The sequence below is a fragment of the Siphateles boraxobius genome, unplaced genomic scaffold, assembly GCF_051911475.1.
Source record: "Siphateles boraxobius isolate OS27281-9 unplaced genomic scaffold, OSU_SipBor_1 1, whole genome shotgun sequence".
NCBI lineage: Eukaryota > Metazoa > Chordata > Actinopteri > Cypriniformes > Leuciscidae > Siphateles > Siphateles boraxobius.
The window spans coordinates 1,877,535-1,934,190 of NW_027508699.1; the positions used below are offsets into that span (position 1 = coordinate 1,877,535).

A 56,656-nucleotide genomic window follows, 5' to 3' on the forward strand; every position below is an offset into this window, starting at 1 on the left:
AGATATTTTAGAACAGAGTTTTATGTCCACAAATTCTAATAAATTATGGGACACCATTAAAATTATGAGTAATATGAATACAAAGGTTGACCGTCTTATTACTAATGATGACCTGAGGAAGGCAAATGAATTAAATGACTTTTACCTCAGGTTTGACACACAGGACTGTGCACCGGAATGTAGAGAAGCTTTGGATTCACTTGTAATTGAGAACACATCTGATAGGATCATTGTGGACCAGCAGAAAGTTTGTTCAATCTTCAGTCGACTGTGTACCAAGAAGTCCACAGGTCCTGATGGTATCTCGGCATTATTGTTAAAATCTTGTGCCGAAGAACTAACTGTGGCATGGTGCCCAATTTTTCAGCAATCTGTGGATTCTCATGTCATACCTGATCTATGGAAAAAATCTATTATTGTTCCATTACCAAAAAAAAAACAGGTTCAAGTGATAATAAGGACTTCAGGCCAGTAGCCTTGACATCATGTGTGATGAAAAGTTTTGAGAAGTATATCGTTTCTATTTTAAAGACTGAAGTTAACTCTGTACTTGACCCATTACAATTCGCATACAGGCCGGGCCGCAGTACAGAAGATGCTGTTAACACTGTGACTTATTATATAACTAAACATCTGGAAAATCCAAAAGCTTATGCACGTTTATTATTTGTTGATTTTAGATCTGCTTTTAATACAGTTCAGCCCCACCGTTTAATTCAGAAATTGAAGATGTTCAATGTTAATTCCTTTTTAATTAAGTGGTATCTTTCTTTTCTGACTAATCGGACCCAACAGGTTAGAGTCAATCATACTTTATCAGAGTTGAAACATATCAGTATAGGCGTTCCACAGGGATGTGTTAGTTCTCCGATTTTATTTACATTGTATAGCCTACTAACGAGTGTTCAAGTTGTGATCATAACAATTTTATAGTGAAGTTCTCAGATGATACAGCGATACTTAGTCTTTTGTATGAGAAGAATGATTTGTCAGTTTATTTCTCAGTGATATCAAGGTTTGCAGAGTGGTGTGATCTAAATCATCTTATTTTTAACACAGAAAAGACTGAGGAGATGATTTTTGATCTTAGATCAATAGGTGATCACACACCAGTGCTTTTACATGGAAAATCAATTAAGCAAGTACGTTCCTATAAGTACCTTGGTATCTACGTGGATAATACACTTAGTTGGGGGATTCACGTTGATATAATTTGTTCTCGTGTGCAGCAAAGACTGTATTTTTTACGTAGACTCAGACTTTATGGAGTTGACCAGAAAATTATGTGGTTGTTTTATCAGGCAGTTATAGAGAGCATAGTCAGATATGGCATTACAGTTTGGTTTGGTAACCTTACAGTTCAGGTAAAGTCGAAGCTTGCACGTTTGGTTAGAATAGCGATGAAGACCATTGGGAGAAAAGAATTTTTGTCTCTTGAGTCATTATATGAACAATCGGTCCTGAGAGAAGCACATAAAATAGTGGTTGATCCATTGCATGTTCTGTACACTGAGTATGAATTGTTACCTTCTGGAAGACGATACAGATTTCCGATGTGTAGATATAACCGTTTTAAGAAGTCTTTTATCCCTTTTTCAATTAAATTGTTAAATGATGAATGATGTGTATATATGTGTATGTAAATGTATGTGTATGTATGTGTGTGAATAGGAATTGTTATTTATTATAATACTAGTGATTTTAATGTATGCATTTGAATGTTTCAATGTCAATGTAAACACCTTGAGTCCAACACAAATTTCCCCTTTGGGGACAATAAAGTGTATTTCATTCATTCATTTCATTCAAACGCACCAGGTTCTAAAACAAACGCTCCAAACAAACCAGGTGTGAAAGCGCCCTAAAATAATGTATTTCATACTAATGAAGTTTGGGCTTGTTCCACAAAGATACAGAAACCTTGTTTGTTACTGTAAAAAAAAAATGTATAAGTTCTTTTTAATTTGGTAAGGTGCAATCTTATAGCATCATACATTTCTACATAGTTCCAACATTGCAATGGTAGAAACAACGTGGCCACGACGCAAATCTGTTGGGTCCTGATTTTGCAATACAAGATTCTTTGTTGAGTTCAATGCTGCAGGATGGGATCTGTACATCTTTCATAACTTTAACTGACAATAGACTACTCTATGTCTCTCAAACTCTCTTTTATTCTTTGTGAAAAGACCTTTGTGCAAAAATGTATTACATAGTAGACTAGTGAGAAATGTCACTGTTCTTTTAACTTAAATTACTTCATTTAAATTACTCATAAATATTCAAGCAGTTTGAGTCAGCATGCCCCGACGTGACCCGTATGATTGTGTTCTAACAGGAGAGAGTTTGATTCATACTACACAATTTTTACCCAGACCGTCGTCATATGCACAACTGTTTGGCTGGAATGGAAAAACATCTTTCTCAATTAATTTACAGTGCCAGGTGTCCATTAAAAACTGTCAGCTCTCTCATCGTCTGTGGAGTTCAGACTGTTGTTGAAGTCATCCTGACCACTGCTAGCTTCTGAGCCGGTGTTATTCAGAAGGTCCACTAATAAGCCAATAAGCTCACTGTCCTTCCGGCTGTCTGAGCTGGATTCACATTCAGAGGGTCGAAGATTGCGGTGGATCATGGCCTGTAGGGAAGTGCGCAGGTCCCACAGCAACTCCCAGACTTGAGGAGAAAACTCCCATCGTATGAGTGTATGACCAGGTAATGCCACCTCTACACGATCTTCCAGAACTTCCAGAAAAAAAAAAAATTTAATAATTCAATATATAACCACTGCATTATATTTCAGTATGAAGTGAATAATCTGGAAGCTTGTTTCCACCACGGAATAAAGAAATATAGGTATTGAAACATCACTGAACTTAAGCTGGACTGTGACACTGTTTGCTTCTGGTAACAAACTTTGTTGCATTATTTTCCTGTTATCTCTGTAAAGCTGATGAGAGACAATCTGTATTGTAAAAAGCGCTATATAAATAAATTATTTTTTTCTCAGAATTGTGAGTTCTGAGAAAGAAAAAAACCCCTCAGAATTGTGAGATATGAACACACAATTGTTAAATATAAACTTGAAAATGTTCTAGAGGTAAAATTGTGAGATATAAACTTGCAAGCAAAGTCGCAATTACTGTTTTTTTTTTTAAATCCGTGGCGGAAACAATTTTCCATAGAATAATGATCAGAATACTAGATCCAACTCTGTGGTAATGGCAGGAATTCATTACCTCTCTCGCTGAGGTCACAGTCTGTGAGGAGCAACAACGCTAGTGGATGAACCACCGAAGAGTCTCTGATGAAGACTTGATCATTTGATTTCATAGCAGAGAAGAACGTGAGCCAGCGACTCGGGAGATTCTGATTTCCCCTAAACGACACACAACACATGACTTCAACAGAACAGAACAAGAATCATGTCTGCAATGAAGATTGTGATGCACATTTTCACCAGCACAGGCAAGGTGGTGACGTAATGAGGAAAGATAACTACATTAGCGTCCACACAAGCGAACTATATCGTTCTGTAGTTGTGTCGCATGTAGCCTTAAATGCCCGAGATATTTAAAGCAGGATGGATTCTGATTGGCTGCCGTCGTTTTTCTCTTATATAGCTGGACTTTTTTTTTTTTAAATGATTCCAAAGATGTTGTTTCTCTATGTTTTTATCTTTATAGTTGTGGACTATAACAATAAATATTTAGTTTTAAAAATCGTTCCAAATGTAAAAGAATCCACAGTCTTCTACATTTGGAACGAGTTTTAAAACTAAATATTTATCGTTATAGTTATCCTTGGTGTGAACAGGCCTTTTACTAATTTCTCACGTGAAGAGGTAAATTAATCGTAAGCGAACATTATACAGATAAATAGCAAAAAAGATGTCAATGTCAATCAGTCGATTTAGCAATTTTATTAATATCTCTATCTGACTCTAAACATTATATTCACCTGTTGACAGAGGAGCGGTGCAGCAGCACAGGAGTGCTTTCCGTACGGTATGAAAGACTTTCAGGACGAAATCTTCCACCTTTGGTCACTGTGCCTCTTTTCACCTTGGTAAAAGTTCAGATGTTTTATTAATAGATATGCACCTATGCAGATATTGTGCCAGATGCAGAAAGCAAGGGGTTATTTTTTGTGCTGGGAGCAGCAATTACAAATATGTAATCCTTTGTCTGTTTTATAAGGGAATACAATTCACACAGTGAAATCATAAGCTTCCGGCTTGTCCACATAAAACCAGGCATCAAAACAAAATGCAGTAGTTTTCATACAATACTTTCCATGAATCGGTTTTAAAAAAAAAGTTTTGAAATTATCTTCTTGGAAAATCAATGTCACATAAAATGTCCTGCATATATAGATTATCTAGAAGTGTATATATGAACGGTGTGTGGTACCTGTATGAGGTTAGGATAAAGGCCAGCAACCAGCACTGCTTTAAGGAGCTGCTCCTGCTGACTGTGCTGGTTCAGATGAGACGAGAGGCGCAGACATTCAGCAGAATTATCCAACAGTCCAGCATCAGCCAAATTTTCACTGAACTGTTGCATCAGGCCTGTTTAAGAGACAAAAGAAAGGTTGTTTTTTTTACTATGTCTCCAAAATGACTAAAAGCAGCATCAAACTGACTGAGCATTTGACACATGGTCTTCACACAAACCATTTATGGCCACTGCACAATTTATAAACAGGGTTCCTGCACACTTTTCAAAGTCAAATTTAAGGCTTTTTAAGACCTTTTTAAGACCTGAATCAAAATTAATACCGTACATTAGGGGTGTGCAATATTGACAAAAATATATCTCGATATTTTAAACGTTTTGTTGATAATAATTAGATGATATTTTACTGATTTGAGTTTTTGTGCTGGTGCAATGGCTGGTTTAGGCCTGTTGTTGACAGCAGACTCACGAAGATATTCATATTTTTTATATTCTATGCAGTGGTCAGTTCACAGTAGTGACAGAAATGATAAATTAATGTGCAATATTTGCCACCTTAAATTGACCTTTTCACCTATATATTGACATTTTTTCTAAACTTATTTAGAGTTATGCATCACCTTTTATGTCAAATACTAACATTCAAATTATTCAAATTAAATTATACAGTAATTATACTTATTTATACAATAATACTTAATTACACAATAATTATACAGTACCACCGTTACCAGTCAAATATTAACATTTTGCAAATTTTGCGAGGGGAATGCAAACTTGAGCACAACTGTAGATTAATCATGTCTCACCATGTATAAACCGCAAACTGGCTCCAGACAGAGTATATCTGTCCAGAAACTCCTGTTTATTCTCCTTGCCTTGTTGCTCTTTCCACCTCTGAACAACTCGACTGAAGACCAGATAATCACTGCAGCTGGACCCACTCAGAGCGCTCTTGGCCTACAGAGAGGAACCCGACATATTAGCACAGAAAAGAGAACTCGTGTGGATAAAAAGATACACATGTGAATGCCACTACAGACAAACAGACTCTCTGACCTTGGAGACGAGGGCCCGGTTCTGCATGCTGTTATAGAAGGGATCTCGAGTCAAACAGGCTGCCACAGACAAAATAGGAAGAACGCAGGAAAACACAGCTGAGAGAACCAAGACTTTGCCCAAGCGCGGGTCACAGGACATGCAGGCCACGCGCTGTCCCAGCGGAGTCAGATTCTCTGAGCCGTCCAGCACACCTGACAGACACAGAGAGTGTTTGCGTCTATTTTGTATGTGGTGGTAATTTTCATGCATCAGAACAAATTGCCAAGAAAATCCTTTAGTCAAAAAAAAAAAAAGTACTGCTAACGACATCTGTTCAGATGAACAATTATGCAAATATGATGAGGTGTTGACTTGTGTGTGTGTGTGTGTGTGTGTGTGTGTGTGTGTGTGTGTGTGTGTGTGTGTGTGTGTCATTTATAGCATTGAGATTCATGGTTTTAAAATGCACTTTAGCATTTCAAGCAAGGTTATCATCGATAACTAAAACCTAAACTAAAGCCATTAAGTTAAATTAAATGTCTAATTAAATGTCTTTTAAATGAAAACAAAAATTATAATTAGTAATACATAAATATTACTTTTTGGATAGTATCTATGTAAGAAATAAAATATATTAAGAAATAAACAAGAAAACTTATTTTTAATCTTTTTAAATAAAAAATACTCATTTAAAAAAAAAACATTTCTACTAGGGAAACACTGATACATTATCCTTAAAAATGTTATGTGGTACTCAGGAAATCTTTTTCGGGTGTCTAATTTACACCAAGTTCTAATAGCCCGCATTGTTGGCAGAAGCTATTTGCTCTAACTCCACCCACCATTGTGTGTTTGAGGCAGACGACGTTAGAAAAGAAACCTGTCTGATAACAGGAGCAATCGGTTTAAATCTGCAAGTCAATGTAACTGTCACATTGTAAAAGGCCAAATACAAACACATAAATCTAGAAACACCTCAGTATGTCAGTCTATTGAGAGATGAAATACGATCATGCTGTAACTAACATGAATGGGTTTTCTCCATATTTTACTGATTGTGTATGAATCAAGTGTGTGTATGTAAATTAGACAGTCACACTGTTGCTGCTCTTGAAAATATTGCACCCGTTTGGACAAGTCTTCTACAAATGCTGTTCAACAAAATGAAGTAATTGCATGATTTAACAGATTCACTTTGACAGCTCTACCTCCAGCAACATTTAAAACCGTTACCAATTTCCATTAGGTTCTTCACAGCAACTTTCACTGCCTGCCTGTCTGGGGAGTCGAGCACTTGTGACAGGAAGTCCACAGCCTGCATGAGGAAGAATGAAAATGTTTTTAATCCAATCATCTGATCTTGACTATGTAGAGAACTGACAAAACTTTCCTGAATTTAAAAGCAAGTAGATCAAAACAGTTATTCTACAAAGTGTAAACAGTGACAAGAAAGCAGATTTTAACATGGGTTTGCTCCCTCACTTTGCTATCTGGACAGTGGATCTTGGCTTGTATGACCACGCTCTCCAGAGGGGTGCGCAGGATTTCAGGGATGGGAAACGTGCCCATGCTGTCGAGCTGTTTTCGTGGGTAGAGGTGGTAGGCATGTCCAGGTTGGCAGCGGCCTGCCCTTCCTCGTCGCTGAGTAACGTTTGCTTGTGAAATCCAGACCGTGTTCAGACCAGAGACCTGAGAACACAAAACAATCAGCTTTCAACAGCTTTACTTTTACTGCTATGCGAGTTCTCATAACTTCAAAGTCATATTGAAATCAAAATTGACAAATCTTGTTTTTTTTAATGGAATATTACAGTTTATAATAAATGATTTATCCGTGCACATCATTATCGTTTTAAATTCATGTGCATCAATCTTTAATCAAAATAATTTGCAGCTTCTCTGATAACGAAGGGCAACCTGTCACTCACATGAGATCAGCCAATAGCAAACCACAACCATCCAATCAATTCCCCACAGACAAAATCAAGCCCCGCCCTGCATTTGTTCTTGTTTGAGAAGCAGTTTGACTCGGATATACGGCACAACAGGGAAGGAAAGACGACTTCCACTGCATGCCAAATTTAAAGCAGAGGAAAAGGACCTTTGTTCTGGGGTCGTAGTTCTGTTCTTTCTGAGAGCCGGCGTCCACCACGTGCACGATGTCGTCGATGGTGATGGACGTCTCAGCGATGTTGGTGGCCAGGACGATCTTTCGCAGGCCCTTCGGAGGGTGCTGGAACACAGCTTGCTGATCCGCTACCGCCATACTGGAGTGCACTGCAGGAGAAACAGTCAAAGCATGTCCTCAAAATTACTGGCATGCATTTCATTCACCGATGAATGGGAAGTAGTCAAAGACAAATATTAAGTAATGATTTGATTTAGTAATCAATCAATATACCAGTTACGGCAAATAACCAGACGATTATGGCTATGTTCAGACTGCAGGCAAAACAGATTCTTTCTCAAATCAGATTTTTTCGGGCAGTGTCCACACTAATATTTGCAAGTGAGGTGATCAAAAAAGATATGTAAATGTAAATAATAAAAGCAAAGGCTATATTTTTTCACATTTAACTTCGTCAACAGTTATATATAATAACATATTAGATATGACTGTTAAAACAAAGACCGTAAAGTTTAAACTAATGAAGACAGATAATGTGAGTGCCGTGTGATCGGGCGCTGCCGTTTTCAGCGCCACCCGTCAAAATAAAAGTCCCGTTTCTAACATATCTTTTAAGTTAACTTGAAAAACGTATCGGCTGAGGTGATATATCGGTCGACCACTAGAGGAGATATATATTATTATGTTCCGTGTTCTGTGCTGTAATCACGGGCAAAATCTTTGGACATTACGTTTGAATACCGTGCGAGTACTTCCGAAATTTTTCACCAGTTTTGACGTTATAGTTGTGAGTTTTGTTCAGAGTGACGCAAAAGACCATTTGAAATCAGATGTGAGCAGTCAGAGCGTGAAAAGCATCTGTAAAAAAACTGATTGGAATAGCATTTCAAACCACCTACAAATCTGGTTTGAATCAGATTTTTTTTTTAAATCTGATTTCATGTGTTTTTTTTGCTGTCCAGACTTTCAAAAGCACATTGATGATTGATTGAACATGATTGATTGATATCATAGCCATAGAGTGCTGTAGAGATGACGTCTTTGCCCAAGAGACAAGCTCAAGATATTTTAATGCTTTATTTATCAGTAATACTCCCTGGTGATATTTTTTAAGATTTGACTTGTCTTAAAAAAGGTGGTTGCTAACAAGAGGCTATGTGTTCATTTGTGGAATAATGAACTTTTATGCCGGGTTCAGACTACACGATTTTGGCACGATTTTAGAACTGATTGTTACATTTCGTATAGCGAGTCATAGTGGACGACAACCCATGCCGCGTCTGCGATGCTTTACGACGCCCCGACAAAAAGACTAGCATTTTTTATTTTTTTATCGCTCCTCTACGACGGTTTCCGTCACATCTGTGGATAGGAGCACAGAAGCTCCATACAAAGCTTTCAAACATGGCGAAACGAAAGAGACGATTGTATTGGTGCTGCTAGTTTGAATTATGCAATGGAGGAAAGATTCATAGAGCTATGGCAACAATACTCCTGCCTTTATGATGTTTCCTCCAGGGACGACCATGAGAGTGAGAAAAGAGAAATGATGGCGAACAACAGCAGTGGCGCTTCCACAACCCGGTGAGTACTGAACGCCGCTTCGGTGGCCATTGTTTGTTTACTCTTTGACGACATGTAAAGAATTCAGGGGTCAAAAGACAAAAATATCGTGTAGTCTGAACCTGGCATTAGTCACAGACCTTATTTTCTGCAATAATCCAAACGCCAATGGAAAAATCCTATTGGGTTTTAGTCAAGGGAACCAGGCTGATGCTGACTTATGGGCTGGCCTATAAAAATACATCATCACTGCAGCGCTCGATTTGCCTATTTAAATATATAAATATATCATATATAAACTTTCTGCATTGACCAATAAATGGTGTCCATTTGGCTGATTAAAGGGTCACTAAATCCTAAACCAACCTTTTTTTAGTTAATGATCTGTAAGAATGGGGCTTTATTAGTGCTGTTCATTGATTAGAGTAACTTTTTTGACATTTGGGTATAAAGTGTTTTAATTCTACAATATATGGTGTAAAAACATCTGAGTGCTGCCCTCTTCAGGTTGAACGGTGGCTACAGCAGTTGAATCTTCCTATTGGTGGTTGCGGTGGTTCGTGACGTAAGGGGTGACGTAAGCAGGTTCCAGCTAACCATGCCCTTGGTACGAGCTACCACGCCCTTGGCAGTATAAAAAACATCTTGTTTCGTCAAAACCACCGTAGCGAGCGAGTCAGGAGTTGGAATTGCGAGTATTGAAAACGGTCAGGATGAATTAATGAATTAACTGGACTTAACACTCTGACTATGACTCTGTCATATTTCATAGCTATACCTTATCAATATCAAGTGTTTTCAATATATTGAAAATATTGTGTTTTTTATTAATATGGTGCTATTATGCATAGCTGAGTAAACAACACAGGTTTGTGTGTGTGTGTGTGTGTGTGTGTGTGTGTGTGTGTGTCGTGTCTTTCCGCTCCTTGCAAAAGGAGACCGTGGATTTCCAAATTTGTTTCCCTGATTGCACGCACTATGCGCGAATACACTGCAGGATCACTCTTGCTCGTATCCAAGGTAAATCATCAACACTATCATCCCCTACATGCGCTTTATTTAACTAAATACATCATAATTGGCTAAAACGCATGTGCAGGATACTTTTATTCCTGAACGAGTGTGCACTCTCACAAGTGCTGCTTTCACATACACGTGAACCGCAGCACGGTTCGGGAGCAACCGAACTCAGACCGCCTCCTCCAGGTAGTCTCGGGTTCGGTACCCCAGTGCGCACCCGGGACCACATGACAGCGTTCACATTAGCGATTTTTCATGCGAACCGTGCCCCTTTCCGAAATAAACTGCCAGTGTGAAAGCAGCAGTCAATTAATCTGACACTGCGGGTCTCAGATGCACGCCCGCAGATGCTACATAAAATCTTAGCTCCTATGCTAAAGTATAAAATTATATAAAAGTATATTATTTTTTGAGTTTATCACTGTATTTGCCATTATTAAATATTTAATAAAATTAAGGTATTGTATCAATCATCCTCCACCTCTATCAGCAGGATCTTCTATCAGATAAAGCTGCAGCTGGTGTGCTTACACGGTAAAATCATCTGTGAGCCTGATCTGTAAGCCGCTCTCTCTTCCAGTTTCTGCTGGACGACTTTAATGTCTTGCCATCCTGGGAGGAAACACAACACAGCACCTGGAACAGAGCAAACACTGTTAGTCAGAATACAAGAGACCAGACAGGAGAGCAAAAGCTTGAGCAGACACATTTAAACCCTTAACGTCTGCTATGGAAGAATGTGTATTCTTCTTCTTCTTCAAAAAAGAAAAAAAAAGGTTCTATATAGAACTCTAGGATTCTTGCCTCAATTTTAAAGAACTCTCTATGCCAAAAAGGTTCAATATAAGGAGAAATCTCATTAATGATTGCACATTACTCTTTTAATTTGGTAATTTCTGAATTAAATGAATTAAAACAACATTAATCAGTTACAACTAAATACATAAACTGATCCTATGATAAAAGGTTCTATATATTAAGTGCCTGACAGAAAGAACCCTTTAAGGTTCCATATATAACCTTTTTGTTTCTAATGGTGTGGTTTGTTTTCAGGAAACTCTGCCTTTTATGTCCCTTTTAATTAATATTGACATAATTAAGGGGAAAAAACACAAGTCAAGTGTCTAATGCAAATCACAAAAATATTATTTGTCATTTGTGTCAATTGCAATTATTATTAATAAAAATACTTTTATGGGGTTAATAAAGAAATACCTTACTATTGCAATAATACATATAATTGTACAGTAAATTTAAAAAAATCAAGCATTTAATCATTATATTAAAATACATATTATGATAAAATAAATTATAAATAGGTAGGTCTGTCTTTGAGGCTCCGCCTACTTTGATGTGGAAATCTAATTGCTAAGCGTTTACCTTCCTACTTTTCAAGCACAATGGTAACCATGAAAACTTCAAACTCTTTTAAATGTTTGATTGTTAAAACAACACTTATTTTAAAATAACACTTAATTTCAACATTTATTCTCCTTATCCAGTCCTATGCAAAGCATGCTGGGAACTAGAAACCCACCGCCAAACTTCAAAAGTTAAAGACAATTTTATTAAGTTACTACAACTTAAATTTTTTGCCCCCTAATATCTATGCTGATTATGGCACTGGTTCTTGAGCTTGAAGTGGGAAAATATGGTTTCATAAGAATTTCAACGATAACCTTTTTAAGTAAAATAGTTTTCCTGAGAACTGCTGGTGTGTGTGTGTGTGTGTGTGTGTGTGTGTGTGTGTGTGTGTGTGTATTATGGCTGTCAACATATCCAAACTAAATGTTTAACACTGGTAAATCCATTTAACAAAGTGTTAATATAAAGGGCCTATTTACACTTGACACTTCATGTGTCTTCTCCGATCAAATAGCCATTCAATTTGTTAATGGTTCCATTTTCAATTGACCACATAAATGCATCTCCACAAAACAATTATGAATCCGATCTTCAATTCCCACACTATGCAACTTCAAGAGTTCATGTCACCAAAAGCAGCAGATATGAACTGCATTTTTCTATCAGACAAAACACATGAAGTGGCAGAGTGTAAATACACCCTTAAAATCCGCTTTACCTGGCTCTCCAGATCTGTGAATATGGCCTATCACATCAGCCACCAGATCAAGATCAGGAGCGACGTCTTTTTCTTCCTTGAGACGAAGAATAAAAGCAAACCTTCTTAACTGTGGTTTAAAATCCTTACAGCATGAACCACACAACCAAACCAGATCATATATTTCAGCCCCTCGTCTGAACGTACCGCCCCGTTCCTCTTCTCCCTGCTCTTCTCCAGTAGCGGTCGACCCATCTCTGTCATCACCTCTTCCAGATACCTCGCCTGCACCGGATGCATGAATCCAGGCACACGCACCACTGGGCATCCGCCGAAATACTGAGCCAGCCGGCGAGTGTCTCCGGTTGCGCTCATCAGAACCACTCGCAGCTCTGGGTTCTGCTTCAGGACTGAGAGCAGCAGGGCCAGAAGCAGGTCGGTGTTGACGTCTCTCTCGTGGACCTCATCCACTACGACGTGGCTGATGCCCTGGAGACCGGGGTTGGACTGTAGTTTCCGCAGGAGGACGCCGACGGTGAGGAAGAGCAGAGCGCCACCACTGCGCTCAGGAGGACGAGATTCAAGACGCACCTGGAAGAGCCAGAGACATGCGTTTAAGTCTCAAGAAAATGCTGCATTTCAGGGATAGGTAACTTTTTCTATCCTAAATGTGATGTGCTAATAAAATAATATTCTCTAAGGCAGAGTTATCATAGTTAACTAGGACTCTCTCTCACTTAGCGTTATTCCCGCTCATTTTGCAGGGTCCGCTTCACACACACATGATTTGGCACAGGTTTTACTTTGGATGCCCTTCCTGTCACTGAGAGTGCTGGGACACATTCACACAATCACTAAAACCATAAAAACATTTTTTTTACTTGAAATAAAACGTATTTGTTTTTAGAAAGATACAAAGGAAACATTTCTCATTTTCATTTAGTTTGTGTACTGAAACAACTACGGTAAAACAAATGTTAATAAAACTACAGACATATTAAAAAATATATAATACAACAAAATTACAAAATCTTTAAGAAAAATTCTAATGAAAACAGAAAATCAAATAAATATGGTAAAATATTTATACAAACTATAATAGGATCTCAATGATACTAAAATAATAATCTTATTCCTATCAAATGTACTTTTTATCACATTTAGTTGACCTTGTCCTGTTTTTGTTTGTTTTTTTTGTCTAGTTTTAGTCTAATTTAAGTTTAATTAAAACTTATTTTCATAAAAATTAAAACAGTGAAATTCCTAGAAATCCTCATTCCAAAATGCATTAATGTTTTTCTATTAAAACAACAGCAAAAAGACTTTGTATTGTTACAGAGAGTGAGTGCAGTTATTAAGCAAACACAATCGCAAACATAGTCGAGATCCGTGTTTGGATTTATTGCAGTTCCCCACTGAAGGTTTGATCGCAGATTTAGTCGCAGCAAACAGCACAAGCGGCTCGAGACAGAACACAGACCGACTGAATAACACTTTCATTTCAGTTGGCGGACTGCAAATATTGAGTACAACACAGGGTAGAAAACGTGTTCCTTTAAAAGAAAAGCTCTGATTGGAGGATTTAAATTCTCGAAATCTGAAGGCATGGAAGCTCATAGTGGCTTGTTAAAAACAGTCGGTAATGTTTTGCCTCTTTTATTTAACAAAAACAAAGGGAGATTTGGGTCAAGTTTTTATTTTATTTTTAAACTACATTTTAGTCTCGTCTTAGTTGTCAATTGATGTTGATATAATCAGTTATCATTTTAAGATGTTGGTGTCATCTCGTTTAGTCATGGGGAAAAACAAGGTCATAGATTTCTTTAATGAAATCAACTACTTCTGAAAAAAGAAAGTATGAGCAGAGACTTGGTTCTATCCATCAATTGTTGATTGGATGTTGAGATGAGACTTCAAAATGGATGTGTGTGTTGATACTAAGGAAAGGGCGGGGTTTAAGCAGACTAAATGATTGGAGAAGACCTACATACGTCACCAGAGAGATCTTCCATTACACCGGAAGATCAAGTTATGACACTGATTCAAAATTCAATGTCAACAAATCATAACTCATGCAATAATATCATTTGTATCACATAATAAAACCAAAAACATGCTTTTAAAAAATAGACCATTTGACAAAGCAAAAAAGCACAGATTTCTGAACAGATTGAAAGGACAGAAATGTTTGGGATGTTCTTGCCTGGTATCCCACACAGTGGCGGAGGGCAGGTCCCATCTCCTGCGCCACACGCTGCGCCACAGACACGGCACTGATCCGACGAGGCTGTGTGACCAGGATGTTGCATTTGGCCCCGTCTCCGCTCCTAACGCACCCCTCCAACAGGAACCGTGGGATCCGTGTGGTCTTCCCGCAGCCCGTCTCTCCAGCAATCACGACCACCTGTGAAGATTTCACGGCTGCGAGCAGGCTCTCTTTATAGGAGTCCACCGGAAGCTCCACCCCTCGCCCAGGCCCCGCCCCCATCCACAGGCCGAGCAGGCGGTCGCTGAGACTGTCCTCCTCCTCGGGGCGCAGAGTGCGGTATGGCTTATTAGTAATAGCATCTTTAATGAAGTCTTCATCATCATCATCAGAACTGATGGAAGACGATTGAACTGATAGCTGCTCCTCTTCATCCCACAATTTCTGAACTTCAGCCTCCACTGGATGCTAAAACAGATATCAAAAAGTTATGTAATTGCGCTGGTGGATTTTTCATGTTTCACGTTTAACTGCTAGGTCCCATTTTCTTGTCCATTTCTGGACCATTTTACTAAAACTTTTTGTCAAGTAAGTTTAATGCTCATTAATTCTTCGCACGCCAGCAATAAAAAAAAAAAAGTTTTTTAAAATATCATGGCCCCGGTATATTTCGTTGTATGAATATCTGAACATACAATATCAAAAGAAAGAACAGACACTCTGCTTTTAAACTCTGCTTTCCTTTTTTATCAACACTTGAATGTGGGGAAGGTTCATAAACAAAGCAACATTTTGAGCAAAAAGCTGAGAAAAATCCCGTTTTTGTCAGACTACATTCAGATCATATTCAGAACGATGATAAAAACACAGATGGAGTTGCCAAAGCATATCCAAAAACTAATCCAAATAAAAATGATTGGTAACACTTTGTTTTTAAGGTTACAGTCCATGTACTTTATGAAAATTATGCATAACTACAAGTAACTAACCCCAAACCAAACCCTAACTGTAACTATAGTAAGTACATGTGGTTATTTAATATTAATCAGTACCGTATATTCAGAACAATATGGTACTTGTTTGAGTAAATACAATGCAACTTGGTCACCCTAAAATAAAGTGTAACCAAATTAGTCTCTAAACTGGCAGTATAAACTGGTCCATTTTAGAATTAGATATAAAATATTATTATTTGTATATAAATCGTTAAATAACCATGCCCCAGCATACCTTCTAACCCCACACAACCCTTCTAGAACATTACGCTCAGAGAATCATAAACTACTTATTAAAGTGCCTAGAACAAATCGCCTGCATAAAGGCGACCGGGCCTTTGCAGTAATAGGGAGTGGAATGAGCTGCCGCTATCTATCAGATCTGCCAAATCACTGTCATTATTTAAGAATTTGTTGAAAGTGCATTTAATGTCGGTAGGCTATAATGGTTAGATGTGATGTTTTATATGTTGTCTATGCGTGTTCTTATTTTTATCTTTTATAGAATCTGTATGTAAAGCACTTTGGTTCAACCTTGGTTGTGTTTTAACAGTGCTATATAATAACAAGAAAATGATTTGTGTTCATCTATATTCGAACATACATAATTATGAAATGTTTATCCATTATGTACCTAGTGCTAAGTGAAACACTGATTGGCCAAAGCCTCAGTCCAGAGTGAGTTCTCATGCATGTCACCTGTGAGAGGTACTGTTGAATCCTCTGTTCTAGATCCTTGGGTATTTCAACACGGCAGGGTCGTCTGTGTCTCTCGCCTGCTTCACGCACCTCCTGCTGATGGTACCTGGCGTGAGTCAGAGGGTTGTTCTGCTCATCCAGAAGCTTCAGTTCCTGTGGGCATAATCAAACCAGTCAGCTGGTGAATATCAGTGCTGGTGCTAGATGACAAGCATAGTACTTCCTATTGAAACTGGAAGTAAGGGTTACTAATAGTTACTTCACAACTATGGGAATTGATTTGCTACTTAAATTGATTTGCTATCTTAGAAATATGAAAACTAAAAGTTCATAAATTCAATTAACAAGTTTGTTAACATAACTTGTATTTACACATTTCTAACAAGATTCAGCACAAGTGTGGGACGGATCAGAGCAGCGTTTGCTGAAGCGGCGGCACGCACAAGTAAACACACAGTGTGACCAGTGTAGTCGGATTCATGACCAAATTACTCTCGTGAGCACTCTCCAAAGCCTGTTAACCGTCAAGTGGTGGCAGGACAGTTTGCCTGCTTTTTATATTCCCTATTTTCCTCATCAAAATATATTTTAGGTATAATTCACACTCTTAAGAAAAAAAAATAACCGTTTTGACATTTGACATTGTATTATTAAAAGAAAATGGCACTTTAAAACCTTCAAGCAATAAAATTGTGATACCAACTTCAAATTTGGAACACAGCATGGTTAGACAAATGGCTTTGATTTTATGGCTTTTGATTTATGTCTTTTAAATAAAATAAAAATTGTCAGTACATCCAAGTGTGGGGCACAAGAGCTTGTCGGGGGAGTAGGGCTGGTCAATGGATTTTTCTATATAGTTTATCGGTGTGTAAACATATCTGTGCAGCACAGGACTGCTTAAACACGATAGAGCAGCAAAGAAACAGATGATCGAAAAGAAAGAGCGGGACATGCTTGACGAAAACCACAATAAACCGCGAAAGAGAACTGGATTCGGCACCGACAGGCGGCTTTCTGTGACGCACATCCGAAGCACAAGACTACTGAATTCGGTTCACTCTCACGGCTTATTGCGCTTCAACAGTCAAATACACACATTAGTGTGTCAAATGTCCGTCTTGGTAAGTATTCACATAAACACGGACAGTTGTGTCTAAAGTGAAAGTAAACAGTTAAGCGAAATTATCATTATATCAGATTCATGCATAAGGTCTTAAAGTGACAGCAGCCTCATATAGGCCTGTCATTATTGTTAATCAAACAACAAAAGAATAAGAAACTCCTTCACTGCTCTTGACTGAATATCTTCCATAGCTTTATTAAGAATCTATGTAGATGTAATTCATACCATGCAGTTTAAATGGGGTGAGGGGGCCCAATCATGTATGTTGTGTTAGAAGGGATGCCCACTGTCTTTGAAAACTCCTGCTTTACCGTAAACTTTTACTTCGATAACTTTTTTACACATCCATATTTTGAAGCTGCTTGAACTTCTGCAATAATCTGCTGAGTGTCTGTCCTACACAAACCAACCTTAAACCGGAGACAAGCCAGTGCTGCTGCTTTAGACTCCGCTTCCAGTCTACGCCGGCCGTGAGCGGTAAAGGTCATCTCCTCCGGCCAGCGTAAGGTCAACTCGCATGTCTTCACCGTCCCACCAGTCGTTCTGTACTGAAGCAGCTCCTTCACACGGGAGAACAGAGAAACAGAAACACAAAGGAAAGAAACGAAACAGGAGAAAAAGAAAAATCAATGAGTGTGTTTACATGCACGTTCTTAACCCGATTATGCTTGAGCTGACAATGCATGTGGTCATGGAAATGTGTTAACCCATTGTCCTTTATCGGAATAAACAGCTTAAGCGTAAACCAAACACAGCAACATTTTCTGCACCGATTTCGCCGGCTTATAAATAACCGCGCTTCGTTGGCTTATTGAAGTGCACATGTGGGATAAGTGCAGGAAAGCATCCTTATTGTGGATTTAAGCGCATCCAAACAGAGCGAGTGTTTAGTGGTAGGGGAGGAAGAAATATTTGGCAAAGAAATTAAAAAAGGGGTCATCTCATGCTGCCAAAGTAGTGGTTCGGTCTAAATACTGTTTAGAGCTTACTTATTTAACATCACATCTCGCATAACAAATGGAATCATTCAGGTAAACAAATTATTAAGTTTTAACATCACTACCATGGAATAACTTGATTTTTTATAAAGTCTTGTAAACACGGTTTACTTGCTTTTCCGGGTTATTGGTTTGCATATAAAGCACAACAACTGGTTAATTCAATAAACAGATTTTTGGGACTTATCAGCGTATTGGTCTGTATTGTAACATGTTTGTTTTGTCTTTTTGTCAGATGTGTGTGCTGGTCAATAACAGTTTCTAACTCACTCTGACTCTACAGGATGATGTGGCGACCTGAACGACACTACCCAGAAGTGCCCTCGGCTTTGGAAACATGGAGAGAGCCTCAGTCACCGTCGGATCCTCTTCTATTGGCCTATAACATATCAAATATCAGATACAGATGGAGATCAGACCAAATGCACAGACATGTACAACAATGATGTATCAAATAATGTGTCAAATATCTATGTGAGAGTAATATATTGAATCATATGGAAAATTGGACGCATGTGACAACGTGATGAAGGATTTCTGAATCTGATCTCCAAAGCATTTTTTTTGCCAGTGTAAACAAAGACCAAAAGCCAATTAGGACAGCAATTGTTTTTCACGAAGATGTCTGTAAAAATAAATTTGCATGGTTACAAAAAGTAAACATCTTACCTGGCTACCTGGTTGACTAGCAGATGTCGTACAATCCCTAATTTACATAAATGTCCATAATGAAAATTGTAAAATGTTATTCCATACCTGTTGCTGCCATAATAATGACAATTCAATAACTTTACATGATCTTGTTGTCTTATGTATTTTTCTTCTTAACAAGTAGTGGAGCAGGGACGTAATATTTTTTTTTAACAGTATCCAACAATTTTGTAATAAAACTTCATACTTAAAATGCATGCACATTACTGTACAGTGCATGACAGTGGTTAAAAATATTTACAATAAGACTTTTGGATTGATCTCTTCTTGCATGTAATTTAGCCAGGAATTTTTACTTGGGTGGTGGGAGAAAAACACTGACATTCTGGAATCAGATGGCAATAAAAATGGCAATTAGCCTCTGTAAATGTTGAAAATACCTTACGTCCCCATGAGAAACAATTACCCTCCAAATAGGACTCAAGCCACATCTGCTAACAAAATGGGGTACCTCAGGGATCACTGCTGGGCCCCATCCACTTTTTGAAATACAGAAAAATCACTAGAACATTAATTAGGCACATTGCTTTCGCTTACTACATCACTAACAAGTGCCAATCCTTTCAAGAATATTCTGTCAGTGATGTATTCCAATGTAAATTGCTTTAGATTGCACTTCATGTTTATTGTCATTTAATACTTGGCACATTGTGATTACACCTTTTGTGCCGTGTCTGTACTTCCAAAATGGACCTGGCCCTGTAAGTATTTTATCATTTGGTGACTACAATCTCATTTGCATGTTTTTGTTTTCACATTTCATTCATCTATATACTTGAATATATACTGGAATGATGAACTTGAAATGATAACTCAGGTGGAGTATTCAGGAAGAGCTTTAGACTACCCTTGGGCTCTTTCCTTCTGTGTTTTCTTCTGGAAAGGCAGAGACTCATCATCTTGTTCTTCATCTTCCCAGAGAGATGTCGGCCTCCCTTTAGGTCTCGTCTTTCCTGTTACGGATGGTTGCTTTCCTTCACCAAGGACTCCCAGCTCCTAAAGACACAATGCACAATTTTCAGGATTACTAAACCTACAAATAGTGTTGTAAATCATCCATCTTTTTAAACAGCACAGAAAACAAACTAAATTTGAATGGTTAGTAATGCTAAATGATACAACCTCACCATGGGCTATACTACATAGAGAAAAAACAAAAATGTTTGAATTTGAATACTGTTTTCCATACTCTTTTCATGAAATTACAATAAATAGAGACCAAATCTTTTGAGCTTTAAACATGAAGCAAAATCACCATAAAAGACGAGTCCATACAACTCTTGCACTATACTATCCCATTCTTAAAGTCCCCCTGTGGTGAAAATCAAGCTTTTAATGTTGTTTATATGTCTATGGGGTGTTTTTTTAATATGCTTTAAGACAAACCATGTTTTTTAAAGGCATGAAGTGATTTTTTTCCAAGAAAAAAAAATTAAATGCATAATTTTGGTGATCAATGGTGAGTTTTAAGAGATAAAATGATTGACTACAGGAGGACTTAAAGTCATTAACTGGGGAAGATTATCATGGAATAACAACATGGCTTTAATAGACTTGGAATATAGCACACAAGTATTATGGACTAGTTTTATAAAACTTTTATTCAGCTTTTGCGTCCCCATTCATGGCCATTACATGGAAAATATTGAGTGGGACAGTCTCCAAAAATTCTCCTTTAAGGCCCAAATATACTTCAAGCTAAATTGAAGATTAAACTGGTGACGTCATTTCAAACAAAATCAGGCTGAAAATGAAAAGTTCATTTGGAGGTCATTTCGGGAGGTCAAAACAGCTTGCCAAGGCTCCCTATTCTATGAGTATATGCTATGGTGGAGGTGATGAAGTGACTCTACAGCTCACACTTACTCTGAGTTTACAGAGAGCTGCAGCTGCTGCTTGACGCTCGGCCTCCAGCTTCCGAGACCCAAAGCCCTCCGCCTCCAACCTCACGGGCCACTGAAGGGTGACTGTTGCTCTCTGAAAGACATTGTGATAAAGTGTACAACAAATACAACGGTTTTACCATATTCATCATGCTTCTTTATTTGAATGAGCTGTCCAGACCAGGGATTTTTTTAGGGTGTGTTCACACTCGGCATGTTTGGTTGGATTAAAACGAATCCTGGTGCGATTGCTCTGTTAGTGCGGTTCATTTGAATAAGTGTGAACGCTGCCATCCGAAGCCTGGTGCATCAAACAAACAGACAGAGAACGCAGAATAGATGGGTCTTGGTCCGCTTCCAATTGAACTCCGGTGTGGCTCAACTGAAATATGAACACAACAATGACCAAAGACATCAAAATTAACAAAAAAACAGACATGATGTCACAAGATGCGACCCTAAAAAGGACAGAATGCTCAAGCATACCTGTTTATTCTCGTCATATCGCAAGTTTGCCCATCAAAGTTCGGTTCAGGCAACAGAACCATGTCTCCTCGCAGCAGATCTTGGTTTGTGTGTGTGACGGAGGGATTCCTAATGCTGTTTTGACTCCTTTACATATTGTATAAGCTGCTGGTCAAAATACCATCATATGTAGGTTACGCACATACAACGAGAGCATTTAGCCCAGAACACAGCATTGTTTTGGATGTTGGGTAAGTTCCGTCTCGAATCGTCATAAAAGCCGACCGATCAGGTTGTGAACATCCCTATGCCTTTAGGTTCGGTCTTAAAATGCCAATCTGAACGCGAAGGATAAAATGTTGTTTTGTCTTTTTGTTCCGGACCAAACAAGCCAAGCAAAACGAACTACAAGTGTGAACACAGCCTAAAATATCACAGGCCCCCCATATATGATCATTCCATTGGTGAGGGACCCCATCCTAAAATTTAAAAGGCAGCGTATGCATATAAATTATGTATAAAGACCCAATTTATACTGTAATAAATAATATGTGTAATATATTAAGTGGAAAATATGAAGTTTCCATTTTTTACTCACTATAGCACTGTAGTGTGTATTATTTGTTTATTTATTTTTAAATCTAATTTTAATTTATTTAAATCTATTTTTTACTTTTATAATTCATTGTAATTTTTTTTTTAAATCTACTAATATCAAACTTATTTTAAACAATTATTTATTTTATCGATTTATTTATATCAAATTTTGTATTTATTTAAAAAAATATTGACATTTTTATATACTGTTTTTCTTTCTTTTTTAAATCCCAGAACCCCCGTTTTTTCTTTTTCTTTAACTAAGACAGTTCATAACTTTTAGACCTGAATTATTTCCACAGAGCAATTTTTTTTTGTCTACTACAATTGACATCACAACTTAAGCAAAATAAAAATCCTCATATTTTAACTATATAAATGAACTAGAGTTTGTGAACTAGTGTTTTTGCAGGTCTGTGTTTTAGCTTTAATAGGCTTGCACAAATTTCACAGCCTGACACACAACTAATTCAAGAGGATCCTGCTGATATCTTTTAACACCTGATGTCCATTGTGACGGGCATTAAACTTAAAAAAAATAAAAAAACCTGTTCTGCAACTCTGAAAGATCTTGAAAATAACACTGAATATCACTTGATATTATTAAGTTTATAATAAGTTGTTTAGGCTATCATGAACATAAATGTGCATATAAAAATATAAAAAGGTTGGTTACCGATGCCTGAAGCTCAATTAGATTTAGTTACGGGGCGGTATCTTCATCGTGATTGGTTGATCAGAGACCAATCAGTGAGCAGGCATTACTCATATTATAAAACATAAAAATGATTTGGTTTACTTTACACCAAAAACCATGTGCTGTCCATTCCATAAAAATGTAGTCTAATTTGAAACCGAAAAGTGAGAATGATTACCCCTAACTAACTGCTAGTATAGTTAGGTCATACTAGCTCTTTAGACACAGTCTTATCATAACTGCAATGTTAAGCAACTGTCCCAGAGAGGGTCTAACCTTGACCTCCCCATCGCTGCAGCTGTACTGGATGTACTGGGACAGATCGGACAGACCCAGGGATTTGGACAGTGTGGTGTACAGGAGGCTCTTAGGTTGAGGAAACTCTCGGAGAAGATCAGGACCACCTGTACGCAAATGACACTGTACTGTCAGAAATATAAATGCGCGTGCGTTGAGAATCATTAGTCATTCGCATGATGATCTCATGCATCTTACCTTTGTGAACAGTTTCCGGCGGAGAGTGGCGATGTTTATGGATGACACCCGTTTTAGTCCTATACTGACTTACAAAAGTCCAATTTGACCAGATGTCTTTATTAATTTCAAGAGTTTTTCTCCTTAAAGCGACGAGTACCCGAGCCGGCATGAGTGCAGTACAGGACATCGCCATGTCTATTGTCTTCTTCGCCGCTTTTGACGCGTAACCTACTGGCGACAGCGCCACCTATACTGTAATGAGCGAAAAAGTTGGAAAATAATATTCAAATATGAATTATATCGTTCATATTAACAAATACATAAAACAAGATCGACAAAGAATTTTTTTTTTTTTGTATATCGCGAAACACAGAGTGGCCCATCGCCCCAGTACAAACTAGTGTGCTCATATAGGGCTCAATTTGTAACAGAAAGTGTACACTACATTATAATGCTAATGTGCTAAGGGATAATGCAACAAACACATGTAGACCCTAAAAGTTAACAAAATCTGAACGAAAATCATAACAGAGAAAATTACCTTGACTAAAATGATGACCTTGTTACCTCATGTAAATCAATCTGTTATTCCACAGATTTTTAATCTTTTTTTTCTTCTTTTCTAAATCAGATGACTGAGAGCAGCGATGAATCAAAATAACACAGAACAGAATTTCATTGACTGAAAGTGGTTACAAAGTGAATTATGAATACAAAGTTGACCAGTGTAAAGTGTTGCTGCTTTGGTGAATCCAGATGCTGAGGTCAAAATGAAGGACACTTACATGCAGGTCACAGTATCATTTCAAATGACAAAACTGGAAAGGTGTTTTTTTTTTCTCATAATTTATTTAAAACAAATCCAAGCGTACAATGGAAATATAGACTGAGGTACTGAGAATTATACATTAATAGACAAACAAATATGTTTTCCTTCAAGAAAAAAAAGCAGAAATACAGTAGCTACTGAAACTGCCAGAATCTTAATAAAATATTTTAAAAACAAACGAGTTAATGCGTTTAAATGAGGATTAAAACATCTTGAAGTTTCTCATCAAAAAATGGAAATATAACAAATCACATTGCTATAATTCTTCAATTAGTGGCATTGAAAGCACATTTGTTAAGATCAACTGAAGGATTTTTAAAAACAGTCAGTTGGCATCAGAGCACCATTTTCATCATGTCTGGACGGACATTCTGAGTGATGCTGACAAAACACACGTGAACGGACTTCATTTTAAATATTGACATAATACACATTACACTAACCAGAGAGCTTCAGTGTGTGCAATAATATAGTCTCTCCATCACATCTTTCCACAAATTCTGCATTTCTTCCTCACAGTTCTCTTCAGCAAGTTTCATCAGCTGGGTAAAATATAACAAATGGTAAAAGAAAAAAAAGAAAAAAACTTTTACAAAGCAATTTTTTTCAACATTCAGCAAATTATACTAATATAATTAATTACTTTTTTTAGATGAAGCAACACAACTGTTTTAAACATTGATAATAATCATAAACGTTTCTTGAGCATCAAATCATCATATTAGAGTGATTTCTGAAGGGATCATGTGACACTGAAGACTGGAGTAATGATGCTGAAAATTCAGCTTTGATCACAGGAATAAATTACATAAAATATTCAAATAGGAAAAAAGTTATTTAAAATCATAATATTTCACAATATTGCTTTCTTACTAGGGCTGTAACAATATATCATGTCACAATATATCGCAATACAAAAATGCAACAATATGTATCGTGGATAGTGACAATATGTATTGTGTATAGTTCACCCAAAATGAAAATTACTGTGCCAGATAAAATTCAGTTTTTGTGTCAGTACTACATGAAACTATTATTTATAATATAGAATATAATGTATAATAATGCAATGGGAAAATATTTGTGGGTCCTGATAATGCCAAATGTTACCAGTAAAAAGTGGCCAACATTTTTTTTAAATATAAATTTTTAGCATTTTAATCAACAGTACATTTTTGTTAACCTTTTATCATATGTCTTGAAGTATCGCAATAATATCGTATCGTGAATTAGGAATAGTGACATGAGGGGATCTTTACACCCCTATTTCTTACGGTATTTTGGTCAAATAACTGGTGAGAGACTTCTTTCAAAAACATAGAAAATCTTACCGACTCAAACTTTTGAGCGGACTGTATGAGAAATACTTACTCTCTTGTTCTGCTTTCCTACGTTTCCTACAGACACACAATATCACAACAGTCACTGTGAGAACTAAAGGAACCAGCAGCAGGAGCAACAAACAGTAGAACAACGAGTTGATGTCTGAAATGATAAACAGCTTGATGTCAAAAACACTAAAAAAGATCCACAGAAGTATAAATTAATTTAAGCATTACTCCGTGCAATCAGTTCCACGAATGAAAATCCAGTCATATTTTCAGCCTCATGCTGTTCTGTCCTCGTACAATTGTCTTTCTTCTGCGAAACACAAAAGAAGATGTTTGAAGAATCTTGCAGCGGTTTATTGGATTTAGGTTTGTTTTAGGTCATATGTTGATAAACGAATGGAGTTTAATTTGCAACATTATTTTTAACACAAGATCAGTCTCGGCCATTTGTAACTTGAATGTGTGAGGCTTCCGGTGTCATACGCTTCCGGTTATTTTACCAGTACAATAACACTGTAATGCTGCTTGATGTTACAGTCTGGTATTTGTTATCATACTTTAATTTATTATCATATTCATTAACACACTGGTTTGTAGCGCACAGTTTTAACATTTATTGCACTTATTCTTAATGTGACAGCAAGTGCTATTGTGCTGCTCGATATTGCAAAGTGCAATCTGTTGTTTTCATACCTTAATTTATGAACGCAATCATAAACACACTGATGTGTAGCGCCAATTATTCGACCATTTACTGCATTTTGTTATCCTTCCAGTTATATACTAATGAATCAGAAGAATCAGAAAACAGCTTACTGTTACTGATACATAAGGTGAATAACGGCTAACGACAAAAACACCTGAATCATTCTTCAAATATCTTCACTTGTGTTGTTTCGCAGAGGGGAAACATCTTATGGGTAAAGAACAGCATGAGGAAATGAACTACACTCTTAAAAATAAAGCTTTCAAAAGGGGGGTTTTCGTAGCGATGCTATAGAAGAAACGTTGTTGATTCTGCATAGAACAGTTCTTAAAGTCCACCTGTAGTGAAAATCAAGCTTTTAATGTTGTTTATATGTCTATGTGGTGTTTTTAATATGCTTTAAGACAAACCATGTGTAAATTCATAAGTCAACTCCATTGCTGAGTATTTTCTCCTTAATACTGCAGTGAACCAAAGACAGTCTCAAAAACACGCTTTGAAATCGCTGGTGTTTCTGACGTCACAAACTACCTTGTAACCAATCAGATCAACGTGTGATCGTCAACGAGTGGATCTCTGAGCTGAGTGAGTGTGTGGAGGCGGGGATATCATTTGCATATTCATAGAACCGCGTATACTAAATGAGACAAGGGTGTAGAGTTACATTCAAGCTATTTTAAGGTATAATATTTTCTTTTCATGGAAAAAAGTTTCAATATGCAATTTTGGTGATCAAAGAGGAGTTTTAAGAGATACAATTATTGACAACAGGGGGACTTTAAAAGAACCATTTTTATCTTATTATGAATAACTAATACTCTAATAATCTAAATAACATTTTTCCACTATAAAGAACCATTTTTGGAATGGAAAGTTTTCTTGGATGTTAAATATTCTTCATGGAACCATCAATGCCAATAAAGAACCTTTTTCTTTTTAAGAGTGTAACCTTTCAAATGATGTGCAAATGTCTCTTCTAAGCGTTCAGTTACAATAAAGTGCAGTAGAGTCTAGACTGAGAAGAGTCATGCAATAGAAAAGAGAAGTTGCTGACATACCTGAAGGTGGCTGGCAGAGATCTGAAACGTTAAGCAATGTCGTCTGGTTGCTTAAGGGGTTGTTTACCACACAGCTGTAGGTGTTTTCATCGAAATACTCCATTTCCAGAGGTATAGACAGCGTGTTGCTGAGATCAGAGCCACTGACGCTGGAGACTAAATCATTGCCTCTGTACAGGGAAAGAGTCGCCTGTGTCGCATTCTTCACAGAACACATCAAGACACATGCTGGACCTGAAGATCTTTCTGACGCCGTGGAGTTATGAAAGGCACTGCTGATCATGGGAATGGGCAGAGGAGCTGGAAGAAAAATCAGACCCTATTAGTTACATGTTGACAGTAACATTTAGAAGTATTTTTCATTGTTAGTTCACCTTAACTAATGTATTTAGCTAATGTTAATAAATGGAACCTTACTGTTACCAATAAACAATGATCTCAGAAAAAGAGACTTAGAGATCCAAGGAGTTACAAGAGGAATAAAACGTATTATTTATTTCTCACCGTAGACTTTAACAGTGAAACTCCTGATGGAAGTCTTTCTGCCCTTGACGATAGTTAATTTATAAACTCCGGAGTGTTCAGATCTAGTTTTCTTAATGGTCAGAGACCCGGTCTGATAATCCAGTTGCAGTCTGTCTCTAAAGGGCACCTGTTGACTCACATATATGTAGAACATGTAGGACCATTTGATGATTTCAGCTATCAGGGTCTCTGAACTGTCAGGTCCAAACCTCCACACAATGTCATCATTTCTCTTAATTTCTCCGATATCAGTGTGCAGAGTGACTGAATCTCCCACCATTACTGACACTGTTTCAGTGTTATCCGTCTCTGCACCAAACACACCTGCAGAAACACAAACAGTGTGTTATGAAATCATGTTGTCATCAATAACGACTTAATCCTAGCTGAGGAAACTCGCCTTTTATTACTTTATTAACTTCTTAATATTAAGCTTCAACACAGCCATGACTAAGTTGGTTTAAGATAATATGGTGGAGAATGGCTACAGTTTCTTAACTGATGTTTGATGTCATTAAAAACGACAGAAATTGGGAACAGTTTCAAAAAGGATAACAGAGAGAAAGAACACCTTTCAGTTAAGAAACTATAACAATATTACACTGCTCGAAACTCTGAAACACTTACAACACAGTTAAATTAGTGTGGGGGGTGGGGAATACACCAGATCCCATTATTATAAATAAATCTTTTTTTTTTTTTTAAATCTCCTCAACCTACCGACTAGAAAACACAAGATAACGACGACAGTCTTGAAACGCATTGTACTCCAAACAGTCTCTGAAAACGAAGCTCTTGTGTGCGTTGAGAACTGCTCCACACTCACAAGAACTGGTAAATACTGTTTGTCGAAATGTGGTTCGTGCCAGTGGTTCATATCAGCCAAATTAATTTTTTTTAGAGGATCGGCTTCGATTATCGCGTGTTTAAGCCGAGATGAATCAATATACCCATGGTCACCACGCCCACTACCTTTCGGCACGCGCACGCTCATTACTGCAAGTCTCGGAGAAAGAGTGTTTGTGTTAGTACAGGTGCCAAACGTTTCTAACTTTAGTGATTTATAATTGCTTCTAATGCACAAACTTGGCTTCGCGTTAGGGCTACTATTTCAAGAGGGTTTTAAATGGTTGTAGTGACTTTTGCTTTTGAATCACATATTCAGATGTTCAGGAACTTTATGGGATCCTTCTGAAGGTAATGCAGAGATGCGTTTTTGTCTCACAATCAGCAACGTCTTAACAAATGGTCCTCGTTTCCTTTTTACACTTCTGGGTAGGGTTGCACCAGCTGTTCGTAAGTTCTTACTTAAACTGGAACGTAAAGTCCACAATAGAGGCTTATAACTTTAGCTAGTTTGTAACTAACTCTTTACTTTATTCCGTTGCACCATTTGTTCGTAAGGCAGAACGTAGCTAGTAGGTCGTAAACTCTCCGTAAAGTAATGCGTTGACGCATAGAATGACGTCTATTTTTTTAAGCCAATCACAAGCCTTCTTATAGGTAAACAGGAAATAGTCTGAACAGCGCGGAATTTCAAACTCATTCTTGACTAACCGAAAGTTTTAAAAAGACGTCACAACAAACGTTGTCAAAATCAAAACATTAAACTTTTAATTGAAAATATATTCATAGCCTACTCATGGAGGAGAAAAGAATCAGGAAGAAAAATTTCAGTCACAATGAACAATATAAAAATAAAATAGGCTACTTTTCTGACTTGCAGTTAGGACTCAACCATGTAAAGTTTGAAAAAAGCGAGTTCTTGTTTATTCATCGGCAGGTGTTATTGCATCGAGTCAGCCAACTCCCGCAACAGAAACTTGCGCTGAAAACACTGTAGCGCCAGCATCAGTGGGAGATCTGCCTGTCCTTCGCATAGACCGTCCAGAGAGCACACAAGATAAAGAACCGTTACCTTCAGCCGAAAATGCAAAGAAACGGAAACGTCCAAATGAGCAGGAGGAGGACATAAACTATAGCCGCTGTAAGCTTCTCAAACTTGAATGTGCGAAAGTAGAAGAGGAGATCTTGAAAATAAAAAGTGAACGCAAAAAAATAGAATTTGAAAATGTTAAATTAAACCTAGAAATCATTAAATTACAAGAGGAGTTAAAGCCTCTTGGTTACTCCTTCAACATCGTTGAAATGTAGGTCATCATATCGACAGTTCCCTTTCGAACGGTCACTTCGTATTGCGTAGCTATACGCAGTGGGGAAACTCCTTTTCCTCGATTTACTGAAGCCTTTATGTAAAGCGCATTTGCAGCTGCACAGCTAGAACATGAGCGTCTGGCTCGCTCATAGGCTGCGCTGCGGCAACTGCACATCCAATGGCGCAGGCGCCTCTGACGTGCAACCAATGAGATAACTCTGCGTCATACACGTCAGAGCCCGCCAAGGGGGCGTGACCTCAGTCTATAATAGCCCCCGAATTCGCCATTATAGCAGATTTTACTCCTTCAGCGACAAACTTCACGTCTCTGACCATTTATTGAGCCTTCGCCGTCGAACAAGCCTTCAGCCTGAGCCAGCTACAGTTCAGCAGACGACACATTTCACCGTGTTTCTCCTGACGCCGTCTCTCCTGTGGCTATCCGGCGATATCCTTTTCATTGCTCTTGTATATTGTATTATTTGTACGAGCGTTGTTCAAATGCATCGTGTTAAGACCTGCGCCACGTGCGGATGCAAGCTGCACGAGGCGGACGAACACGCTAGCTGCATTCCATGCCTGGGACTTCACCACGCGGAGAATGCACTATCTGCCGGCGGATGTGCGGCCTGCGAGAGCATGCCCATCTCCGTGCTGCGAAATCGGCTAGCCCTCTCCCGTGACGGCGACGCCGCCTCTCCCGCGCTTCCTTTTCCGGCCCTACTTCAGCCAAGGAAGAAGAAGCGCCGCAGCCAACGGCAGCCGGAGAACATGGATGTTAGTGAACGCACGCCGGCCTCGTCCCCGCGTGCCTCACTCTCTCCAACCCGTTCATCTCCGGTCCTGTTCGAGGGAGATCAGCGCCCCCCCCACGTGGCGGGCCTTGTCTCCTTCGGCGGGCCTAGCGAGCACGACGACAGCCTGTCTATCGCTGCGTCTGAGGAAGAAGGGCCGGGCTCTTTCGACCCCGTCATGGCTTCCCAGCCAACGCCCAACGCCTCAGCTACCAGGACTAACTCCGACGCGGAAATGCTTCGGATCCTGACGCAGGCCGTAGCGGACCTCGAGCTCGAGTGGGCCGCGCCCGCTGAACCCCCTCGAAGTCGGCTGGATGGCTGGTTTCTGCCAGGGCACCAACAGGCCCCTCGTCACAAGCCAGCGCCATTTTTTCCTGAGGTACACGAGGAGCTTACCAAGGCCTGGCGCACTCCTTATTCCACACGAGGCCCCGCAGTTTTCGCGACGCTCTCCTCCGTGGACGGAGCAGCGGAAAAAGGCTATGAGTCGTTGCCGCCCCTCGAAGAGGCGTTGGCCGCTCATCTCTGCCCGAACACAGCTGCTAGCTGGCGAACTAGAGCTGTGCATCCCAACAAGCCGTGCCGTAGCACTTCAGCCCTCGCCGGACGCGCGTATTCCGCCTCCGGTCAGGCTGCATCGGCCCTGCACACGATGGCCGTGCTGCAGGTTTACCAGGCCAAACTCCTCCGGTCTATGGACGAGGCTGGCCCGGACCCTGAGGCTTTTCGGGACCTTCGGAGCGCCACAGACCTGGCCCTGAGAGCTACTAAGGCCACAGCGCAGGCTATCGGGAGGAATATGGCGAGTTTGGTCGTGCTCGAGCGCCACCTCTGGCTTACCCTCACCGACATTAAGGACGCGGAGAGAACAAAGTTCCTCGACGCCCCAGTATCCAGCACCGGCCTCTTCGGCCCGGCAGTGAAGGGGTTCTCAGAAAGATACACCGAGGCACAGAAAGCGTCCCAGGCCATGCGTCACTTCCTGCCTAAGCGCTCTAGCTCGGCGTCGAGTGCTCACAAGCTAGCCCCGCCGACGCCTCGGCCAACAAAGCCCACGAAGCAGGCCTCTCAGCCCCGCCCTGCGGCTGATGCCCAGCGCCAGCCGAGAGCAACCAAGCGCTTCCCGCTTCCCCGACGCCAAGGCCCCAGACCAAGCGCCGCGCCTCACACAGCGCCGCCAAAGTCGTCCTAGCATGCAGGGGAAAGAGAGAGGGCACGGGTCCCGCACTCGCCGGACCACCCTCGAAGAAGTCAACAAAACTTCCCACAGCCCCTTGTTCAGTTCAGGTGGCTGGGGATTTTATTACTGCAGACAGGCCCGCAACAGTAAGCGCGTTCTTGCAAACAAACGCCGTTTTCACGGCGACCCATATAAAGCACAAAAAGAGTATGTTTCACAAACACAACACGTGGGTTCACGGTCCCCCTTCATCAGGCGGCCCCTCCCCCGTTATAATACTGCCTTCCCTACACGCAAATGCTTGTACAGTCAGTCCAATACTCAATGTGTGCACAAATCACAATATAAGGGTATCAGGTCCCCCTTCACTAGGCGGCCCCTCCCCTGTTGTAACACTGACTTCCCCACACGCGAATGCCTGTACAGTCAGTCCAATACTCAATGTATGCACAAATCACATGATAAGGGTATCCGGTCCCCCTACATTAGGCGACCAGCCCCAGTCAGTGTGTCAAGCCCTAGCCACACGTGTTCTAGCCTGGCAAGCTATCCCCGGTGTGTCGAGTTGGGTCATAAACACTATAAAGCGAGGTTACTCGCTCCAATTCGCTCGCAGACCCCCGAAATTTCAGGCGGTTCTCGAGACTTCGGTGAGAAGCAACGTGGGTCACGTGCTTCGCACCGAAGTACAGAATCTATTAGCAAAAGGGGCGATAGAATTAGTCCCCCCCGCGCTAAAACACATGGGTTTTTACAGCCGCTATTTTCTGATTCCGAAAAAAGACGGCGGTCTCAGACCCATTCTAGATTTGAGACATTTGAACAAAGCTCTCATGAGACGGCCGTTCAAAATGTTAACTATCAAACATATCCTCGCGCAAGTGCGCACGGGGGATTGGTTTGTCACAATGGATCTGAAAGACGCTTACTTTCACATTCAGATAAACCCTCGTCACAGGCCATTCTTGAGATTCGCCTTCGAGGGCCAAGCTTATCAATACACCGTTCTGCCGTTCGGTCTATCGTTAGCACCCCGTACATTCACGAAGTGTGTGGATGCAGCGCTTTCTCCCCTGAGACATCAGGGAGTGTGTGTGTTAAATTATCTCGACGACTGGCTGGTGCTGGCACAGTCGAGAACCGAGCTATTAGCTCACAGGGATTTGATTCTCAGCCATCTAAAATGCCTGGGTTTCACAATCAATGTGTCAAAAAGCAAACTAACCCCCAGCCAGAGTGTGATCTTTCTGGGTACAGTTTTAGACTCGAGAGCGATGACAGCGCGACTCACACCAGAGCGCGCGCTCTCAGTGCGAGCGCTTACAGGCACTTTCAGAGCGCGCGAGCACGCGCCACTGAAGAAATTTCAGAAACTGCTTGGTCTCATGGCAGCAGCATCGCCAGTACTCCGCTTGGGATTACTGCGCATGCGCCCGCTGCAGCACTGGCTGAAACGGCGTGTGCCAACTCACGCATGGCAGTCAGGCAACCTGCGCATTATGGTAAATCACGGTTGTTTAAGAACCCTGATTCCCTGGCGAGCGCAGAACTGGTACCACGAGGGGGTGACAATGGGAACAATTTCCAGAAGGAAAATGGTTCTTACAGATGCGTCCAACCTGGGTTGGGGAGCGCTGCACGAGGGCATGCCTGCATCCGGCCTCTGGTCGAGCACGGAGCAGAGCTTACATATCAACTGCCTGGAGATGAAAGCAGTTGGATTGGCCCTGAAAGCATTTCTGTCGAACCTCAGGGGTCACCACGTTTTAGTCCGCACAGACAATATATCAGTGGTGGCCTACATAAATCGCCAGGGGGGCATCAGGTCAGGAAACCTGCATGCGATGGCGAGAGACCTCCTCTTATGGGCACAAACCAACCTGAGCTCTCTGAGAGCAGCGCATATACCGGGCATCCAGAATGTGGGCGCGGATATGCTTTCACGGGGCAACACTCCCCTCGGCGAGTGGTCCCTGAACCCACAGACGGTCAGTCTGATATGGAAGGTGTTTGGCGAGGCCGAAGTCGACCTATTCGCCTCGAGAATCAACACCCACTGCAAATTGTTCTTCTCGAAGGACAGGGACGCGCTGGCCCATGTCTGGCCCAACCGTCCCCTTTATGCCTTTCCCCCCGTCTCGATGATTCCACAAGTCATCAAACGGGTCAGAGAGAGCGGGTGCCCAGTCCTTCTGGTGGCCCCTCTCTGGAAAACCAGACCGTGGTTCCCGGAACTGGTTCAGTTATCGGACACAATCCCATGGCCTGTCCCACTGAGGAAAGACCTCCTCACACAGGCGAACGGGACATTGTGGCATCCGAGACCCGACTTATGGGCCCTCCATGTGTGGCCCCTCAACGGGTACCCAAAGACCTTCCTGAGAAGGTCTTAAGCACTATATCTGAAGCCAGGGCCCCGTCGACTCGGCGCCTTTACGCTTCGAAATGGTCGGGTTTTTCCAGCTGGTGCTCGAAAAATCAGGCTGACCCAGAGTCATGTGAGATATCTGTAGTTCTCTCATTCTTACAGGAGCTGCTGGATGCGGGTCGCTCCCCGTCCACGCTCAAAGTGTATGTGGCAGCCATAGCAGCACATCATGTTCTGGTGGCTGGCCAGTCACTAGGAAGAAACGACCTGGTCGTCAGATTCCTTAAAGGTGCTAGGAGAATGAACCCCTCCAGACCTCCATCTGTGCCATCTTGGGACCTCTCCACGGTCCTGAGGGCTCTGAAAGGTCCACCTTTCGAACCGCTCCAATCGGTTGATCTAAAACCCCTCTCGCTGAAGACCGCTCTCCTTATGGCTTTGGCATCTATCAAGCGAGTGGGAGATCTGCAGGCACTCTCTGTGAGCCCTGCATGTTTGGAGTGGGGTCCAGATGACTCCAGAGTCATCCTCAAGCCCAGACATGGTTACGTTCCTAAAGTGCTCTCAACACCGTTCAGAGCACAGGTGGTGACGTTATCAGCCCTCCCTCCTTCTGCAGAGGATGGAGAGGTTAATCTTCTCTGCCCTGTCAGAGCGCTGAGAATCTATCTGGAGCGTTCTGCGTCTTTTAGACAATCAGAACAGCTTTTTGTCTGCTTTGGTGGTAGATCCAAGGGGGATCCAGTCACTAAGCAAAGACTGTCTAGATGGATAGTGGATGCTATTTCTATGGCTTATACCGCAGCGGGTCAAGTTTGCCCTATAGGCGTCAAGGCCCATTCAACCAGAGGTATGGCCTCGTCATGGGCTTGGTCATCTGGCATTCCCATTAGTGATATTTGTGATGCGGCCGGCTGGTCCTCGCCTTCCACATTTATGAGTTTTTATAATATGGAAGTGCCTTCCCTGCAGGCGAAGGTGCTTTCGGTATGATTAAGACCCGTGGGTGGCCGGTCTTGTCATATATTACTGTGCACAATCACATTCACATATATACATGAAACCCGCTGCTGGCCGGTTGTAGTTCATACATAAACCCGCTGTGGCTGGTTATATTTATATATATATAAACCCGCTTTGGGCCGGTTATATGACATATACAAAACCCGCTTTGGCCGGTTATATGACATATATAAATTCCATACATATATAAAACCCGCTTCGGCCGGTTATATTCCATAACAGATATCAACCCGCTTTAGCTGGTTAAGATTTCATATATAAACCCGCTTGACTGGGTATATGTTCGTATACTAATAACCCCGACAGAGTCTGGGTTCATGGGTGTAGTATATTGGGTATTTCTACTGATGTATACTACGGAGATCTGACGGTGTCTGGTCTATTTTTACATAAATTATGCGGTTATGGCTTGTTCTGTACGCTCAGGGGTCCTGAGTTGCAGTGACAGCCAGTTACTCAGTGCGGCGTTTTGCATGGCGTCCCCACTGCGTATAGCTACGCAATACGAAGTGACCGTTCGAAAGGGAACTACTCGGTTACTCACGTAACCTCAGTTCCCTGAGTTAGGGAACGAGTATTGCGTAGCCAGCCGCACTATGGTAACATGGCAAGTTGTCGCTTCAGTCGTTAAACCTGCTATAATGGCGAATTCGGGGGCTATTATAGACTGAGGTCACGCCCCCTTGGCGGGCTCTGACGTGTATGACGCAGAGTTATCTCATTGGTTGCACGTCAGAGGCGCCTGCGCCATTGGATGTGCAGTTGCCGCAGCGCAGCCTATGAGCGAGCCAGACGCTCATGTTCTAGCTGTGCAGCTGCAAATGCGCTTTACATAAAGGCTTCAGTAAATCGAGGAAAAGGAGTTTCCCCACTGCGTATAGCTACGCAATACTCGTTCCCTAACTCAGGGAACTGAGGTTACGTGAGTAACCGAGTAGTTTCATTGCCAAGTTTGTTTAAGGCTAATGGTTAAAGTGTGTAGGCTAATTGTTGCGTCATTCTGTTATTACATTTAATAACTTGTTTGCAACACAGCGATTATTTATGTTTATATATTTATTATTCTTCAATACAGTATAATTTGTATATTTATTGAATTTATTTGTAGTGTGTGCAGACACCATGAAATAATTTTGACAAGAATAAATATTTGACAAGATATATTTTACAAGAAGTCTGAGTTTTTACTTTAAAAAGAACATTTTTTCGGATGTGTCTTTGAATTCATCACAACTGAGAGATATTAGATTTGAGATACAGTTCACAAGTGAGACGAGGAATACAAATCTATAATGAATGGAATTTAAGTTTATTTAATTAAAAATGAAAAAATAGTAGTCTTTTTATTCTAAACAATTTGTTTGTGAACTTATTGACAAATAATGATATGTTACATAAAAAGGTCAATTATGTGTTTTAGTGCAGTTTAAGTGAAATGATTCTGTGTGATGAAACGCCTGACAGTTACACCCTCTTGCACTGGGTCTTGAAGTCTGTGCTCTTCCTGCGGGACCTCCTCAATCTCTTCACCTCCTAGATCATCAACTGGCATCTTCCACAGCATAGCCAAATTGTGCAAAACAATGCATGCTCCTGTCGTCTTTGCTGCTCTCTCTGGCTCCATTGCAATTCCTACCCAAAGGACATCTGGGGTGTATTCAAAACTTGCACTTTATCTGAAATATTAGCCTAAACTGATAAAAATAAACAATCAAACAAATTTAAATATGCTGCCATACCCCTGTAGAGACATGACCACCTCATTTTTAAAACACTGATACTTCTTTCCACCGTTACCCGTGTTTTGGTATGTGCAGAATTGAATTTTTCCTCTGCTAGTGTGGAAGGGTTTAAGTATGGTGTCATCAGCCATTTTTTAAGTGGGTAGGCAGAATCACCCAGCAGAATGCCACTATACTCCCCGTAATCAAACTTTTCAAAGATGTTTGATCTTCTTAGGAGGAAGCTGTCGTGCTTTGAACCTGGCCATCTAGCAACGCAGTTTAAGAAACACAAACTTGGGTCACAGATGACTTGGGTGTTTAGTGAATGAAATCCCTTCCTATTCACAAAAGCATTCTCATCCACTGTTGGTGCTTTTATCCTGATTTGTGTCCCATCGACGCAGCCAAGTACATCAGGGAAACCGGCAATGGCATGGAATTTTTGCCTGTTTGTGTTTTGTACATTTATGCTTGGCATGCACACGTAGTTGTTCATGTGACGACACAAGTGACACCCTGCGGATCACTCTACATACTGTAGATTTATGAATTTGTATACAATCGCCGACTAAGTTTTGAAATGATCCAGTAGCAAAATAACGTAATGCGACGCAGACTTGAAGGCTTGGGGAGAGAGCGCCATTTCGGTCCGTTTCATGTTGAATATCAGCCGCGATCATGTCCGTTATCCGCATTATTCCCTCTCTTTTAAAGCGCAAACGAGCAAATATGTCGACATCATCATAAATATCCAAAGGATGATGTCGGTCTCGTAAAACTCGTCGACGAATTTGCGGTTTTTCATTATCAATTACGAGCTCATCGATGTAATCTAATCTGGCTGCCATCTCATTCCGACCGTTATTCATGGGCAGAGCTGCCGTAAATATTTAGGTGGAACGTAGAGTTACGTTTAAACTAAGTTGAATGGTGCAACGGAAAAATATTTAGTAGTGCGTAAGTTGTAACTTAGTGCCCATTTACGTCAAAACTAGGCTAAGTTGTAACTTACGCACAGCTGGTGCAACCGGCCCCTGGTCTTTGGGGTCTACCCCCATAGACATCATATAGAGACTAGATGCCCTATTGGCCGCTGAGCACCGAGAAATATGGCCGCCATCTTGAACCGGTCATACTCCTGCGTCCCAATTCGCCTACTTATACTACGACCTAAAAGTATGTACTCTTTTTGTGAAGAAACGGTACATACTTTTGAGTGTGTAGTAAAAGAGTAGGCAAGCTTTGGGACATACTATCACGTTATATTTAACGGACAGATCTGTCGCGTGCATCCTGTCACCGTAAACGGCCCTGTCAATCATCTTGTCACAGTTAAAATCCTCCATTCAATCTAATTTTATTTCCTACCGTTTCGGAGAGCACGTTCATCTGCCAGTCGTGGGTCTTTCATGCGGAGACTCTGCTCATGTGTTTGCAATTTGAATATAATGATGCATTTAAAAGGTAATGGCTAAACATATCTTTACAAAAGTTCACAATGATGCTGCAGATGCAATATATGTAGACAACGTTGAATAAATACATTTTCGTCAGGTTAGATACTGATAATTAATCACTCAGACCTCTTTATCTAAACCTCTCTACATAACCATAGATATCATATAGAGACTAGATGCCCTATTGGCCGCTGTGGCGCAAGAAATGCGGCCGCAATATTAAGCAGGTCATACTCCTATTTGCGTTGCATAGCAGCAGTAGATGCCAGAGCACTGTGCAGCATATTCCTGCTCAAATCGGCGGACCATCACTTGGGGATTACTTTACACAAGTAAGATTTAACATTACCGTACTATTAGTTGTATTTTGTGAACAAAATATTCAATGTGTCCTGTGTCGTAGCTACGTGTATGACCTTTGCAGCAAAAAAACCCGCGTGAAAATCAGTTCGGTATTCAGTGAGATATGATTAATTAAATGCGCTGGCAGCTCAATGCACCTGCCAAACAGATTACACTGAGCGGAGCGGGTGACCGGTTTAAGATGGCGGCCCCACGGCTCGTCCGCGCCAATAGGCAGTAGCGGTCGATAGGGCGTCTATCTATATGATGTCTATGTACATAACCGCCGGACTCATTCGTCGTCCATGTCTGTAGTTTTTTTTTAACACTTTTCACTCGTGTTTGTAGTTCTAACCGAATCCTCGTCCAACGCGCGATGGGTTGTGGGCAATATCAGCCGTTAGAGTGTGCATCGATCTGCACTTCGGATTCAGACCGGAAATAGTAGACCATCCGGGTATCTTTGGAACACTCATTTCAACATACTACCATTTGGGACGTACTAATTCTATTTTCGAATACTATTTAGGACGGATTGTATGCGAATTGGGACGCAGCATCAGTCTAGTTCTGTAGGCTAGTTCTATATATATATATATATATATATATATATAAAATTATTGCTGTCAATCGATTAAAAAAATTAACTACATTAATCACACATTTTTATTTGATTAATCGCGATTAATCACAATTAAAAACTTTCATTTATATATGTTTTTTTATATACTTAAATGTAATAATTTGACAGTAAATCTCAAATTAAAGCAGAGACAACATAAAGATAGTATATTTTAAATACTTGTTTAATGGCATATTTTTATGAAAAAAGGGGGGGGGGGGGGCATTGAAACACTGCATACACTCAAAATAATAAGCCTTTTTTAAGATTTACGCAATTTAATAGTAAAATTCCATCAAATTGAATTGAGTAATCTTAACGTAATTTAACTAAATAAATTGTACAATCATGAATCAATTATTAAATTCAATTGTACATTTTATTATATAAATTAAATTTTATTGAATTTTACTATTAATTAAATTGAGTAAATCTTTAAAAAAAGGCTTACAATTTGTTTTGATTGTACATAGCTTAGCAAACGATGGCTGTTTTATCTGTTTAGAGTTTATTTACCCCTCCTTCACTATTTTTCTGTGACTGTCTTTGGGACAGTTACCACAACAATGGAAATTCAGTCATTATTTGCACATCTTCATGTTGTTTTAAAGCTTTAATACCTTATATTTTTTCAGAACACAAGTTGAAAGCTTGTGCTTTCATGTAGTTAGCATTTTATTATTTTTTAAAGGGCATTCCAACTTCATCAAATAAAACGTCATCAAATAATCCCATGCAAATCGTGCCATATATTCAGTGTTCTGAAGGTGTACGTAGGGTTTGACAAGAAACAAACCGATAATGTAATTTATTATTAAGAGAAAATCTTGACCTCGCAGTTGCAGTCCTGTACATACATGCGAGTGCGCAGGAATTTGAGCCAGGAAAAGTTATCAAGTTTTTTAGATAGGATTTCTATCAATTTTAATAAAACAAGGCCGATAAAACTCAGATTATGTGTATTTATCTGACAGTCAGAATGACAGTTCTTGAGTGAATATTAGAGCAAATAATGTATTGGCTAGGTCTATATACCTGTACAGTGGAGAGCACTGTTTTATTTTTTTTGTGGAGAGTGAGTGAGCGCACAGTAGTTTTGTTTTGTGGAGAGCGAGGCAAGGTTAGGCAACAGAGAGTACCCAGAAGAAAAAGAATTCAAATCAACAATGCTTTATTAAAAAATCTACTCAAACAGACTGCTACCAACAGTGCTGAGGCTAAAGGTCAGTCCATTAACCAGGCAGTGATGAATAACAGAAAGCAGTCTGAGGGCAAATGCATAGAGCAAGGTCAAACGGGTGGGAGATCAGTAACCGGACAGGTAGACAGCCAGCAAGTATATAAGCCAGCAGCCCCTCACGGACGACTGCTGGCCACACAAAACAGAAACAAAACACAAGTCCAGGCCTGTTCCTCTCTCAATCTTCACAGTCGTCACTCCTCCTTTTATGCTTCCGCTCCTCCGTGAGAGATAGGAGACCGGTGCGTCTCACAGGTGTCGTTCATCATAAATCTCGCTACCGGCCTCGCGCCGTTCTCTCACGTCCCTCGACCTCGTCCTGCTCGACACTGCGCCTTTGCAAAGTGTTCTTTGGAATGTCCCATGCCCTTGCTAAAAAGCTAACATTAACTGTCCGCCCTCTCCCTACTATCTCCTGGTATTTATTAATGGCATTCTGTCATTTCTCCACTGGTTGTACTGACATCTTGCTTTCTTTCCCTTTCCCTTCTCTCTTCTTGTCTCTCTGTTTCCTTTCTTTGCTCGTTCACATTCACAGACAGCGCATTCTCTACTTGTCTTGTCATGCTTGAATGGTTTAAAAGCATTTGCATGCCTGATTATATAATGTAAGTAAGGGTTATTACCCGACGAGGTGCGACGCGTGAACCGTCCGACGCCGATGGAGGACTTTGCCTCCGCCAAAGTCCATTAAAACCTAGACAATGTACACCTCGAAGGGCATTAACCTGCTTATGCTATGGTCACTTGGCAAATAAGACATTTTAACCCTTATGCATCCTTGTGGACATTTTTGGCTTTTTCAGTTTTGTTTTTTTGATAACTTTGTCTGTTAATGCTAACTGCATAAAATGTGCCACAGGTGTGTATTGTTATTGGAATTTTAACATTTCACCCCATTTCCTTTAAAAAAAATCTATTTTGCTCTAGGTACACAAAATACTCCCTCTTAGCATCGATTTGCCAAAAATGGCCCCATTGAACCCTATTAAAACTGCCATTTTTAATCCCAGTCCCAGTGCTATAAAGCAAATACTCTCTTTATTCCTTTTTTCTGCTTCGGCATATTATACAGCCAGTTGGATAAATTGTGCAACGATAATTGTGTGGGTGTGTTGGTTGGTTGTGTTGATAAATGTCTGAGTGTGGTTTGTATGTGTGTAATAAAAAGAATTGTGTGTGTGTGTGTTTGTGTGTGTGTGTGTGTGTGTTTGTGTGCTTGTAATATTTGAGAGAGAAAAACTCAAAAATCCAATCACTGTGTGCACCAGTGGAGTTTTGCTGGCACCCAATGGGGAAAATCTGTTACTGCACCCCAAACAAAATCTCAATGAAAGCTCTTTTTTTTTTAGATATCATCCTCAAATTTGGAACACAACTTGTTTAGATTTATGGCTTTGAATTTATATCAATTTTGGAGTTTAACATGTTTCATAAAATATATATTTTATATAAAATAATGATCATAATGTTCATAAATAATTTTCATAAACTTAAACCTCTATACAAAATGTTTGGTTTCACTTTTTTCACTTGTTTAACTTCAGCAATAATCTGCCAAGGGTCCTCTTTAAAATGAGACCAAACTTAAGTCTTTGCTCCCAAACCTAACATTTTTATGACAGTTTTTTGACATGGACATTTTTGTCCACTTTGGAGCTATGTGTCACTTTTTTTGTTTGTTTATGCTAACTGCATGAATTTTGGCACAGGTGTGTATTTTTATTGTAATCTTACTATTTCACCCCCATTTCCTTTGAAAAATCTTTTTTGCACTAGCTACAAAAAAACGTCCCTCTTAGCATCGTTTTGCCAAAAATGGCCCCATTGAAACCCATTAAAACTGCATTTTTTTTTTATCCCAGGGCCATTTAACTATGAAATTACGCAATCTTTGTTAAGAGGTTTTCATTATGTTGGCAAGGCTTCAAAATTAAAATTTTTACTATTTTTTATCAGATGGTGTCATTTTTCAGGTTTGGCCTATAAAGCAAATTCTCGCTTTATTCCTGTTTTCTGCTTTGGCATATTATAGAGCCAATTGGATAAATTGTGCAATGATAATTGTGTGGGTGTGTTGGTATGGATGTCTGAGTGTGGTTTGTATGTGTGTAATTAGTGCTGGGCGGTTTGACCAAAAATTTATATCACGTTTTTTTTTTCAAAATTATGCCGGTTTTCCGGTTTATGGCGTTTATGACGATTATTACATAATCAGGTGTTCAAAGCATTTTCTACTGGTTGAGAAAGGAATTACTGCAGTAAATTGACTTAGGATGGTCTATTTTACTGTCATTAGTGAATATTGTAGAATAGATTAGCGCCCAGTATAACCTAAAATTGTTATTTCTTAACGTTCTAATAATGTTCTTATAACCAGGAAATAACGTTAATACAACGTTTATATAACTGGAGAATTGAACGTTCTAATGACGTTTGAATGATGTTCTTATAACCAAGCAAGAACGTTAAAGCTCCAGTAGGTAGCTTTTGTAAACAAATATTTGTTAAAACTGTCATTATGTCCTGAAAGTAGAATATGAGACAGATAATCTGTGAAAAAAATCAAGCTCCTCTGGCTCCTCCCTGTGGTCCTACTGCCATTTGCAGAAACCACCGCTCCCGGTCAGAAACAACCAATCAGAGCCAGGAGGAATGTCTTAGCAGTGTCAATCACGCTCGTGTACGCTGATCACCCCTCTCTTCCACAGCGCGAGCGCGTACCGTCGTTCGTGACTCTTCCGTTCAAACTCGTTCATCCAAATGAACGAATCTTTTTTCGAGTCATTTCGTTCATTTAACGAACGAAATGACTCGAAAAAAGATTTGTTCATTTGGATGAACGAGTTCGAACAGGATCTGTGTGCATCACAGAACAGAGCAAGGCGAGCACTTGTGCTTATAAAACTTAAAGTTTTTTATTTATTTTTTAAATGACCGATCGTTTCACTAGATAAGACCCTTATTCATCGTCTGGTATCATTTAAAACCCTTTGAAGCTGCGCTGAAACTGTCATTTGGTCCTTGAAACGTTTGTGTCCTATTGAAGTCCATTATATGGAGAAAAAGCCTGGAATGTTTTCATCAAAAACCTTAATTTCTTTTTGACTGAAGAAAGAAAGACATGGACATCTTGGATGACATGGGGTGAGTAAATTATCAGCAAAAGTTTTTTTTTAAAGTGAACTAATCCTTTAACGTTATCTTAGTAGCTATAACTTATAGAAAGAGTGCAACCTTATAAAGTTATATGTTTGCAAAATACATAATGATTTGAGGATCAAGTTTGTAGTCAAAGTATGGCCAGGCCATAGTCAATGTAAAGCATATTGTTGATGTTTCGTCCCTATTAGTGAATGTTTCATAACTGTTTATAATCCGCTGTCATCGGTGGTCCTGCTTACTAACCTGCGCGATCACGGCAGGCTCTGCTGTGGGGGAGGAGCTGTGGAGGGAGGAGCTGTAGAGGGAGGAGCTGTGGGGGAGGAGCTGTGGAGGGAGGAGCTGTAGAGGGAGGAGCTGTGGGGGAGGAGCTGTGGGGGAGGAGCTGTGGGGGAGGAGCTGTGGAGGGAGGAGCTGTAGAGGGAGGAGCTATGGGGGAGGAGCTGTGGGGGAGGAGCTGTGGAGGGAGGAGCTGTAGAGGGAGGAGCTGTGGAGGGAGGAGCTGTGGGGGAGGAGCTGTGGGGGAGGAGCTGTGGAGGGAGGAGCTGTAGAGGGAGGAGCTATGGGGGAGGAGCTGTGGGGGAGGAGCTGTGGAGGGAGGAGCTGTGGGGGAGGAGCTGTGGAGGGAGGAGCTGTGGGGGAGGAGCTGTGGAGGGAGGAGCTGTGGAGGGAGGAGCTGTGGGGGAGGAGCTGTGGGGGAGGAGCTGTAGAGGGAGGAGCTGTGGGGGAGGAGCTGTGGAGGGAGGAGCTGTGGAGGGAGGAGCTGTGGAGGGAGGAGCTGTAGAGGGAGGAGCTGTGGAGGGAGGAGCTGTGGGGGAGGAGCTGTAGAGGGAGGAGCTGTGGGGGAGGAGCTGTGGAGGGAGGAGCTGTGGGGGAGGAGCTGTAGAGGGAGGAGCTGTGGGGGAGGAGCTGTGGAGGGAGGAGCTGTGGGGGAGGAGCTGTAGAGGGAGGAGCTGTGGGGGAGGAGCTGTGGAGGGAGGGCTGTAGCGCAGCAGAGAGCAAGGGGGTTGGACCTGTAAGTTGTGCTTGTTCAAATTTTCAGGCTAAGTCAACATTTTCTCAAAACTCCCTACTGCAGCTTTAATACAACGTTCATATAACGGGAGAATTGAACGTTCTTATAATGTTTTGAATAAAGTTCTTATAACCAAGAAATAACGTTAATACAACGTCTAAAACACTGGACGTTTTGAATGTTCCTAGAACAGGGGTGCCCAACCCTGCTCCTGCTGATCGACTGTCCTGCACAATTTATCTCCAACCCTAATTAAACACACCTGCCTTTAATTTTCAAGTGATCCTGAAGACCTTAATTGGTTGCTTCAGATCCTGAGGACCTTAATTGGTTGCTTCAGATCCTGAGGACCTTAATTGGTTGCTTCAGATCCTGAAGACCTTAATTGGTTGCTTCAGATCCTGAGGACCTTAATTGGTTGCTTCAGGTGTGTTTGATTAGAGTTGGAGATGAACTGTGCAGGGCAGTCGATCGGCAGGAGCAGGGTTGGGCACACCTGTCCTAGAACATTTTTCATAAATTAATGGGAACGTTATGAAAACGTTCTTATAACCTAAAATTGTTAGCTGGGGAAGAGGAGAGATCCGCGATTGCACTGAACACGTTTTAAGTGCAGGATTCTCTGAGCGAGCCCAGAGAAAATAGACCTATTCTAGCTAGTGATGGGCAGATCGAGGCTTCGTGAAGCAATGAAACAGTCGAAGCAAATGTGCCATTTTGTTTTGAGGCTTCGAATCAATCCGAAACCCGTCTCCACGGTGACACCTAGTGGTCACTTGCAGGTGTTGATCTGAAACAACCTTTACAAAGAGCTAATAAAAAAATGTGTTTTTTTTTATTTTTATTATTGTATTTTTGTAATATATGAAGCTTGTAACCTGTAGTCTCTTCACATTGCATAATGTGATTTTGGTCATGAAAAATGAATATTAATAAAAATAAATCAAGCCACAATGTCTCCCTTTCTTATAGATTTTTATTCAAAAATATTAATTTCTCTGCTGTTGAAGGACTCAGCCTACTTCTTTTTTTACAGATAATTTCTCCAGCCTTTGAAAAAATTCTCTCACAAGGGACACTTGTTGCTGGCATACAAAGATATTTTTTAGCTAGGACATACAAATGAGGAAAGATTACTGCTCTCTCTTTCCAGTAAGTTAGAGGATCATGAGTTCTGGGCAAAAACGCATCGCTGAGGTATTTTTTCACTTCCACTGTGGCATCAGCTGTAGGATTGTGTATCATCTGGGTCTCACGGATACGATTGTCAAAATGTTCCCATAAACTGTCTTGTGTTTCAACTGGTGTTGATGATGATGGGTCTGATGTTGACATTTGTGGTTCTGAATTAAAAGAAAACGGCAATTAGTAACAAATCATAAACTGACAACACATATGAAGTATAAATTTCATGAATCACATTACATAAGATAACATAGACTGAAACTCACCAGGAGTTGTGTTTGAACGCATCAGTGAAGCACACTCCAGTGTGATGTGCTTTTCAGCATCCAGGGCTTTGGCAGGATTTCCAAAAGCCACATTTTTAAACCTTGGGTCCAGCAGTGTAGCCAGTGCCAAGGCTCTAAAAGTCTCGTACCCTCCACATCTGGAGTGCAGACCTTCTTGTAGATGTGAGCCTATGAGCCAACACAAGAGAAAACCATATTAATTAAAATAATGACAACAATATGAGAGTTATGGCCAATTACACGTATGGTCATAGTGTCCTACCTAATTGTACAGTTGATTCCTGCGTTGCATTTCCTTTTTTCTGTGCAAGCTTGTGCTGCAACATCCTGTACAATAGTATGAGCTTTGAAGCAGACACTCTCTGTTCCTCTGACATCTCTGTTGTTGCTAGTTTGAATGGTTGAAGAAGTGTCGATGACTGTTGAATAATGTCATACTCAAGACTTGTCAGGGGAGCAGTATCACTGTTTAAATTGGCAAGTGCAGCACCCACTGGCTCACGTTGCTCATACAAGCGTTGTAGCATGTCGAATGTGCTGTTCCATCTCGTTTCAACCTCCTGTATCATTTTCAGACTTGGTCTGCCCATCAAGCTCTGCATCTCCACAAGCTTGTCCTTTGCTTTGCAGCTGGATCTGAACAACCCCACTATCTTTCTGGCTTTCTGGCGAATTTCATTGATGACTGGGGTTTGATCCAGGGCCTTTTTCACTATCAAATTCAAATTATGAGCAAAACATGGGACATGGCGAAGGTTGAGTAGCTGGGCACTTAGGATCATGTTGGATGCATTGTCAGTCACCATGCAGTGAACTTTGGAGGTTATTCCCCACTCAGCCATTAGCAAGGCTTTAGCCTCCATGAGATGCTGGGCTGTGTGGGTTTGGTAAAACCTCCTTACACCCAGTAAAACAGTTGCCATTGTTGCCTCTGGTGTTATGTAATGGCATGTTACACCAAGATATCCATCCATATTAATGGAATACCACATGTCAGCCGTAAGGCTAACAAATTCCGCCTTTTGTAGGTCCTCCATTGTCTTCTCCTTGATTGTGTTGTACCTTTCGCTGACCATTGTTTTAAGCACCTTCCGGGATGGGAGGACATAGCTTGGATCAAGCTTGTTCACAAAGGCCCTGAAACCCTCATCCTCCACGATGGTGAAGGGCTGCAGATCCTTCACCACCATGTTCAGAAGAGCCTCATCCAATTCCCTCTGTCTGCCTTTTAAAAGAGAAGATAAAACATACTTTCAGACAAATATATTGGAAAAATAGTAGCCTACCGTGAAAGTAGTCTACTGGTTCATTTGGAAACCTTCCTAAACAAAGTTATGTTATGAATATTTATGCTCAGTGTGCAGAGAAAGATAAAGTGCATTATAGAAATACAACAATTACAAAAAAACAAAATGATGTCTTGGCTGTAGATTGGGTACTCATATGTAGACATATAAAATGTATATTCACAAAGTATAATATTATATTGACAACATTTGTTTTTGGCAGTTGTGATTGGGATGTTAGGCATGTCTTAGTCCATGGCCTTTCTAAACAATGGCCCAACACTTAGTTATTATATTTCACTTATAATTAGCCTATATTTCAAACAATGCATACCTTGCTTAGATGGCCCAGCAGTGTCAGTAGCAGGCCTTGGTACAGGGGGAACACTACCATCCTCTGCACCCTGCAGAATGGCAGGATGAATGCTCCTCAAATGGCGCATCATGGATGATGTATTGTTGCAGTAGGCTAGCTGCCGATCACAATACACACATTTCACTTTATTTGGGGTTTCCAAATGGAAATGCTCCCACACCACAGATGTAAGGCATCTCTTCTGTGGAGCCTTCATTTCTATCTATCTATCTATCTATCTATCTATCTATCTATCTATCTATCTATCTATCTATCTATCTATCTATCTATCTATCTATCTATTTTATATGTAGCCTATCTATCTAATAATCTATATGTATCTGTAATATATGTATCTATCTATTAATCTATATATATATATATATATATATATATATATATATATATATATATTTCTATCAATGCATCTATTAATGTGTCACTATATGTACTCTGTGTGTCTCTAAGTCAATGTGTAAATGTAAATTAAATCCTAAATATAACTAAACAAATCGCACTATAAATGTCACTATATCACAAAAAATCCGCTATCTCAAAACCAAACTCCTCTCACAAAAACCCACGATATGAAAATGCGTTGACAAAACTTTTATACTGTGTGATTGTGTGATTTGTTCCCGAACCGACCAATCAATGAAACCCTGATTCGGAGGAGCACTCCACCTGATGAAACACTTAGACGCTTCATTTAGCCGTTGTCACGTAACGTGGGTGTTTTGAATCACGCTTCGGATCAGTGTTTCGAATCATCTTTGCTTCGGGATCTCGCAAAGCTTCGGAACGTCTGTTTCGCGCCAGCCATCCTTAATTCTAGCCCATTCTGACCCTGCGTCCATTACAGTGGACATCACATGTCAGCCCTTTTTTTTTTCACTTCTGGAGCATTTCACTTAGTTTAAAGCCTGCAGTCCATGAGATTGGACGCTTGTCATCCAATCAAATGGCAGTGAAGCTCTGCATGTGGTAAAAAAAAAAAAAAAAAAAATTACATTGAAGAGAAGCATGGCAGCACTTCACTCCAGACACAGAAGTAAGCAAGATTTTCTATGGTTTTATTCAAATTTGTGTATATGTTTGCCAGTATTTCATAGTTTGTCTGTAAAATAGAAGGATTGAACTTATTAATTAAAGTTAAAAATCATTTGTAGAATTGCAAGTTTTAAATCAGGATTTTTTCAAATGTGTCTGTCCATTTAGAATGGACAGTGGGTTCAAACACCTGTTTCTGAAATCACATTTCCAGTAATGCTGATTGAAATTTCTTATATAAAAAGAAATCTATATCACAGTACTAATACATTTTTTAACTATTTAATATGCAGAATATAGGGGAGAGCCGGGACGATTGAAACGCGGGACGGATGAAACAGAGAGATTTCATTGAAAACAACTCACGTCATGTACGTCAAATTTCGTCAGCACGTACAGCACGCAATGCCAATCAAACCCGCGAAAACATTTTTTCTTTACGTCATGCCGTTTTAAAGTTAGAGCCGGAAAGCTGTTTTTGAGTGCGGTTAGTGAATTCTTTCGTGCAGTACTTTTTTTTGACTGACAAGTTGTATTTATGTTTTCATGTGCCATTGTAATAATAATATGGAAGGTGTATTAGTACTGCAACACATCCTTAAGTGTGTAATATCAGAGTTTTTTAGTTTAAGTGTAAAACGGGTTTAACTGGTAGGAGGCGCTGTCGGGCAACCGTCCCGACAGCGCCTCCTGCCAGTTAAATCTGGTCATAGGAAAATCGCTGATAATGTGGTCACACTATGTGTTTAAGCATTGAATAAAAAAGTGTTTTGCAATAAATAATGAAAAAGATTTGTAATGCATAAGATGTGTTTTTGATGTTAAATAGTTTTTTAACCATATGAACCAACCAACAGAAAATGCCAAGAATAAGGAGAAAAACTACAAGGAGAGGAGAGGTTGAGCCACAGGTTTATGAAAGGGCCTATATAGATATAGTGTCTAGGGAGGTCAGTATTAGGTGTGCAGGTGAAGTACGTGGCCTCAACCATGTCACCCTGTCACAGTACGTGAAGAGGAGAGCTGAGAAAACCCTACTGCAAGTTAGGCCCCCAGGCTACTTGAACCCAAATAACAGGGTGTTCAAACCAGAGCAAGAGGGCAAGCTGCAGGCCTATCTTAAAAGAGCAGCTGCCATTTACTTTGGTTTGAGCCCTAAAGAGGTCAGTGTGAAGAAAACAGGGAAACACAAAATTAAACTACATCCTACTTTCACTCATGAACACCAATAAATACAGAACTATATACAGTTAAATATGAATACAAATAAATAAATACAGAACTATAGTTACATATGAATAGACTGCAAAGAAATACATAACTATATACAGTTAAATATTAATAAAAAATACACAAACCAAGATGATTACCAAGATAAGATGTACAAAATTTCTGTTTTATTATAAAAATGTTCCATGAGCTCAGGTGCGCAGGCTTGCATACCAGCTTGCAGTGAGATTTCAATGCAAATGCCCTGCCTCCTGGGAGAACAAGGAGATGGCAGGGAAGGACTGGCTCAGATCATTTCTCCAGCGTGCCACCTCCCTGTCCATCCGCCGCCCCCAAGCCACCAGCATGCAGCGCGCAACTAGTTTTAATGTGAACAATTTGAACTCATTCTACATCAATCTGCAGAAGGTCCTGGACCGCCACAAATTCACGGCGAAGGATATTTGGAACATGGACGAGACTGGTAGGCTATATTCATGAAACTCATGTTAATAAATGGATAGATAAATAAATAAATACAATACATCCATAAATAAATAAAAACTAGTCTTAATATAAATATGTGCTTAAGTTCATTTAAAACATAACATTTTATTCAACAGTTCATTTGTTTTTGCAGGCATTACCATTGTGCAGGTGCCGGGCAGAGTGATAGCGGCCACAGGAGAGAGGCAAGTAGGAGCAATGACTCTAGAGATGTAGAGTAGAGATTTACAGGTGCTGAGGTGCTGAGGTGAGGGAACGCTGGCTCGCTTGGCTGGCCTTCCTTTCTTCAATTTGTTAATATTATATATATTGTTTATATATTATTCTCCGCGCCTTTGCGGGTGCGATGTGGACGTACCATTTTATATACTTTGGTCTGCTGTTTTTTATTGTGTACTCCACCTGGATTAACCTGCAACGTCTCACGGAGAATTCCCTTACTGAGAATCAACGCAGTGCTTCGGCGGTGTACGTAGTGCACGAGGACTCTGTGATACTACGCTCACGGTGTGCATCGAGGATTCAACGCTGTGATCCGGCTGTGTACGCGGACTTACTGACTATGGCCCTGAGGTACTCTGCACGACAACTTCTGAGCTTAAAACGAAACTCTTATCGTTTAGTTAAAGACTCTTACGAACACTGTCGAGACGCTGGCTTGCTGCGTTCCAAACGATAAATTCACGGGGGCTCGAGGTGCAGGTTTTCCGTCTCATCCTCTCATAATGTTTTTGTCCCTGCATGCCGGCGTAAGAAAAACTATCTGCCTTACGTTGGTGCTGTTCACAGACATTTAATATCAGTTCCCCGTGTGGAGACTAAAATAATGTCGTCTCCTACTCAGAGCCTGGCCTATGCTGCATTATTTAATGCCGCTCTGTGAATAACAAGGCACTTTTTTTATCGGATTTTATTTCGGATAGAAACCTGGACTTGCTGTTCTTAACTGAATCATGGCATAAAGAGAATGACGGACTTCTGTTTAACCAGATAACTCCTGCTGGTTTTGGAGTTTTAGATCTCCCGAAGTCATCTGGCAGAGGGGGTGGCATTATTGTGGTTTACAACCAGCAGTTCAATTTAAGCTCTGTGTCTGTTCCTCAGTTTTCATCATTTGAGTGCTTGGTTTTGAGTATTTCCGCTCCTACTTCTACAATCATTGCGACCGTCTACAAACCACCTAAGACTAAGCCACATGCAGTTTTTATGTCAGAATTTGCTGATTTTCTGTCAATGCTGTCCTTAAAGTTCCACAAAATTCTTATTGTCGGGGACTTCAACATTCATGTGGATCAAAGTGATTCAACGACGGCTAAGGAATTTTTATCGCTGCTTGACTGCTTCAATCTCTCGCAATTGGTAAGTGGCCCGACTCATTGTAAAGGCCATACTTTGGATCTTGTGATTACAAATAGCTCATTTGTATCACAGTTATCATCTGTTGATATTGGATTATCTGATCATTCAGCCTTCTTTTTTAATTTGGTATTGCACAATTCATGTGTGCCTGCCACCCGAACGGTAACTTTTCGGAAGTGGAAGTCTATTGATCAGACAGTATTTTCGAATTCTGTTGTTTCCACTTTCGGTGATCTGCACTTCACATCTTTGGAGGAGAAAGTCTCACAGCTGAATAACGCTCTTGCTGTTAATCTAGACACTTTTGCTCCCCTGAGTTCACGCAAGGTTACTTTTACTCGCACTGCTCCATGGTATAATGACAATCTGCGCACTAAGAAGGCGGCCTGTCGGAAAATGGAGCGAAAATGGCGTCTCACTGGCTTGCATGTTCATTATCTAGCCTGGAAGGATCTTCTAAGTGACTACGGAGCATTAATTGAGATTGAAAGATCTTTGTATTTCTCTTAGACTATTGAAAACAATCAAGAAAACCCAAGACATCTATTTAAAACTATAAACAGACTCCTTCAAGTTAATGCTGCTACTACCACGCCTGCTTCTCAGCCGCTGTGTAATTCTTTTCTTCATTTCTTCAATTCAAAAATTGATAGTGTTCGTAAACAAATCTCTGTTTCATCCATTTCTACTGTTTCATTCCATTGTCCACCTGGGTTCACTGGTACTTTTCTAACTAACTTTCCTCTTCTTGATACTGAGACTCTTACAAGGGAAGTATCAAGCATTAAAGCTTCCACTTGCTTGCTTGATCCTCTTCCCACATGCTTATTTAAATCTTGCTTTGGGGTCCTGTCTCCGGTGGTTCTCAGTATTATGAATGACTCTTTGCAGACTGGGGTTGTTCCAGCAGCATTAAAGATTGCTGCGGTAACTCCAGTACCAAAAAAAGAGAATGTTGCCCTGGATGATTTTAATAATTATTGTCCTATTTCAAACCTTCCGTTTCTGGCAAAAATACTTGAGCGTATTGTTGCCTCTCATTTGTGTAAACATCTCACAAGTAATAACCTCTTTGAACCACTTCAGTCAGGATTCCGTAAATTTCATAGTACTGAGACGGCTCTGGTTAAAGTCACCAATGATCTGTTGATGGCTTCTGACTCTGGTGCAACATCTATTCTCATTCTTTTAGATTTAAGAGCCGCTTTTGACACTGTTGATCACAGTCTAATGCTTACACGTCTTGAGAGAGTGTCTGGTGTGTCAGGGACAGCTTTGAAGTGGTTTCAGTCCTACTTTGCTGACCGTTCCCAGTTCATCTCAATGGGTGACCATAGGTCTGAGATTAGCCCGGTTCTCAATGGTGTTCCCCAGGGGTCAGTTCTGGGCCCTTTACTCTTTAACATCTATCTATCACCACTTGGCTATCTCTTGAGATCGCTTGGCCTCCATTATCATTTCTATGCCGACGATACGCAAATTTATATACACTCAAAACCAGATGAGCGCTCCAATGTTGATTTTCTTTCTGGTTGTATTACTGAAATAAAATCCTGGATGAGTAATAATTTCCTGTGTTTGAACAGTGATAAAACTGAAGTTATGCTCATTGGTTCTCTTCATCAAACATCCAAAGTTGGTTCTCTGTCTTTTAATCTTGATGGCTCTGTTTTGGGTATCCAGAGCAAAATGAGGAACCTTGGAGTTTTTTTTATGGTAATCTTTCATTTGATTCTTTCATTCAGAGTACTGTTAAAACATCTTTTTTTCATCTTAGAAACATCGCTAGATTGCGGCCTATGTTAACTTTTCCTGTAGCTGAAAAGCTGATAAATTCCTTCGTCGTCTCTCGGATTGACTATTGTAACGCTCTTTTAGCCGGAGTTTCTAAATCTACACTACACAAGCTTCAACGTGTACAAAATTCTGCTGCTAGGATCTTAACTGGGTGCAGAATATGTGGGAGTGATGGTTGTCCAGCAACAGAAGCAGCATAGACTCCTTGGACACACGGGTGCTGCTAGGATCTTAACTGGGTGCAGAATATGCAACCATATCACTCCGGTTTTGGAATCCTTGCATTGGCTCCCAGTTAGGTTCCGAGTCGATTTTAAGATTATGATGCTTACATATAAGTCCTTGCACGGCCTGGCTCCAAATTATCTATCTGAACTGTTACTCCCCTACACTCCGAATCGCAGATTGCGCTCCTCACAATCGAGCATACTGGTGGTTCCTAAAACTCGCTTAAAATCTATGGGTGACAGGGCTTTTTCCCTCTATGCACCTGTCCTTTGGAATTCTCTGCCTCTTGAACTTAGAGAAGCCCAGACTTATGCCACTTTTAAAGGTCAACTTAAGACATACTTTTTTAAACTTGCATTTACCTGTTGATGTGTTTTGCTTTTAAAAATTGTTTATTGTGTGTACAGCGCTTTGAGAAGCTGCTTTTAAAGGCGCTTTATAAAATAAAGGATATTATTATTATTATTATTCTGCGGAGAGGAGGACATTGGTCACCATTGCCTTCGCGGGTAACGCACATGGAAACCATGTCCCCCCATTTTTCATATTCCCAAGGAAAAGGTACAAGGACCACTTTGTCAGGGATGGTCCGGCTGGCTCCATTGGGGCTGCAAATGGATCCGGGTGGATGCAAGAGGCAGAATTTTTGCTGTTCCTTCAGCATTTTGCCATTCACACCCGTGTGTCCAAGGAGTCTATGCTGCTTCTGTTGCTGGACAACCATCACTCCCACATTTCGGTAGCAGCAATAGACTTCTGCAGGGCACACGGGATTGTGATGTTGTCCTTCCCACCTCACTGTTCCCAACTCCTCCAGCCTCTGGATAGAAGTGTGTTTGGTCCACTCAAGCACTATGTGAGTACAGCTGCAGACCTGTGGATGAAAAACCATCCAGGCCAGCATATGTCCATCTACAACATCCCCTCTATGGTGGCCACAACACTACCCCTGGCAGCAACAATGAGTAACCTGGCGGCTGGGTTTAACTGCACCGGGATCTGGCCCCTGAAACTGGAGATCTTTAATAAGGATGCCTTTGCCCCATCATTTGTGACAGACTGTCCTCCTCCCCCACCTCCTCCCCCATCACACAGTGCAGACCAGGTGCCGGAACCCTCTGCGACTCCTGGAACATTAAATCGATGGATGGATAAAAAAATAAATGCATGAATGAATGTTACATTTAAAATTAACCAGTTCTTTAAAAAAAAATGTCATCCTTCTATTTGCAGACATTGATATCCTTGATTCTGCCCAAGAATTCAGCCCGGAGGCAGTCCATCCCTTTCCTAAGGCTGGTCCTAGGAAGGATAATAAGAGAGGAGGGAGAAGGAGGCAAGTGAAGTGTAGTGTCTTCATTTCCAGTCATGTGCAGTGAATTCCAAGTTGTTTAACTATCATTAGCCTGCAATAAAACATTATACTAACACTTAGGCCTATATAAATCAAGATAATTATTGCCAATGTCCTATTTACTGTTCCAGGACAACTACAATCCTTACGGACACCCCAGTCAAGGCGGCTTTAAGGAAGGAAGAGGAGCAGCGTCTTCTGAAGTCATCCAAAGCTCAGAAGAAGCGACTTTTCCCCTCCGCAGTCGCCCCTGCCTCCACCCCTGCAGCAGTTGCTCCGGTTCTGAAGAAGCACCGCTTTCAAAAGCCACAATTCCTCTCCATCCCTGACAACGCCGCCTTTGCTGCAGTCGCTCCGGCCACCGTTTCTGCCAACGCAAATGCTGGTTCTCAGGAGAAGGAGTGTGGTGTGTGGCGAGGGCTTTAATTCCTCCATGCCTGGGGAAGTGTGGGTGCAGTGCCTGTTCTGCCTCCACTGGTCCCATGAGGCATGCACCGATGGTGCAGAGCATTACATATGTGATGTTTGTGACATGGATTAAACCTATTATTTATATAGTTGTTTATATATTTGTATAGGCCTATATTATATATATATATATATTTGTGTTTTAGCCTATAGGCTACTGTTCATTTTTTTTATATTTAGCCTATGGCCTACTGTTAATAAATTCATATAGGCTAATGTTCCATGTTATCTCTTTAATAATCATTAATTGTCCAATTTTCAATAAATTTCAGTCATCATCTTCCGGTTGACCTCGTTTTCTTCATAATAAAAGGCTATTCAACATAATTTAAAGAAGAGATGTAAGAATATGAATTGTAAACGGATTCGTCAGACAGAACAAAAATAGTTAATATGAATCTTTAAATTAAAATAAATTACAAAACATGTTGGTAACAATTATGTACATAATTAACCTGTTAGGTATTGTTCATAAAAACAAGCATTAGATGAATAGTTGCCGTTTAACTGTTATGTTTCATCCGTCCCACCCCTGTGTTGCAACAAAGCACAACTCCCGTTCAAAGTCAATTTTAACTTAAATCATTCTATATTTCTAATGAATAACACATGATACTAAGAGAACACATATGTTAGTTGTTGATTACAAAAACAAAAAAATCTATCTGTAACCTTATCTTAGAAAACGACGTTTATCTGAAAAGTGTTTCAACCATCCCGGCTCTCCCCTACAGTTATTGAAGTGCTTGAAGATATAGCTGATCGAAATATCTCAGATGTTGACTTTATGTGGAGTGATGAGGAAGATGGAGATGGAAATGCAGATGATGCTAGATCTCCAAAAATTGGTAAGTGTAGAATGAAAATTAAGGATAGTTAGTTAGTTAGTTAGACTTTTCACACAATTAGATG

At 40.3% G+C, this 56,656-nt stretch overlaps 2 protein-coding genes across 5 annotated transcripts; both read right to left on the reverse strand.

Moving 5' to 3' along the window:
* Window positions 1-1,924: 1,924 nt before the first annotated feature.
* Window positions 1,925-23,344, reverse strand: dhx30 (DEAH (Asp-Glu-Ala-His) box helicase 30). Of its 3 annotated transcripts, none has more exons than XM_077240437.1 (20): window positions 23,144-23,344; window positions 22,925-23,052; window positions 20,873-20,983; window positions 19,854-20,002; window positions 18,566-18,674; window positions 17,708-17,857; window positions 16,172-16,324; window positions 14,475-14,945; window positions 12,479-12,862; window positions 12,293-12,368; window positions 10,741-10,845; window positions 7,600-7,775; window positions 6,981-7,187; window positions 6,732-6,813; window positions 5,517-5,710; window positions 5,267-5,417; window positions 4,413-4,570; window positions 3,961-4,064; window positions 3,240-3,379; window positions 1,925-2,745 (listed from the first exon to the last, which is right to left on the reverse strand). In XM_077240437.1, the coding sequence occupies exons 1-20, from the start codon at window positions 23,316-23,318 to the stop codon at window positions 2,453-2,455; spliced, it is 3,516 nt and encodes a 1,171-aa protein (XP_077096552.1). In that variant the 5' UTR covers window positions 23,319-23,344; the 3' UTR covers window positions 1,925-2,452. The 3 variants fall into 3 exon arrangements, with proteins under 3 accessions (XP_077096552.1, XP_077096619.1, XP_077096553.1); XM_077240504.1 differs by having other exon boundaries at window positions 22,925-23,068; window positions 23,144-23,246; XM_077240438.1 differs by lacking the exons at window positions 22,925-23,052; window positions 23,144-23,344 and adding exons at window positions 21,071-21,271; window positions 21,376-21,816.
* Window positions 23,345-23,962: 618 nt separating this feature from the next.
* Window positions 23,963-28,458, reverse strand: LOC143749050 (uncharacterized). Of its 2 annotated transcripts, none has more exons than XM_077241551.1 (5): window positions 28,295-28,458; window positions 27,554-27,898; window positions 27,050-27,349; window positions 25,326-25,351; window positions 23,963-24,496 (listed from the first exon to the last, which is right to left on the reverse strand). In XM_077241551.1, exons 1-5 carry the CDS (start codon window positions 28,449-28,451, stop codon window positions 24,407-24,409), a joined length of 918 nt encoding a protein of 305 aa, XP_077097666.1. In that variant the 5' UTR covers window positions 28,452-28,458; the 3' UTR covers window positions 23,963-24,406. The 2 variants fall into 2 exon arrangements, with proteins under 2 accessions (XP_077097666.1, XP_077097581.1); XM_077241466.1 differs by having other exon boundaries at window positions 25,326-25,439.
* Window positions 28,459-56,656: the final 28,198 nt, after the last annotated feature.

Coding starts and splice junctions, on each gene's coding strand:
- dhx30 (XM_077240437.1), bottom strand. CDS start 23,318: ATGGCGATGTCCTGTACTGCACTCATGCCGGCTCGGGTACTCGTCGCT. Junction 16,325..17,707: donor TGGCTTGTCTCCGGTTTAAG/GTTGGTTTGTGT, acceptor TTATGCCCACAG/GAACTGAAGCTTCTGGATGA. Junction 7,776..10,740: donor CTCACAGATGATTTTACCGT/GTAAGCACACCA, acceptor TTTCTCCTGCAG/TGCACTCCAGTATGGCGGTA.
- LOC143749050 (XM_077241466.1), bottom strand. CDS start 28,451: ATGAACCACTGGCACGAACCACATTTCGACAAACAGTATTTACCAGTT. Junction 27,899..28,294: donor TATCTTGTGTTTTCTAGTCG/GTAGGTTGAGGA, acceptor GTGTTTCTGCAG/GTGTGTTTGGTGCAGAGACG. Junction 27,350..27,553: donor TTTCACTGTTAAAGTCTACG/GTGAGAAATAAA, acceptor TTTTTCTTCCAG/CTCCTCTGCCCATTCCCATG.